The following is a 62,211-nucleotide window of genomic DNA, read 5'->3' on the forward strand; positions in this document are numbered from 1 at the left end:
ATGCCAGAAAAAAGCACATACAACAACCTATAACAACAATCAGAGGCAAGCCAATGGCAAAACTCAGTCAAGTCCAACAATGTGATTCTGCAATCTCAATTTCCAAAAGCCGTTAAAGGAAAAATGTCAATTACATGAACGCATGAGCATAGCACCTTTGCTTTGGAGTGATAGAGGAATGTCTGTGTGGATTTTGACCATTTCCTCTTCTAAAGCTCACCAATATATGAAGAACACTTAAAACTGAGCTTAGTTTTGAAATATTTACATGGTGGTCTTATCCATCATGACTCAATGACATCAGAATCAATACCCGCAACACAGTGATAAGATAAATCCGATTATTAAACACAGTTTAGTTTCTGAGTGGCCTGAGTAAAATAGCAAACAACAGAATTTAAACAAGACGTATGAATAAAAACATGCACAATTCTGTTTAAATATAAGACATACCACAGTAAAATTATTTAAAGGGATAATTCACCCAAAAATGAAAATTCTGCCATCATTTACTCACCCTCATGTTATCAAAATAAGATATTTTGAACAAATGTTTTCATCCATTTAATGAACGCCACTGGGGTCCAAAACAACATGATTGGACCCTATTGACTTTAATTGCATTGACAAAAAAAGTCTCAAAAATATCTCACAAAAGAAAGGAAGTCAAACAGGTTTGGACATGAGGGTGAGTAAATGATGACAGAATTTTCTTTTTTTGTGTGCAAACTGTGCCTTTAACATTTAGAAACTAGCAATAACATACAACGAAAATAAAAACGCAAGGAATTTGCAATGGCTCCTGAGTAGATGTCTTTAAGGGAGTTTTGCTCTTTGTAAAGGCTGCATTGGTTTCTCTAAATCCTGTAGAGAAATGAACAGCTTGAATCATGTTGAGCAGGTTGTGAGCATCTATGCCATCCACCCACTCACACTTTCACTCTCACTCTCTCACACACAAACACAGTTTCTGATCTGCTGCGTCCACTTGTGGGTGTATGGTGGAGCAGCTGAGAACTAAAAATAAAATGACTTAAAACGTTAACAGAACATTGATAAAAAATAGAAGTATTTGTTACATAAACAAAAGAGCAGATTGGCGCATTTTAAAAAGTTGCTTTGGACTGTCGACGCTTAAGTGGGCGGAGGTCCGTCGTAGCGGAGCATGATGTTGAAGGAGCGGGCGAAGTTGTTGGACAGTGAACAGCTGGTGCCCTCGTCCATCATGGGCAGCAGGAAGGCCAGCAGCAGAAGAGCCAACAGCAGGAGCTGGAGAGGAAGAGCCACGCGACACACGCGGTACAAGAATCCGAGACTGCTGTTCGTCTGCAAAACACACATCCACAGATGCCGTTACATGCTGAATGGCTATATCACAAAACCTAGTGAGTTTCTACAGGTGTGTTCAAATGACTACAGTGTCCAGCTGTTTATCACACAAGATTCACTGTAGTCACTGCTCAACTTTGCAGTAGCAAATCGCTAACTCTCATTGAAAATGAATGACAACACTGTCCGTGTGATTTACACACAAGGCAAAATCTTGACCTGTGACACATTTTTGTAAGTGACTGATTTCAAATGAGTGATTGATGAAAAGCTTAATTAACCGACATCAAAGAACATGTTGTTATTGAAACATTTTAAATCTCAGGGGGTAATATTATAGGACAAAAAGGGGTTCGCTGAAAAAAAAAAAAAAAGTTTGGGAATCACTGCTCTCATGAAAAATAAATGAGATACAAAAAATACATAACACAATTTTTTTTATGCAAGAAAAGTTTTCAGTTTTGAAAAAAAAAAAAAAACTTATACAAAACCTCCACCTTAACTGGTTGCAGTGAATTCTAGGATTGCATTATTTAAGAAAGATTTTTTAAATGTTACTTTAAAACTATGTATTTATTGCATTTTGGACATGCAAGGCCAATACCTATTTACTCGAAGGGAAAAACTGAAATTTCAAAACCTGAAGGCCGAACATTTAAATAACACGTATAACAAACCGGCAATAAAATCTGACATTAACTGTTCTATAAATGGTTGTTTCTTATCCTCAAATTGCATTAAACATTTTATATTTCTGTTTGGTCCAGCCAATGCAGATATGCTGTCCCAAGCGCACATCTCAGAACACTGGTATAAGTAGTCGTTGGTGCCTTATGATACCTAAAAATGCTGCCAAGGTAGGTAGGGTTACTCACAACTAGAGTTTATTACAGAAATGTGTACACAAGATGAGCTCAAATTCTGAGTGTAAAGATACTTCTATGAGTTTTAGAAGTTATTATAAATAGCCAGCTCATAAAAAAGTACCATTACTCTTATAAGCTATTGGACTTATACTTTTCTCCTGGTGGATGATGAAAGGGCAGAACAAATCCCTCATAAATCTCATATAATAAGTCGTCAGATTACAAAAAAGAAAACTCCTTGATAAAAAGATAGATCTTGGCTTGTGACTTGACATCTCTCATTCAATATACATCTGATTAAAACATCACAATGATTGAAGCTTTTTGCCTAGATGACTCACTGGGTGCCAAAAAAACTAATTCACACGGATAAATGTTTACCTGATAAAATGCACAGGGAAGTTTTTCAAGCTCCTGTGGAATTGTGGGAGTGAATATCCACCTACAGCAGCTCAACAACCGCCATCGCTCTGAGCGCCGGACTGTGAGATATCTGAACTTAATACGACCCTTTCTATTTAACGCCTCTGTAGCGAAGCTGAGGAACATGGGAACTTTTACTTTGTGTTTGAGAGAGAGTGCAGAAGTACGAGGAAGTGAGGAGGAGGAAATGTGGGAGGATGAAAAGCAGAAATCTCTTTCCACTCTTTCTCTTGTCAGCCTCTATTGAGGAAAATGTAATTACAGTGGAAGGTAATTACAGCAGTGCTCAGGCCTGGCGTAATGTCCTTACAGATACACATCATCCAATCATCATATCGTTCTGGCTTGATAATTATACAATAGGAAAATATACTTTATCACAACAAATAACTATATATTCTATGTGAGGAGCCTGTAATTAGTGGCAGAAAGATTACCTCACTGACAACTGAAGTGTCATCTTCAAAAGATGATTGTATTTGGTCAGTGACGGAGACAATCAGAGTGTGTATTTACCCTGCATGATAATGACAGCAGAAGGTGATGACGGTTTCCACGACAGAGTCAGACGCTGAGGTTCAGGTGAGCAACATTTGCTTGTGTGGTCTTATGATACATTAATGAGCAGCTTTAAACGCGTTTGCAATGGCAAAATACAGCCAAGAGAAAAATATGTTCTGGAATGGTTGGTTAAAAGTAGGAGACATGTAGCAGATGCTAAAAAATGCAATTACAGTAGGGGTGTGCACACACAACTACATGTTTGTACAATTAAATAGATGATTGGTTGCTTGAAAGATTAGTAAACTAATTGGACATAAAGAACTCATATTATATACATATAATACTGCTTAAAAAGGAATCTTAAAAGATGTGGTGATCAATATGCGTTGTAAAAAGCACTTTTATACCCATAGGTATAAAAGTGCTTTTTTTATATATGCATATTGCATATAAATAAAAAGCATATTGATATATATATATATATATATAAACAAATACAGTATATAATAAATATAAAGTTTAATCAATATAAATAAAATATAAATGTAATTTATAGAAAATATTTCAATAAAAATACATAAATCAATTAGCCAACTGACCACTGACTAAACCACATCACTCTAATAACACTCAGTAAATGATAATGAAGCATCCAGAAACAAACAAACAAAACCCTCCTAATTAATTGGCATTATGTTTGGATGCCCCATTTCATAACGATTCAAAAAAGTTTTTTTGTGTGTGTGCATATTTTGCAGAACTAGTTCAACCAAAGCATCTGTGAATAGCCTTGATAATTGGAAGGTAATGCTGCATGTGCAAAACAACATTTCTATCTCCATCCACTAATATCTGCTTATGTAAATAAAGCAGGCCTATCAGAGCAGCCTTTCATATGCAGTCAGCAGGGCACCTGCGTCTCTTCTCAAGAAGACATGACCGCTCATGAACAGATGGCCAGAGAGTGGGAAAAGAGGTGCTGAAAAAGGTGTGAACACGATAAATTTGAGAAATTACTCAGAAAGATTAACACACTCCCCAGAGAGATGGAGTAGAGCAACTGCCTTGATGTTTCTAAGCGGCCAACTGAGCCAAAAAATAGCATTTGTCTTTGGGGGCTAAGACAGTGCTTTGGTTCAGGCTTTCAAAATGCTATTCATGTTCCTCTATTTCAAAGACCTCCTACTAATCCAGCTGAACAGTGTCCCCCTTCACTTCAGAGTGCTTACAAACTTTTTAAGTCAACATGAAACGCCATTCACATCCCATTTTACTTCCGTAATGTGTATCATATTTCAGAGTGAAATGCTATATATATATATATATATATATATATATATATATATATATATATATATATATATATATATATATATATATATATATATATATATATAGTTGATTTGAACTGCTAAAAGAGCTGCAATATTTTTCTGTAAAAGCACTTCACTTTGCTGTGAAATGTGCTATAAAAATATATATATTTTGGCCATCAGAAATTGATTTGGTCATAAAATATGGGTGTTCCACACAAGAATGGAGCCAGATCTGAGTAAAAAAAACAATATCTAATAGCCTATGAGGCCAAGGTTTAATACAAAGTGCTAATAAAAATACCCTCCTCCAATATATTAAATTAAATCAATTTGCAGGTATAAATCACCTGACTCTGTAACACGGTGTTTGTACTGTAGAAACAAACTTCACCAGCCCCTGTTGTGTCAATAAATAAACACTGCACTCAATTCTGTTCTCACCCTTAAAAGGGAATACTCTCTTTTCAAAGAGTGTTCAAACAAACTTCAGAGATTTCTGAAACCCACTTCAAACACAAGCCCACTCACAGCATCAAGACCTATGTTTAATGAATCAAACCTACCTTTCCAGCTCGGACAAGCTCCTGTTCTTGTCCACTGACACCCTGAAACAAAGAGAAACATTTGCTTTATTTAGTTAGATCTGGCTACAAGCTGCTGCCCCCTACTGGTGGACACACGATACTACACCAACAACTTCATAGGTTAATGGAGAAATCATGTAGTAGATCAGTGGTTCTCAATCCTGGTCCTGGGGACCCACAGCTCTGCACAGTTTGTATATCTCCCTCATTTAACACACCTGATTCAGATCATCATCTCGTTAGGAAAGAGCTCTGAACTGAACTGGGTGTGTCAGATAAAGGAGACATATAAAATGTGCAGAGTTGTGGGTCCCCAGGACCAGGATTGAGAACCACTGTAGTAGATGATATATGACTCTTTCCTGATATTCATCATATAACAATTTTGTTCACAATTTTTCAAAATGATGGCTTTAGGTTAAAACATTTATTCACGGCACAAGCAAAAAATGTAATGAATGTAAAGAAAAAGAGCTAGACATAGGTTCTTGAGGAAAAATGTAATCAAATTCTATTTTGACAAATCAAATCTAATACAAAATATAGAAATGAATGTAATTTAATATAAAAGGAAAAATTTTTTTTCTTCACACCTTGTGTTTGAGCAGACCTCTGAGGTCACCAGCCTCTTGAAGTTTGGATTTGTATAACATCCAGCGATAGCGCAGCTCTTCTAGCTCTATGTCCACCTCCGCTGACTTACTCTGCTGACCAGACATCAGTTTCGTGAACTGACTCTGACCCCAGGCTACGCCGGCACGTAAACCCTGTACAGATATCAAGACAGAGTTACTAGTAGGGGTTTGTGTGTGTGTGGCTGTTAAAGATTTGTGCTCATAACTGGATCATCATCCAATTACTTCAAATCCAAAATTGACCCTTTGTTTCAACATTTTTTACCAACCAATTCAGCCTTAGCAAATTGCCATCTATAAATCAAACAAGTTATTTAAAAAAAAAATTTGATGTAAGTTCAGCAGTTTAAAGTTTGGGGTCAGTTAGTTTTTTTGTAAGTGTCTTACAGCGGCTTTTCTCTTACTGACACCAAAACATTTGAATGACAGTGTACATGGATATCCTGTGCATTTGTATGACATTTTACAGTAATATCTCAGTGAATTTTATGGAAATTATAAAAAAATACAGTAAAATATAATTACTAGGGCACTTAATCAAAATGAAACAAGTGAGAAGGAAAAGGTCCCCAGAGAACATGCAGTGTTTTTATGGGATGAATATAGTATCAAAATGATTAACACGTGCAAGCACACTTATCAATGAACTTGATACATGTTGCAGAAATGTTTTATCCATGCCTTTCAACTTGTGTGTGCAAAATTCAAAATTGAATGAATGTGTAGCAATTTGTACAAATAGACACATTTTTGTGAATACAAATGTTTTCCTATTTGCACATGCAACAAAGAAGATGTGCATGTGTGGATCAGGTGACACGCGTGCATTCATTGACGTCTTTTCTGAGTCGATCTCATTTGATTCATTTGGATTTTGAGACTTTCTTTTCGCTGTTTTTAAGCATTTCACAACCCACACACAAACAACTACAAATGAATAGGCCTGGTGTTAATTATTAATGTGTGCACAACTATCCATCTATTTGACAAATTAACAAGCGTGCACAACTACATTTAAACTAATAAAATACAACTTGTGTGTGCAAAATCCAAAATCACATTAATGTGTAGCATTTTGTACAAATAGAGACATAGTTGTTAATATAAAACCTTGATTATGTATCTTTTAAAGCTGATACAAATCTTTATTTGTATCATATTAAAATAATTGAAAACAATCTCAATGCGGCTTCTTCGCATAGCACAATCTACAAAAGATGTTTGATGTTATTTCATGGTATTATTCAACAGGAAGACCACCTATGACTTGCCGTTCAAGAGCTTTTCCAAATCTGAGCTGTGAAGCTGTGACTGAACAAAAAAAAGTAAATGTGGCACAGTGGCTGTCAGCTCAAATGTCATCAGATATGACAGCTTCCAGGTATTTGTGAAGTTTGAATTTTTCTAAGCCTAGGGTAACAACCGAGCACAAGCCTTTCAAAGCTTCACAGATCTGCAACTACATTCACACTGATGGAAACACACACTACACACCAGACTCTCACAAACGTGTAGCTTCACATATAGAAAATTATCCAGCATATTCTCTGTGACCAAAGTAAAATATCACACTGCGCTTTGTTGAATAAGAAATCAAAGCTATCAAAGATTGTTTTTTACTCGAACACTTTTTGATATTTTGGACTCTTCATGAAACTTTAATCAAAAACAGATAAAAAGAAAGCAAAAAAAATTAACAAACACCACCAACCTTGAGTGTATTCTGTCTTATCCTCAGTTCTTTAGCGCTCAGGGATATTTGGTTGTTCAGAATTCCTGTGAGTTTGTCATTTTCCTTGTGAAGCCACGCTTCAAACTCCCTCCTCTGGGCCTCCAGATCAGCATGACGCTGGGGCCCCGGAGAGCCCATCTACAGGAGAAATGGAAAGAGACATCCCTCTGTCCGTTTATTATTAAAGCCTAGGTATAGCATGCTTAATGGTGGCTTTAGGGCTGAGTCATCTAGCTAAAATATTATCATGATATATTCTTAGTTCTTTTGATGATATATCTCTTTTAATGCATTTGCTCTGAAATAATTAAAGGCTTTTCCTCCCTTCAAAGTAACATTTTGACCAAACAGCCACTGGTGCCAGGGTATGGCTCAAAATGTTTGATGAAGTAAATTACAGAAAAAAACTTTATTACCCCAATTGAAAATAATTAAGGCATGTTTTCCACATGTTACTATTTATTTTTTTTTTTTACTAAATTAACAGGAAGAAAAGACTGTATCGCTCAGAAGTTTGGAATCGGTCTGATTTTGTTCATGTATTTGAAAGAAGTCTCTTATGCTCACAAAAGCTGCATTTATTCAGTCAGAAATACAGTTAAAACATTACTATAGTGAAGTATTATTACAATTTAAGATGACTATTTCATTTTTTAATACTCTTTTAAATACTAATACTTAATTAAATCAACTTAATTAAATACTTTTTAAATACTAATTTTAAAAATGTTATTTACAGACCCCAGACATTTGAACAACAGTAGTGTATATGTACCAGTATAACGACGCATTAACAACATGCTTAAATAAAACAATACATGAAAAATGCATGAATCGACAATAAATAAAATTACTGCCATATTCACTATGTCATTTAATTATATCGCATGCAAAAATCGCTACAAATATATTGCACGTTTTTTATATAATGCCAGCCCTAATGGTGACAGTCAGAATGACAAGAATCATATTTGAATCATCCTAACCTGATCAGTTGAGCCATAAGCAGCACTGGTCATTTCAGGTGGGATCTGTGCATCATCAGAAAAGCCGTATTTGACTTGCATATCCAGGTCTTCAATCCCAGAACTTGCTATGTGTTCTTCAACCCATTCACCAGTCCGGCCACCGCTCCTAAGCAAGTCATCTCCGTAAGAGCCTTTTATCCATATCTGCTTCCTGTTCACAGTACGGTCACTTCCAGACATGACTGCATCCACCTCATCATCCATGGACTGGTCTTGGTAAGTCTTCTCTCTTCTCCAGACCTCTGAACGTCCAGGTCTTGTGATGCCCTCAGAGACCACAATTCGATTTTGATCCGGATTTGCTTCAATGTTCCTCTCCGGCTCTGGGTGATCTGTTGATTCTGGTCTGTGCAGGAATCTCTGATGCTGTTCCAGTCCTTTGTCACCTGTGGCAATTCCCACTTCAAAGTCTGAAGCTGTGCCCTGGTGATGCCCGCCAGCCCATCTGTCCAGCAGGAACTCAGTTTTCTGTGATAGGGAATCTTGGTCGCCTGTGGCAGCATGTCCATTTAGAAGCCTAACAAGTGACGGTTAAAGTAACAAATATGTTGTCAAAAATCCCCTTTTTAATTTAATTTTATATTCAGTAGTGATAAAGAGAAATATATTGGCCATGTTGGCAATTAATCAGCCAACATTTTTTAATTGGATAAGTATTTTAACAATGAAAAATTACACATATCGCCTTTAAAATAAATAGTTCAATAGGAAATGCTACATTCTAGATCTCCTGACTAGTAAACACAGAACGGATTCACATAGCAATCAACAATAATTGAGATTAACATGGGTAGGTGAACTGGTTGCAATTAAAACAGAATGTGAAATATGCCCTTTGGAATTCCTATTATGTTTTTAAACAGGTGTGACAAAATTGTATCACAATTATGCTTCTTGAGTCACAGTTTCTGTCCATTTAATACCATCAACACCCTGCAAGCATTCCTTCTCCTAACCTGTAAAGATTGAGACTAAGCGTGTGGAGGGACGTCCAGGACTCTCGAAGGCGTTTAAGGTCCTGAACGATGTGAACTTTGCCTTTCTCCGAGGTTTTGGCCAGCACGGTCTGACCCTGAGCCTCCGTCTGATGAAGCTGAAGTTCCTTCTCTGGAAACTCTCCGAGCGCCCTCTAGAGGACAACAACAGTGACACAAGATTGAGTCATGTGTGCACAAGCAAACATTCATGTGCTCATATCCTGCACATTGTGTGCTTTTGTGTCATGACTCAAGCGACTTGTAATAGTAATACATCAAGTATTTGAATCTTGTCAAATACATTTATGAATAGGTCAAATGCATTTATAGAAGTGTAGAATGTTATCTCTTACAAAACAATAGCATGATATATTCATGTTTTCTGCCAAAATACAGGTGCTGCAATATTTAACTGACATAAAGTAATAATGAAAATAGCTGACAACAAATGTTTAATTATTATTCAGCTTGGACTGTATTCTAATATTCAGGGATTACTTCAGATTACTAAACCAAATAAATCAACAGGTTAAACAATTATTCAAATAAAATACAACCATAATAGTAATACCATTATAGATTTAAATGGGATCCTTCAAGTATCATAAAAAGCTATCAGAAGCTTTGTCATGTTTATTTCATGTACTCTTCTTAATAAAAGCAACATTAACTGTAGTAACTAAGCCATAAGTGTATGGAGAGAGAATTGTGTCTTTTTTACATGCAAGAAAATAAATGATCTGAGAGAGAAAAAAAAGTTTGAGAGAAAAAGTTATTACACTGATAGCAAAAAAGCATTTTATGAGAAAAAAAAAATATTTGAGAGAAAAAGTTTTCATACCAATAGCAAAAAATAATAATATTTGAGACTAAAAAAAGTTTTGAAAGTATTTTCTCAGAACAAAAAAAATATAAATTTGAATTTTTTTTAATTATTTCTGAGAAAAAAAATCTCTCAAAATACTTTGAAAAAACCTCTCATATATATATTTTTTGCTATCAGTGTGAAAACATTTTCTTAAAAAAAAGGGTTTTTTCTCAAAACGCTTTTCTTTGCTCTGTCAGGATTCTGCTTTGACTGTGAGAATTGTGTCATGGGCGGGGCCACGTTCCTATTGGCCAGTCGGGTGAGCATCTTGTCTTGGGAGTCGAACTGAATCATTATACCATTGTTCGGTTCACCGGCATAGATGCCGCCTCTGCCTTAGTAGTTGAGCACGGACACTCCAATGTTTGGGTAAGATGATTCATGGTGATCTTAGATCACGGACGTATTGCCTGCGATAATTAATGCGATATTGCTCAGCTTGTCAGTGAACTACGACTCTGTGTTAATGCCGCTTCATCTGAAAGCAGGAGATGGCGATTTACTACTAATCAAGGAACCGGCTTTACTGACGAGATGCCCATAACAATGTCATCCGATATATCGCCCAGGCCCAGCCCTAGTTCATCATATACAACCTCCTGCACAGTTTTACTCGGACTCAGAATAAACTATTTTGTTTTAAGGTCAATATGATACATTTCCTGTTTGAACCTATAACTTAACTATAACCTAAAATGATTTTTATTCATGTGTTGTTTAGCATCTGTATCTCAGATGCTATTGAGCACTATTGTTGTGCCTGAACGGTTCATTGAACGATAGTTCATGAACTCGTTCATATTTTGGGTGAACGTGAACTGAAAGTAGCATACTGTATTACTGCCTGATGAACGTTATTGTAAGCTCGTTCATTCTGGTGTCTGTGAACGTCACGCTCTCTCAGTTTAACTTCGTTCAACAAAGTGCCAGATTTCTATAGAGCTTTCCAGGCGAAACCCCGGCATAACGGTCCTTGCTCGGTTCTGGGCGACGGGTTCCGCCAAGAGTGACTATGTGAGTCAGAGTGAGTGCAACGGATTGTGTGTGTGTGTGTGTGTGTGTGCGTGCGTGCGAGAGCAATTGTGTGTGTGCGAGTGAGCGATTGTGTGTGCGCGAGTGAGTGAGCGAGCTACAGTGTGTGTGTGTGTGTGTGTGTGTGTGTGTGTGTGTGCGCGCGCGCGCGCGATTGAGTGAGCGAGCGAGCACAGTAAGTGTCTGTGTGTATTTGAGTGAGTGCGTGTGTGTGCGTGAGACGGCTCGCGGTGACTGGTCGGAAAGCAACGTGTAGTCTGACATATTTCTTGTCCATCCACGACATGACAAGATTTTTAGGAGTCAAAATCGTGTAATCTGACACCGTGACTATCGTAACAGACACAAAATTCTTGTAATCTGAACCAGGCGTATGATCACCGTGAATCATCTTACCCAAACATTGGAGTGTCCGTGCTCAACTACTAAGGCAGAGGCGGCATCTATGCCGGTGAACCGAACAATGGTATAATGATTCAGTTCGACTCCCAAGACAAGACGATGCTCACCCGACTGGCCAATAGGAACGTGGCCCCGCCCATGACACAATTCTCACAGTCAAAGCAGAATCCTGACACGAGAGCAAGAAATTGCATCGAGAGCAAAGAAAAGCGTTTTGAGAAAACCCCCTTTTTTTTAAGAAAATGTTTTCACACTGATAGCAAAAAATATATATATGAGAGTTTTTTTCAAAGTATTTTGAGAGAGATTTTTTTTCTCAGAAATAATTAAAAAAAAATTCAAATTTATATTTTTTTTGTTCTGAGAAAATACTTTCTCTCAAAACTTTTTTTAGTCTCAAATATTATTATTTTTTGCTATTGGTATGAAAACTTTTTCTCTCAAATATTTTTTTTTTCTCTCATAAAATGCTTTTTTGCTATCAGTGTAATAACTTTTTCTCTCAAACTTTTTTTTCTCTCTCAGATCATTTATTTTCTTGCATGTAAAAAAGACACAATTCTCTCTCCATATAAGTGTAGCTCACAGGCGTACCTCAGCCTCATGCTGGCGGTTATCAATGCTCCATTCCCCATCTGATCCACGAAACGACTCCAGCTTCTGTCTCATGATCATCAACCACTTCTCCAAATTCAGAATGTTTTCATGTAAACTCTCATGTTCCACAATGTTCTCCTCACTTTCATTCACCTTCATCTGGAATGAACAACAACACTCATACATATAAATACATACATACATTGCATTATGAAGCTGAAACAGACTTGAGAAGGATTTTAGTGCAATAAACTCTGGTATCTGTTATAAAAAATAAAATAAAATAAAAATCTCTTCATGCCACAAGTGCGCATTAAAACTGAAGTAAGGAGGTTTGATCAAGGCCTTCATAGTCATCTTCTTCATCACCATCATGATCAACACACAGCAGGAGGTATGGAAACCGGGGTGTGATCTCAGCGGTTTCCACAGATCTTCAGGGTTAAATCAGAATCACTTGTGAAGTTGGGCATTTTTGAAGTGGTTAGTAAAAATATATGTATGTATCCTCCCCTCATTATTAAGAATTTCATATTTCTATCAATTAACGATGCAAAAAAACTTGAGGAATAAAAGGAATAGTTCACCAAAGAAGAAAATTAATTTACTCTATGAAAATCTTCCTTTTGCAACAGCTCTAAAATCTCATTTGAGCTTATGCGTATTCATAACTTCATAGCTAAATTTGCCACAGTTGCTGTAAAAGTCTTTCAACAGGTTTTGTTTTGTATTACGGATGTCTGGGGACATGATGTAACAAGAGAAATTGTGTTCATACAATTTCTGTACAGTTGCGAGTGCGATGTTGGAGTATGATAATATGATAAAATATGATATAATTTCAATAGACTGCAGTCTGAAAAGATCTATAGACATATTTTTTTAAATTCCACAAAAAATACATTGAATGCTGTTCTTTTGAAGTTTCTATTTACGAAAGACTCTTGAAAACATTTTTTTTATGGTTTTCACAAAAATATTAAGCATCCTTGAGCACCCAATCAGCATCATAAAAATTATTTCTGAAGGATCATGTGACACTGAAGACTGGAGTAATAATGCTGAAAATTCAGCTTTACATCACAGTAATAAGTGACATTTTAAAAGAATTCAAATAGAAAATACTCATTATTCATTGCAATAATATTTCACAATATCACAGTTTTTTATCACATAAATGCCACCTTAGTGAGCATAAGAGACTTATTTCAAAAGCATTTAAAAAATCCAGGAGTGTATCATTGGATTTATTTTGCTGGTTAATGTATTGGAGTTTGGAGCAATAGAAAGACAGAGACAGTCCGACTTAAAAAAAAAAATAAAAATCTCAACTTCATTTCCACTCTGCTTACAAATACTCCGCACAAAGCTAGCGTAGTGTATGGCTTCCGATAAATTGCAATATAGCATTTACTACTTTACTGTAGTCTGCTTTTGTTGTACAGAAAAGAGCAGCACAAACACTTCAAATGGTCTCATTTTGTGTTCCACGAAAAAAGAAAAAAAGAAATAAAAAAAAAACACAATATGGGGAGAAAATCAAAAAACCTCAAGCAGAACAGATCTTACCCGAACTGCCTTATAAAGCAATTTCCAGTCGCCATTCAGACGCTCAAACTTTGTTCTGTTAGCAGGGTTGGATGACACCAGCGTCTCCAGAGCTATGATATGGGCTTCACAATCTTCCAAGTCCTTTCTAATGACCTGCAGATAGATGCACACTCATTTTACATTCAGTCTGCCACTAGCGAGTCTTTCCCGCTCCCACCTGGACAAGCCACTCTGATCAACCAGCGCAAACACATTGATCTCAGCGTGACATAACTCCTAGCTCCTTAAATTATTCACATGACTCTTTTAGTGAGTGCCTGAAAGACGATCTAATCAAAAGTCACTGTACGTCTACAGCTTACCACATGCAGAGATTAAAACCAAAACAGCTGTTTAAAAAGAAATTCAAAAAGCAACATTTTTTGAAGACTGAAACAGCTACACGCTTGTGTTTTCTCTGCTGCTCACCCGGAGTTGATCGGCCTGGCTCTTCTTGGCTAGAATGTCAGGTTGAAGTCCATCCGTCTTGACAAACATTTCCTTTATGAAGGTCAGTTTTTTATGTATGGAGTCATAGGCATTGGAAAAGTCCTTCGTCTTTGATATCAAACCCTGAGGGCGCACATAGGATAACATAAATATTATATAATTTATATTCACACACACACACACACACACATATATATATATATATATATATATATATATATATATATATATATATATATATATATATATATATATATATATATATATATATATATATATATATATATATATATATATATATATATATATATAAATAAATAAATAATATTTTAATAAAAAAGTAAATAAAGAAAGTGATTTGGAATAATAATTGAATAAAATTATTTTCCATGGAATATTTGGAAATGTAAACTGATATTTGGTACTGACACACAGCAGCAAAAGATATTAATAACTGGCTTATAGCCTTTTTTTTGTTAGAATACTAATTTTGCACAGTACTGTATATATATATATATATATAGATATACATTAGACTTTTTTGTACTTTATCATTTTCCTCCATTATAATTAACATATTACACATATATATTTCTCTTTAAATGTTTTTTGCAGTTTTTTTTTTATCTTTTTAATTTTATCTGTTTGTATTCAATACCAAAATTGTTCATATTTGCTGTAGACATTGATAAAATACCAATAAAAATTTCTCTTCATTTAAAGGTAGATAACTCTATAAAAAAAATTTAAGAATATGTTGTTATTTTTACAACTTTATCTGCCTGCATACATTTATTCAAACAAACAAGGCTTCTAGTTTTTTTCAGCCAGATATGATAAGCTGTGACTTTGACCATATTTTCTGTTATGTAAGACTATGCATGTTATGGCTAATGGCGGGGGTCTGTACAGTCTGTATACAACAATAACATTTTGAGCTCTGGCTGTTGGTGTACCTGCAGGCGGTTCTTGCGCTGTTGGAGCTGGCTGTGGAGTAACTCTCTCTTCCTCATATCCCCGCTGAGCTCTTCCAACAGATCAACAGCTTTCTCTTGGCCAAAAACAGAGCTAAGCAGATCACTCTTCACCTGGAGCAAACTCAAGCGCTCCTGAAGCAGCACGCTGTTTTTAAGCAACTTCTACAAAGAACAAAACAAAAGAAGAAAGAGCACACTCAATAACTTCAAAGAGAACAAAGCATCAACACTGAATTAAGGTGCTGAGATGAAGGCAAAAATCACTTCAAATGCTTAAATACAATATGATCATATCCACAACAGATTGTAGCATAAACTGCATTTGTAACCTTTTTTTTTTCCTCAAAACAAAGTGTAAATCAGGTGCATTCAGAGTAAAAAATAAATAAAAAGGCTTATCTTCAATACAGCGCAAATCTCTGCATGAGGTGTTCAAGACTCAACAAAAACCCAATATAAGAGAGATTCAAACCACAGCATCACACAGTAATGTTATTTATAATGTTATTTTTTTTTTTTTTAATTTAGGTTTTGTCTAAATTGCAAGAATTATGTAAGATAACCCTAAAAACACCATTTAGAATGGCCTAAAATTATAAATAAATTAGAAAGCATTTTGCGCCATAAGCGATAATATCCGAGCAAGCGTGTTTATGAATTAATAGCAATCGAGTTACATAACAATATAGTTTCCAGCTATTATTGCAAATTAAAAAACATATTACATTTTTTGTTAAATATGTATTTAATTTTAATTAATTAATTAAATTTACATTTTTGGAAGGGGCCACACTAGAGTAAAAGTGTCTTTTTGTTGAGTCCTGGGGTTAATATTTGCTCTGAATGATTTGATTCACACAATTCTTTACTAAATGATGCAATGCATGATGCAACCTGAAAGTCAGGTCACAATTGAATTATTTTGGTAAGATTTTTAATTATTTCCAAAAACTGGAAACACTTTATTTTAAGGTGACATAGTTACATACTACTACATGTACTTACTCCAGTAATAACAGTAAATTATGCATAATTACAAGTAACTAACCCTAAACCAAACCCAAACTCTATAGTAAGTAGTTAATTAATATTACTCAGTACTTATTTGAATAAGTACAATGTAACTAAGTCAAAAAATTGCTTCAGACCTATCCTGTTCTGTTTGTGGTCAGAAGTCTCTTACACTCACCAATGCTGCACTTATTTGATCAAAATACAGTAAAAACAGCAATATTGTGAAATTATATGAATTTTTTCTATTTTAATATACTTTAAAATGCAAAGCTAAATTTTCAGCATCATTATTCCAGTTTTCAGTGTAACATGATCCTTCAGAAATCATTCTAATATGATGATTTGGTGCTCAAGCACACGTTTCTAATTATTATCAATGTTGAAACCATTGTGCTGCTTTATATTTTTGTGGAAACTGTTTTTTTTTTATGAATAGAACAGCATTTATTTGAACTAGAAATCTTTTATAACATTATAAATGTTTTACTGTGTTTTTTGATCAATTGAATACATCCTTGCTGAATAAAAGGATTCATGTCTCAAACAAAAAAAAATCTTATTGACCCCAAACATTTGAACAGTAGTGTATCTGGAGGGACACATTTCTAGACCACACGCTCACACACTTTTTCAAGAAAACTGTGGCTTTAAATAATTTACCTCTATATTCTGCACGAGCAGAGCGATATGGGAGAATTCCGTCACCTCGGCGGAAGCCTCCAGTACCTGAGAAACTATCTGACTCCACTGGCTGAAGCCATACAGAGGGTCCTGCAGTATCTGCCGGAGACTCGTCTCGCTTTCAGAGGACAGCCTGAAAGATCTGCCTTTCACACTGTCACAGGAAACACAAAACAACTCTACTGAGTAGTCCTTTACAGTATGAGCTTATAGGGCTTTCAACAGATGGCTGCCACAAAACAAATGCATAAATAAATGCAGTAAACCCTGTGTGTAATGCACTAATTGTTTGAAGTGCTTACATTAGCACTCTTTTATTGCTGGATACACATTGTTTACGGCTGACTAGACCTGTGTGAGTGACATCCCATTGACAGTAACACAATGGGAATGTGACGATCCTCCTGTTGTGTCTGCATGATGGAATGTTTACCAACGTCAGTCTTAATAGCTAATGATTAATAAAATATCCATCAAAGTATTTCTCCTAGCCTCATTCCTCCTTTGCCGGAGGCTCTTTGGGTGTGCGTGTGTGGTTGCTGCTCACCTCTGGTACTCTTTTACCACTGCTAGCACCTCATCAGACTGGTTTTTAGAATCTTGTGGGAATCGGAATAGCTCTTTCAACCGGGATTTTAGCTGTTCCACCCCGGGCTCCTCTGCGATGAGCTTGTTGCGCACCCTCTGAAATGTGTATGTAGAGAACTAATCAATAAAATTAGTACACACATCATGAGTTTGAAGGGAGCTCATTCAAGCAGGGCATTAATGCAGGATTTCTCCACATGGGGTCCAGGACAGCTTTCATTGATCTAAAAAAAAGGTTTTCATCCTTGTTGGTTTTTCCCCCACTGCTAACAGCAATCTTGGTCCAATTAATAACTTTTAATAACAAATGCCATTATAATCATCTACAATTGATTGGGTGTTTTCAGTAAAGGTTTAATTGTAATGCAAATGGCATATGGGTACTAATATTTATAGATCCTTATACGACCTTCTAGGGTCATAGGGCTGGAGCCTATCTCAGTTTCTTAGGCCAGAGGCAGGTGAAAGCACCCTGGAAAGATGGCCATTTATAATTTCAAATATGTCATGTAATAATGAAAAATATATATAAAACTTAATCTTAAACAGCAATATTATCTACAATACCTACATTATGCTGTTTTTATCACATATATTATGCCATGGCACAACTTCTGACACTGTTTTTGTTAAGTTTAAATCAGAAAATGTAATTAAATCATCTCAATGTCTAATAAGTCGAATTTAGATAGAAAAAAGGTGATTGTGCGTGGTAAAGCCCTATGCAGTAAGTGAATAAGACGCAAGATGTTTGCACTGAAATACTGAATACAAAGTGTCACAACATTTCACTCTTGTGTGTCCATCATTTAGGAGGTATGCCACACCACAGAGCTCTTGTAGAATTTGATTTACTACGGATCAAATTACTGTCACACCCTCAATAGGAATTTACCCAAGGCATTCCTAAATCACTGTAAGTGTCATGAGCTGTCACAAAAATATGTTGAGTCTCCATCTGTGTCCTACAAGAAGGCATTAAAAGTATTTGGGAGTGGTGAGTGAAATTAACAGAATGCTTACCGTGTGCGTCTTCCATTGAGCTACCAAGTGTTCCTCGGTCCTCTCTCCATCCCTGATCTCCAGCTCACTGCTGAGGTTCTGGACCAGGGATCTGATCTGCCCCAGGTCCGCCCACAGCTCCTTACAGCGGTTTGAATACTCGCTCTCAGAGTCCAGTGAGCTCTGGAGCTCTTCTTGATTCTCCACCAGCACTTGGCGTAACCTCTGCCAGGCCAGCCTTAACTCCTCCATCTCTTTTGTGATCTTTTCCGCACCTGCTGGAGACGTGTTGGCCTTCACCGCCTCAGACAACCTTTCAATGTGCTGGAGAGTGAGTTCTTCTTGGGCTATACTAGCATTCAGCTCCTGGGGGGAATAATGAATTCATTATGATTCATTGTACAAATTCTTCATAATATATTTGCAACAAGGCCTTCTTAACATGTAATAAGAAGTGGAATGTGATCAATAGCCAAAGATGACCATCTCGATGTGTACACTGAGCATTAATTCTGAAATATTACAGATAGAATATACAATGATTAACTCCATATATCATCATTGTTGTTATTGTTAAACAAAGCTACAACTAAATCTATTACATTAATAATAGAAATAAATAACTGAAATTAAGTTGACAAAATAAAAGAAAATTAGAAATGCTGCCTTGGCAACTAACCAAATTACTCAAACTAAAATAATTATATATAATAATATATAATAATACAAATAAATTAATAATAATTTACTAAAAACGTAAACTAAATTTAAAATGAAATCTGAAAATAAAGCTAATTCAAAATATTATTAAATACTACAATAAATAATATGAAAATAACACTGTATAATCTACAATTATATTAAATTATAAAAAATAATTAATATTAATAATTGTTACTTGTTCTATTATAACCACTATAAATACTATAGCTATTCTATTATAACTATTAATAACTATACTTAAAGTTACTATAATTATTATAATTTTTTTAATCATTGTATTTTTGCCCAACATTGACACCATCAATTACCACTGTTTACATCTCTGTCAAACTCTAACTGCCATCATATAAAAAATATGCAAAATGGCAGCAGCCTCAACAGTGAAAGTCAGGTCAAGTTTATTTGTATAGCAATTTTCAAAATACATATTGTTTCAAAGCAGCTTTACAGAAAATCACTCCTTAATCCCACAGGGAGCAAGCCAAACATGACTGTGGCAAAGAAAGAAGCCGCACAGCATTGTGGCAGTCAGGGAGATACCTTGACCCATTTGATTATACTTTTTTTTCTTTTGTTCTTCAATATTTCGAGATAGAATAAATAAATGAATGAATGTAATGATGAAGTATCTTCCTGTCAACAACAACAACAAAGTCATGGATCCATTTTGGCATGGTGAACGTTGCTATGGAAACAAAGAATAAGTCCAAGGATGTGAACAGCTCAGAAAGGAATTTCTGAGCCGTCAGCTCATAGTTTTATTAATTCTGTTGAGACCATTTATATTATAGGGGAGTATAATTTTCTATGGGTGTTTGGAAATAGCAGTACTTCCTCATTATTCCTTCAAGTTCCTCAACACAGAAATGGTGTTTATTCATTATTATGAATGTTTATTTGTTGCTTTTGCATCTATGGTTGCAATACATGTTTTACTTAATTAAGGTTCTGCATGTTTACATAGTACTAGATTTTACATAGTTTTAGACATAGTAATACGATTTTTCACATGCCCCCTTTAATACAGTAGCCCGAAATGAGAATGAGGACGCAAATTAGCAAGTACTCGGCTAAACTGGAATGACTTATCCACAGCTTGGCTTCCAAAGCAGGGATGATTTTCCCAGTTGATCATTCTGACCTCCCCTCCCCCAAATAAGTAGGTCAGTGTACCTGCAGGGCTTTCAGCCTATTCTGTGTCGTATCCTCCATGTCACTGAAACGGCTGACTTCTTCTGTTTTAGACATCAGCCAGGTTTGGAATTTATGAAAGCAATTTTGGTATTGCTGGTGCTCCTCTACTACTTTCTGTGCCAATGCCAACCTTTCCTGCAAATAAGTAATGCATTTCTATTAAAGGACAAAGTCATATCTTTGACACTACAGTATTATATTTTATAAACTCAATTAATTCGGCAGGTAACAGCAATAAATATGATTGATGCATTAAGTATATGGTTAAATTATAAACTATATTATAAATAAAAATACTATAAATTACACACTACCATTCACATTTTTTAACTAAATATAATACTTTTAATTTAGTAAGGATGCATTAAATTGTTCAAAAGTGACAGTAAAGATTTTTACATTGTTGCAAGGTTTCTATTTCAAATAAATGCTGTTCTTTTAACCCTCAAGCACTCTTCGATTTCTGGTTACAGCCTGTATGGTGCGGGTCAAATGGACCCTAATTGGATTCAGTATAATTCCCCAAAAATCTTGGTCTCGGTGAGCAAAAGAAACTTCTTTCAAAACCATTTAAAATATCTTACCGACCAAAAACTTACGTAGACCCCTAATAATACATTCTTTAATAATAACTAAGGAAGATCAAAACAAGTTACAACCAGTCAGTGACAGCAGTGAAGAACTGAAGAACAATATATCTTGAAACTAGAACTTTTGAATGACCTTCAAAAGTGGGTGTAAAAGAAATGGAAGATTATAAGGCTTTTGTTTTTAACTTATTTAACATGCTGAACAACCTTATGAAACATTAACAATATAATGCAGCTTCAAAGGTTTTCAAATTCTTCAAATGCATAATTTTATTGTAGAACAAATTGCACTCCATTAATTGCCTTAAAACATTCTGAAATGATTCAACACACATTTGTTCTGGTTGTCAGTGATAACTAAACCCTTGAATTTTAATTATTGACCTGAACAGATGAAGGTTTACCTGTGCTCGGTCTCGAATGTGGTTGTAGGCATCTTGAAGACCTTGTTGAGCCTGCTCATTTACACTGGGGTCCTCGGTCCGGTCGAACAGGGTTGCAGCCTCATCCAGGAGCCTCTCCAGAAACTGAGCCTGGGCTTGGATGTCACTGTGAAGGACCTGCAGATGATCCACCTGCCACAGCTTCTCTTGGAGACCCAGCTGCATCTCAAGCAGGGGCTCCAGAGCCCTGTGCATCTTCTCCAGCCAAATCCCAAACTCCTCATGGGCCTTTAGGTATTCACTCCAGTGCAGCCACACCCACTCGATACGACTATCAGAGGGGAACAAAAAATATAAAAGAAATAAATACTTATATATTCTATATTCTGATTGGTCACACCCACAGACATATATATAACATATACAGTATATAAATATAATAATATATACACACACATATATTATGTAAACAAAAACTTTTATGTTAGATGTGATTAATCACAATTAATTGATTTGTCAGCTCTAATATACAGTATATGTTACGACAGGATACGTTGCCCTTAAGGATAATGTTTTTTTTACATTTTTTATCCCTGGTCTTAAATTGCATGACAACTGAAAAAATAATTCTAATCGAAAATTGATGGAGCAAAATATTTTGTGCAAAACTGAATGGTAAAATACGTTCTGATTGAAAATCATGTAAACGTAAAAGTTTCTACATCTGAGGTAAAAGAACCAAAAAAGATCCACCAGAAATGGACAATTCCCCCAATGGCTGTAATAATATAGTGGCAAAAGTCATATTGCAAATGTCACCATATACAAATACTTTTTTAATAACCACCTTAATTTTCAGAATTGTGTCTGTAGTATATTTATACTGTAAATTATACTGTTCTAGTATAATTTGCTTCCAGTTATTTTTAGTTGTACAAAACAGCTCGTTCATTATACTGCTTGATACTGCAAATTGGTATTTCTTACCATATTATTTTAATTATTTTAAAGTAGTGTCCTTTATTATTATAAACACGCTGGTTTGTAGCAAAAACAGTTTTACAGTTTACTGTTATATTTTTCTCGTTATTTCCCTATAGCAGCTAATAAATCGAAAGTCTCGCACATTCACAGAAAACACCTTACTTCCGTGTTGAAAAATAAGGTGGATAGGAAGACACTTTTAAGTATCATTTAAGTACAAGTGAATATGACTGGTGACACATTGGTGATATGATTGGTCAACCTATGGACAACATCTGTACCTGTGACAGTGAATGATGTAGGTTAACGTCTCCTCCCAGAGCGCTTTCAGATCTTTGAGTTTCGAATAAGTCTGATTTTTCATTTCTTCATCTCCATTTCGAAGCAGAGCTTCAGAAGCCACAAGCGCCCTGTCCATCTTCACGTAGCCTTCAGGCTTTGAGCTTTGGATTTTCTTTACAACAAAGAAAAGTCATGCTTAATGGAACTTTTAAACAGATGAGATTATATACAATTTATCTCTGTGAAATAGAGCAGCACGATTCTGGATAAATTGACAACTATTATTTTGTTTAAAATAGAGATCATGATTCTCCCTCAATTCTAAATAAACAACAAAATAACATAGAGGTTCTGACAAAATGTTATTTGTTGTAATCTATTTAAAATATCTAAAATAATGTAAATTATTTATTTATATATGATATATGTTTTAATCGGTTTGATTGAATGATTCAATGACTCACTAATAAAAACTTTACTTGTTTCATTACTGGATGAATCAGTGTTTTTTAATGAATCTCTTTAATGAAAGATTCAATGACAAATACATTTCTTAACAGTCACTTGTCGCCACCTACTGGTGTAACAATGTAAATACATTCTTAATTTGAACCGTCACTCTATTTTGATCGCTACTGTAAGCTTTTATCCCAGTACTTCTGTAATGATTTTAATTATTGCAACACAGAAATATTGATACTGTGTGGTTGGAAAAAAGTATGTTTGTGAAGCGGTTTCATACCTATAGCCTACATGACAAATGCTCTCTCTGCGGCAGCGCCATGCAGATCTGAAAGTTCACTGTGATCGTACTTGTCAAAGATTTTAATAGACATAGCTGAATCATTGTCATTTAGGAATAAGATCGAGAGGGTGTTTGAATCGAGATCACAATCTTTTAAAGGCACACTATGCAAGATTTGTACATTAATATAACAGCTTCGAAGTCATTTCTATGGTAAACGAACTCATAGTAGGGCGAATCATCCCGATAGCAAAGCGGGGGGACGCCGCTGGCAAATCAGCAATGCAAGTTTGAGAGGTGGCACCCCGACAAATCTCGCGAGAATCACGACTTGCTTTACGGCACGACGTCACATACATCAACAACATATGAAGCAGCCTCTATGGAAGACACTAGCACGCATTACAGACGTGAATCATGGCATAGTCGACGAAGAAAACGAAGAAAGCGCGGTCGGAAGAGGCCGCGTGTGGATTTACGACAGTAACGTTAAATACAAGTACTCCACAGCGACTCTAGGGGTCACTGTTTGACAAAAACGGAAACTGCATAGTATGCCTTTAACGATTAGCCTAATCGTGCAGCTGTAATGTGAAATGATCACTAGGGCTGAACGATCAATTGCATTTGCGATAATATCGCGATATGATGAAATGCGATTTTTTAACCACAAACTGCGATTATAGCCTGGTCACGTGACACGCGAGAGTAAACCAGTCTGCACTGCAGATGAAGCATTAACTTGGCACGCGACGCATATAGACCTGGCTACAGGAAATAACAGGTTATGTTTAATTTATGTGATATTGTGTTATAGATTCTCTCCAACGATCCTGTATCGATTAAGATAATTTCAGATTTATGTCTGAGCTTAGTTTTAAACACAGATACGTGATGACGCGTGTGCTTTATAAACAACCGTATTCTGCTTGCTTCTAATTCCTCTGTCTCTCACACACACACACACACACACACACACACACACACACACACACACACACACACACACACACACACACACACACACACACACACACACACACACACACACACACACACACACACACACACACACACACACACACGACACCACTCGAACCTTACGAGAAATAATCTTTAATAAAGTTCGGAAAAGTTGAAGCGAATTACAAGGACATTAGCGTGCTTCATTGCACAAGATATGAGATACGCGCGGTCTGCGTGATGTTACTTTTGTAGTGCGCGGTCTCGCCCGCCGGTATTTTACTTACAAATGTTCTACAAAGGCATCATATGTCTTGGAATGCAGTTGACTTATATATTAAAAATTATGAATTAAAAAAAATTATGAATTAAAAAATATGACAATCACCGACAGAAGCTGCTTTCAATTACAAATACTCGCGCGCGCTTTGCGAAGAGCGTTTGAGCATGCGACTGTGAGCGACTCCGTCTACGTCAAATGTACTTGCATCTCAAAATGGTTTTATGACACGAAATTAATGTGACACAGTCAGTTATTAAACAGACAGGACAAACCACATCTTATAATTTCAAAAGAAATGAAAACATTCAGACAGCCTACTCTTAAATACTGAAAGCACTCTTTGTTTATTGCTTGTAATATTTTTTCCCCTCTTTGTTATTTGTTTTGAAGCTATATTTGTTCAAATTATTAACATGTAATTGTATCAATTTACTTTTTTAATGTGTAATTACTATTAGTAAGCCTACTTATAATTATGTAATTAAATATTTTAAGTTTCATTAATAAGATAAAAAAAATAATTGATCGGCTCATGAGGTGCCTAAAGATTCCCTTTCTATTTTACAATGATTTATTGCTTGTTTTTGTTGAATAATAGAAAAGACAAAGAGCTTAAAAAAAAAAAAATCGCATATTAAATCGCAATCGCATTAAAAAAAAAAAAAAAAAAAAAAATCGCAACTAGATTATTTTCCAAAATCGTCCAGCTCTAATGATCACAATAGCTTCTTTAGCAAACATGAGACACATTTGAGAAACTGAAATGGTTCTATTTGAGTTCTATTCCAAGCTCTAAATAGGTTAAAGGTCAAGGGAGGTCTCACCTCTGTCTCTCGGAGCCTGACCTCCAGCGCTGATCTGGGCCCTTGGGTGTTATCATTTTGTTTAAGCCTCTCCTGGACGGCCTGCATCCAGGACAGGGCTTCCTCCAAACATTCCTTGAACTCATGCTGCTCTTGCTGGGTCATTAGGTTAAGGCTGACCTAATGCAAAAACATAGGGGTCATATTATATATACATATGTCTTCACCCTTTAAAATGTCACTGGTAAATCCATGCCAAGTCATTGATTTGATTCCTAGAAAATATACTGAAAAACTGTATACTTAGACCAACTAAGTCACTTTGGATAAAACAAAGGATCTGTCAAATATATAAATATAAAATATTTACAGTTAAGGAATTTCTCTTAAAAAAAATCTAAAATTGTAACCATAATTTCTGCTAAAATGCATTGTAAATAACACTGCAATAAAACTGCCATCAAAAAATAAAATAAAGTAAGAGTAACGATTGTAGCAGGATCTTACACTGTTGGAAGGAGATCCCCTATAAATTTACAGAACAAACAAGCTGTAGTAATTATAGGAATTTGGCGGGTTTGCTTTGCTCACAAATGGTGATAGTTCATGAATCCCCCCTGGCAGCTGGTTTGTACCAAAAACCTTTTGGGTGCCATACAATATGTGTAATCACTTAACTTAACCCCTCCACCCAACAGCACAATGTTTCCGCCAAACCCTGTACATCAGCAATGCCGCATAACTTTTCTTAGGGGGCACAAAACACAGTTCCTTGTGGCTAACGCACATATTTTCTTTCAAAACAAGAGCAAAGCCAAATGTTTTCTTTTTTCTTCTTTACAGAGGGAGCCTTAAAAAGGATTACAAGCCACTTTCCTGTGTGAGTCATATCTCCCACAGCATTCCCTTCTCTGGCATTCCCATAACCCTTTTCATACGAAAATACACAAACAATCCAATCTGGAGCACACTGTAATCCCCTTGCTAGTGCCTTGGTTTTCAACCATTAGGTGTCTTGAAGGTTATGCAGTGGGAACGTGAACAAACATACACATACAAAATATCTATACATTTTGGGCATGTATAGAATATATATTTCTATACAGAATTTATTCTGAATAGGGGATCTCTAGGTTTGTAAAGTTTGTAAACTGCACTGAAATTATAGTCCAATGGCTCAATTATACTTGGCTCAAATTGCAGATTCATTGTAAGAAATAAATACCCCCTTTAATGAAACAATTTGTCCACTTTTAACATGATATAAACATAAACAGATAATCATGGCAAGTCACAACCAAAACAACCACACGCCCTCTTTTACACGACAATGCATTTGCATACATGATGGAGCAGTTGAAGGTCTATTCTCTGCCTGAGTCTGAATATAACATAAATTCAACCTTAAAGTCAGATACAATTCAGAGTAACAACAAAATATAGAGGATTACTGCCTTGACTGAACCATGCAGACACAGTTAAGTGCATTAAATCCCTCAGTGTCACACTTTTGAAGCTGTCAACTTTGTGTTTAGAAAGTAACACAGCACAGCAATGCAGCTATACTGAAATAACGGCGTATTCAGAGCTTAAACAATCGACAAAGTGGAAGTACTTACGGATATATGTGCATCTGATGCGAGTATTTATGATAAGAAATGACCTCAAGTTGTTCTTCGAGCTACAAAGTTACTGTGATCCGCCAGGAAGTCAATGCAGGCCTGTCAGTTGCTTGGGCTGGTCGAGGAGGAGATCGGGCAGGCAGAAGCAGCACATCCGCTGAGTAACCGATGAGTGCACGTCACTGCGCGCCGAAATTATTCAAAAAAGGAGCGGGCGTTAACATGGCGTTAACCTGATTTGATCTTAGATGGAATAAATATATGTAGCAAGAAATGTAATAATAAACATATTCGACAAATTCTTCAGAATAAAAAATATAATGTTGCTAAAGGCAAATTTTATTTATATTTATTTATAGAACTTATAGACTGGAAGGAAGCCTGCTGTTACCTCATAAGTAGCCTACTCCATTTCCAATAAGACTAAAGAAGTTCATTTTAAGATCTTACATAAAATATACCCGGTGAATGATACTGTGGCAAAATATATGGATGTTGAGACAGTTCTTGCTCATTTTGTGGGAATAAGGTTGAAACACTGATCCATTTATTTTTCCAGTGTGAATAAACTCAAAACTTATGGAATAGTTTATAAGCACCTTGATTCTTCCAAATCCTTTCAGTTAAAGGATATAATCTGGTACTATAAAGATAAAGCTAATACTTCAATACTGTAAATTTGTTTATTTTGTTTGGGAAAAAAAAAATTATTCACAAGCAAAAATTCTCCAAATCGCAGCCTACTTTTCCCCATTTCTTAATTGAAATTTAGGTTGGTTAAAAACAAGAAAAGTGACAGATTCTTGAAATATTATGTTGATTTTTTTGGTACCACTGATGAATAATGTTTCCTTTGTTTATGTTTATCATGTTATTTTATATATGTATTTATTTTTTATTTAATTTATTTTTTGTTGTATGAAACTTTACATATATTTGATATAATTTAATTCCTGTAGAAGTTCTACATGTTCTGTCCTTTATGTCTGCTTATTGTCAGATACATAATCAATTAAAAAAAAAAGAAAAAAAAAAGAAAAAAAGGAGCGGGCTTTACTGACCGTAACAGGACTGGCGAAAATAATACATAACATTTAAAAAAAAAAATTTGTTTGTATAATAAAATTCTAAATAATTTATAAAAAATAGATATAATAAAAATAAATGAACATCACTCACTAATTCTTCCATACTATGATGGATAGATGCACTTTTATGGACTTCAAAACAGAAACGGCCATTCATTGCCATTATAAAGCTTGGAAGAGCCAGGACATTTTAACATTTTAACTGTATTCGTCTGAAAGAGAAATGTCATATACACCTATGATGACTTGAGGGTGAGTAAATCATAGGCTGATTTTCATTTTTGGGTGAACTATCCCTTTAATCAGTTATTAAATAAATAAACAGTATTATTAAATTACGGTTGTTATTATGTAATTCGTTACTTCCCACCTCTGCTAATAATGAGTGAAATATTTATTATAGGCCTAAATATTACATATCTAGCATTACTTGCATATAGCATAAAGGATGGTTTCAAACTAATTTTCAACCCATCTATTAAATGATCACTATTAAAAAGAAAATGATCAATGAACCAAATTAAATGTTGTAGCTTTTTGTTTTAATGGACCCATTGAGGCAAATCTATAAATTCCACAGTTTATTCCCTCAAACGTGTTAGAAGTTTTTTTTTATGAATAAAATAAGGTTTTTGTATAATATTACTAGAAAAACACAGCTCTGCTTAAAATGACAAAAAAATAAAATAAACTATGAATCTCACCAGAGCCATTTGACATCACTGAACTCAAATAAAAAGGACATTCAGGATAAAGGCTGACTTTAATATCACATTTGTATATGCTTTCATAAACATCTCATGGTGTTGACAAAAAGCAGGGACTCAGCTGTGAAACCTTATTTAAAAAATAAATAAATTCTGCCTTCTGTCAGGACACAGTAGTGATTATTCTTTTATTGAGTTATCTTAGGACAGGTGATTTCAAGGGTACTGAGTGATAATGTAATGCAACATAACTAACAATAACCTTCACCTTTATACATTTTAAAAAATACAAAATACGTTTAGATCTATACATATGTATAATTTTACATTGCACCTTTTTTCTGGTCAACACATATTACATTCTTAACTTTTCAACGATTACAGAAACATCTTATGGAGTGGAACTGTCTTCATAGATTCAATTATTTGGTTATACCTTCAAATATAAATACAAACTTCAAGCACATATATGTAGTTCACAGCATTTTCATTTACAGCAACAGGTGTTTTGAAAAATTGGCATGTGATGCCTGTATGTGTACTAATGTGCACTAAAATTGTCCCACCAAAATTAACCATCACCTTCAGTGTTTAACGTTGCACATAAGGCAGTTTCAAGTTGTATTCAAGACCATTTCATCACAAACTAACCTTTAGCCTGCCCTTACTGCCCACTCAACTCTTGTAAGGTATCATGGCAAGTTCAGGTTGGAGTATAACTGATATAAAATATAAGTATAATAAATAAAACTAACATGCATACAGATGAACCACAGTAAAGACATACCGATTTATTTTGCATTAAAAAAAAAATATAATGGTATCAAATACACACACACACACACACACACACACACACACACACACACACACACACACACACACACACACACACACACACACACACACACACACACACACAAACCTCAAACTGAAAGGATTCTTTCTCGTTACTGGTAATTACTATATATTAACTTGAGTGATTTCTAGCATAAACAAACGGCCTTGCCTAAATGAAATAAAACTGGACATTGTGCAGATACGCAAATAAATAGACTAAAAGGTTTACTAAATAATTTTAAGTTAGTGTTAATTCATTACATTTTATTTATTAATCACTGCCACTTTAGATCGGAGCGGTTTAATTTGTTATTTGTTCTGTTCCTTTTGGTATTTTTTTTTTTTTTTTGTCTGATGACAAAATTTTAGTTGAGTTGTATCTTTATATTGTATTTGGTTTGTTTCATGTGGCCTTTTTGATTATTTTTGTAAAGCACCTTGAGCACTGTAAAAATCATGTATAAATCTTTGCTACATAAATAAATATATGAAGACTTCTGAAAGTGCCATCTAAAATTCTCTTCTAAAATTATCATTTTTATCAAGCTTGAATGTTTATGTTCAGTTATTTTACTTTAATGGCAATGAAAATTACCTATTAATTGTCATTAAAGTGAAATAACTGAACCTAAATATACGAGCTTGATAAAAACGCTCATTTTAAAAGAAAATTTCAGATTGCACTTAGAGGCTTTTGCATCTGAAGTCTATATATATAAACGTATTAAATTGCTCAAATTGCTCAAAACAGATGGTCATGTGATCTAAGCATGGCGGCTCCCATGAGGGTGCAACCCACCTTATGTAGAAAAAAAAAATACGGATTTTTCTATGCCAATGATATGACTGGATCTCTTGACTTTCCTTTCAACATATCTATTATTATTTTTTAGGTATAAAAAGTAAAAGTGGAAACAATTAATTAGTACACATTTAGCTAAGAGTAGCTAAAAAATACTTTCTTGCTCTGTCCATACCATAACATTAATAGACCAATGACGCAAACATGAAGAGAAAACACAAGCCCGTACAAAAGTCTGATAAATGTTTTACAGTTAATTTGTCATAAACCTGAAAAGGCCTATATGAAGCACTCAACCATATTTCTCTCTGCATTTCGCCAGTCTTTTTGCGTATGAAAGTGACAAAGGTAACAGCAGTTTGGTATCGCATGAGCCAATGTTTGATGTGCATCAAAAAGTCAGAAGGATGGTTGTGTAAACCTCCAAAAGTCTAAAAGAGTGTAAGATGGATGTAGCTGGAGAACGATCAGCAGTACACCGACCAGTAAATAAGGTTGAAAACTATATAGGCTCCTGGAAAGATCATGCGGGAGTACTTGTCAATGGCATGCGTGTTCTGCATAATGCGGAAGGCGCGGATGCCCTTTTTCTTAGTGGCGGTGGACTCGCTGCTCATTGACAGGTGAACCACCATATGTTCCTGTTTCTCCGGCACCAATTCTTCGTGAACCATGGGAGCTTCTGTGTAGCCAGCCAAGCTGTTGGCATCAGCCTCACTGTAGGTCCCATCCAACATCATGGTCCTGGTGTGGGACATACCGCAGGTGCATGGCAATGACTGGAACATGTTGAGTTGGGCACCCAGAGAGAACAGAAAACAAAGAGAGCGAAGAAGAGATCATTAACAAGGGCAAATTATCAGTTGCCATTAATAAATCAAGGCCACTCAAAAAATTGGCTACTATAAAGAAGGGCCTCTTAAAAAAATAGCCAATAGCCTTTTAACATAAGTCGTTAGTATACAGTATGCATACAGCTCACCACAGGCAATATTTCTGAATGCATAGAAATACCTTTAAAAAGTGCAGTATGAAATACAATATCCCACAATGCAATGCGATTGAGTTGACTTTCCATTCATGGATAAGTCGGAAGTAATATCCACACAATCTTTTGTGTTTTGATATTTGATTGGAATAGCAAGAGTTAAGATGATTATGTGCAAGATAGTTATGACAACAAAGTAGCGGATTACAGTTGGAAAATATTGCATAATTAAAACATAGTAGCCATTGTGTAGTAAGTAGTACGCTAGAGTTCAAATATCAATTCTAAAAAGGAGTTGTGGCTATGGAATAGACCTTATTTAGAGCAGCGCCGTGACAAGTATGAAAGCGAGGCTGTGAGGAATAGACTTAACATGTTTTCAATGACATCCGCTGTATAAAGCTTATTATCACTTATAATTTTCCACAGCTCATGTTGGTCTACTGAAATTTCTTGGAAATATATTTTTGCAGTGTTTCGTCAGCAGACCAACCCAAAAACACATTAAATACAACTTACTGAAATACAGCTTACTGTATGTCTTTCCCTTACAACCTCGCTTTCAGTCCCATTAAAAATCAAAGATGGCACTGCTGTGAATAAAGTCTATTGCATACTGCCATACATTTTTTTTGCACCCAAATTAGTGGCAGAGCAAAACAAGAGTATAAAAAGAGAATGCCGTGTTCTGTACTGTATCCCACAATGCATTGTTCTCGACTTTCATTTCCATTTTGATGAATGAACCTGTAATCATTTCAGCCGTGGTTTTTAACAGCTCTTAAAATCTTTCTAGACTCATTATTTGATTGTATTGCTAAAGGTGAAGACATTTTATAAACATACTTAAATAATCCAAATAGCCGAGATGATAAAGCTCCACGAACCAAATGAAATATGCAATATGATAAGGTCATGTGACAATAGTCTATTTTAAGGTGTATGTTAACAGATAGATTACACTCAAACCTAACAAACAAAGACTTAGAGCCAAAACACTCTACATATTTCATGTCATGGGTTCTTCAAAAAAAGAATGCATTAATAATTGAAAATAGATGTTCAGAAATTCCGATTTTTTACCTGCTCTTGAGCTGCTCGATTTCTGAGCTTCCGCTCTCTCCTCTCCTGGACCGTGGTCAGGTAGTTGACTGCCGCGTACTCCAAGACGGACAGGAACACAAACACAAAACTGACCCACAGGTAAATGTCCACAGCTTTGATGTACGAGACTCTGGGCATGGAGGCGTTCACCCCTGTGATGATGGTGGACATGGTGAGCACCGTGGTGATACCTGGATAAAATCACCACATCCTGTTAACACCTGCAGGTGCGTGACACGACATAGGGAGCAGCAGTGACGGCCGAGGCCAAAATGCTGATTTGTGATAATCTTACCTAATGAAACTCTGGCTGGAACAGCCCTGCGATCAATCCAGAACGACACCCAGGACAACATCACCATAAGCGTGGCAGGGAAATAAGTCTGCAGCAGGAAGAAGAAGATGTGGCGGCGAAGCGTAAAGTTTATGTACAGGCGGTTGTACCATCCTAAAGAGAGATAAAAATGCAGATGGATGATCGAGTCAAATATCAACCCAGAAACCCCAAAACATTTCAGCCACACTTAAAAACGAATTTCATTGGATTAAATAAAAAATAAATATTAAAACAAGTGACATTTACACTTCTGTTCAAAAGTTCCATGTTTTTGGAAGAAGTCTCTTAATGCCTGCTACAGACTGTGCGATTTCAGCAATCCTGTAAGATCATTACAAATCACACTGATCTAATAAACTTGGGTACGACATGAATATTGACTGTACGATGGTGACACCTATTGAATCGTAGGCTACGACGCAACTTAGTATAGAAGAATAAAACGTCATCAGCATGCGCTAGTGGTAAACAAATAGAGCAAGATTAATCGCACTTTGGCAATTGAGGTTTTTATGTGGGCTGAGAAAAAGAGGAGGAAGCAAAAGAGGAGAATATGGACGCGGTTATTGCTAGGGAAAAGAGGCCAACTTGGCATGACAGGTTTGAAAATGGAGCTTGAGGTAAGTAGTTTTAAGTTTTAACGCTGTCGCGTTAACAGGCCAAAATGAAGTTCGTTTGGGAAGTTCCAAAACAGCTTGCCAAAGCGAACTTTGCGGAAAAGTTTGCTCTGACTGGTAAACACCTTCGAACTAGCATTGTGGTAATAACATAACAGGTAGGTGTGCTCTGAGGCTCCCCCTTCTTTGACAGAACTTATCGGTTAATTTCCTTTGTTCAGTCCATCCAGAGCAGACGTCCATCACGAGTAAAACGCAAATACCCTGTAGAGCTGCTTTATAGTAGAAATTGAAGTTATAGTCCTAATTGAGACACTGACATTGTTTGGTCATGTTTAAAACTGTAAAGCTGTTTGCTTTGAAACAATCTATTGTATAAAGCGCTATAAAAACATGACTTTACTGGAGTGCAGAATTGGAAAGCTATAATCAGATGCTTTCTTAACTGCTGTTTTCTCACAGCTGTCATTTTTGTTGTGTTTATTTTGTTATTAAAAAATGAAAGCGTGCAACACATATTCATCTAAATGCCGCTCTAAGCAGTGTGGGTGGCGTTGGGATGTTCGCTAACAGTATATTGATGGCCACGTATTTCAAACAAAAAGGACTTCACCATGAGTATATTGGGGCCTTTATGCTCACCAAGGCAGCATTTATTTGATCAAAAATACAGTAAGAACAGTGCTGTGAAATACTATTACAATTTAAAATAACTTCTTTCTATTTTAATATATTTTAATATATCATTTAATCCTTTCTGAATTTTCAGCATCATTACTCCAGTCTTCAGTGTCAATGATCCTTCAGAAATAATTCTAATATGCTAATTCTAATTAAAATATATATATATATATATATTTTTTAAAAAGATTTTTTATGAATAGAAAGTTCAAAAGAACTGCATTCATTTGAGATAGAAATCTTTTCCAACATCATTAATGTCTTTAATGTCTCTATATTGTAAATAAGCTTTTGAACAGTAGTGTATTTTAAAGCAAGACAGTCCAAGCACACTTTTGTTTGTTAGGTTGTAAATGCTAAAAAAATAATTATACATTATACAGAATTAGGACACATTGTGGTTTTTGAACACAATCTGATGAACCAGTGGCACCAGTTGGTTAAATGTCACTGTAAACCCAGCACAGAGAGTCAAGATAGTTCGGAGGAATGCTCTGGCATAATTTGCTTGCAGATGCCACTTGCTTTGATATTTAATGTAATAACATTCCTACACTTTTAAGTGTGACTTAAGTGTCCAAATCCGTCTTGGGGCCACATTTATTTGAAATAAATCAACTTGACAAATAATCCCCAGATACCTGTGCTGCTGTAGAAAGCCAGCCGAGAGGTAGTGTGAAACTTCTGTATGAGGAACTGAGAGAGAGAGATTTTGTCATCTATACTCAAAGACTCATCTCCACTTTTCCAGTAAAGCATCAGATCCTCATCCGTGTAGGCGTCTAGAAAAAAAAAGGATCCAATTCAGGAAAAACTAACTTGGCAGAGTGGATTGAGCATGTGCCGCACTAAAAATAACACAAATTAGTGATTCACTCACAACTCTCCAACTCCAAAGTGCAGGTCTGTGTATCCAGCGGGAAACGGCTGAAGTCCATGTTGCAGGCTGCTGTAACTGTGACCCTGGGCATAAGAACCATGTATAACATGAATGAAAATACAGAAACACACCGTCTTAGATCTTTATATTTCATCATATTTCTCACAGACTTCAGTTTTCGAACCCAAAATCCATGGAATTTTCATTTGCAGTTACAAGGGAAGTGGAACCTGTATTGATAATTCACTCAAAAATGGAAAATTCAGTCATCATATCCTCACCCTCATGCCCAAACCTGTACAAGTATCTGACTATAACTACTATGTACTAAGATTTAAATTAATCATTTGATAGAATGCACTTATTGTGTTGATACATGTTTTTACATTGTACTTATATATTAAAAATACCTGTACATAATAACATTTAATTAATATCTGTAATTATATCCATAATTACACTGTTGACCCTACACCTATCCCTTAACCAACCATTAAACCTAACCATACCACCAAAACTGTCTCTAACCTTACCAGTATCTCACCTCAATAGAAGCAAAAGTGTTTTGCAATCCAACATGAATACAATAAGTCCACTGTAGTAAACATTTTTTCTGATGTAAGTACATAGTAATTGAAGACACCCAATATATAGTGTGACCTGACTTTCTTGCATTTGTGAAACGCAAAAGTTGTACAGCAGAATGTCTAAGCTGCTCTTTTCTATATGAGTGTAAAAGAATAGAGCTGTAAAACCGATTAATTGCGATTAATCGCATCTAACATAAAAGTTTGTTTATATAATATGTGTGTGTATATATATATATATATATATATATATATATATATATATATACTGTATATGTGTGTGTGTGTGCGTCTATGAGTGTGTGTGTAATATATACACACACTGAAAAAAATGATTAAATTTTAGTTCAACTTAATGCATTTGTTTAAATGTAGATAAAATCGATTGAATGCAACCACTTACGATCATTTTTTTTATTAATTTCAACGAATCATTTTTTTCAGTGCATAAACACATACACACACACACTCATATATACATACATATACACACAAACATATTATGTAAACAAATTTTTAAGTTAGATACGATTAATCGTTTTAATGCCCTATAAAAGACCATCTTGAACATTCTACTAAGACTCTTCTTTTGTGTTCCACAAAAAGAGAAATTCATGGGCTCTAGTAATAAAGCTTCTGCTAAGAATAAAAATGTAAATGTGATGTAAATGTGCTTAGTAATGCTAGTCAAGAACGGCATACTAGCGGCATTTACTGAACTGGCACTGAGGACATCTCATTTTTCTCTCAGTATTTCTCTCTGTTCTCTGTCAATCATTTGTCGGACAATGGAAATAATCTGGGCCAAGCCCATCAATAATGACACTTTCCCTGGAGCCAGAACAGTATCTGAAATTTGACTTTGAACTCAGCGCTAGACCTTGATTATAGCCTGCACGCAGGTAGCTTGGCCTAATTTTTAACTCGCAGCACAAAAGACACGGCAAAAACATCACAGGCCAGAAGCATCGTTCTAATTTTAACACTAAAGCAATATGCAAATGCTTAAGCCCAGTGAAAAAAATATTCGCTTTTTCTTACATTGTACAAAATAAACACGAATAATAAATATATATACGTACATTTACATAAATACATTTAAACTCTATACATATATACATAACTTACAAATAATTGGAATTATAATGGCACACTTAAAAGTCAGAAATGCTAGTGTTGATAATCTGCTTTTTTACCTCAGGCTGTAGAGAACGTGACCATCAGGGAACACTCTCAGCATGATATTTTCTGTGGTGGTGTCATGAATAAAAGATCGTTTAGAGTGGACGAAGAAGACATCAGGAACCCAGATCTTCTTCACCAAGCGGCCGTCGAAAGTCATGCTTTTATTTGTGGTGCTGGCGAAGGACAAGCGCTCATCCTTCCAGTAGTGTCTCAAGTATAATGTCATAGTAAAGTCCTACACAAACGGAGGAAAATAGATTGTGGGAGTTTTCACAATATTCAGTCAAAACTACAATCTTTACAGGAGGCTGTATCATCCTTGTTGTTTGAAGTTGTACTAAGGAGATACATTAACTTTTAAAAGTTTGGGGTTGGTATTTGTATTTTGACAAATGAATACATTTATTCAGGAAGGACATATTAAATTGATCAAAAGTGACATTTTCAATGTCACAAATAAATGCTGTTACTTTCTATTCATCAAAGAATTGTGAAAGAAAAATACAAAAGAATTGTTTCCTAAGCAGTATATCAGAATGATTTCTGAAGGATCATGAGACTGAAGATTGGAGTAGCCTAATGATGCTGAAAATTAATTTTTTTACCGTACTTCTGTTTTTACTGTATTTTTGATCAAATGCTTGTCTTGATGAGCATAAGAGACTTTTTTTCAAAAATATTTTTGAAAATCTTACCAACCTTAAACTTTTCAATGGTGGTATTTGGATTAATCTCATGAAAACCTCTCACATTTGACACACAAATAATAAGACAAAAATAAGATATTATATTTTGTGTTATTATAATAAAGCCTTTTTATAGTATCATTAAGATTTTTTCAAATTGGGACATTATCTCCCTCAAAAATCTTACTTCAAAAATCTAATTCTCACAGTGATGTGAAAAATATATGATTTTCAAAAGATGAAAAAAAAAAAAAAAAAAAAAGGATCGTTTGTAATTTCACAACCATTTTGACTTTCTTTTTACCTTGGAACACAAAATGAGACATTTGGAGACTGTGTATGTCTCAAGAATGTGGACTAGAGCTTCAAAAGGTACACAGAAGTACCATAAAAGTGGTTCATATAACCTGTGCGCAATAGTCCAAGTCTTCAAAATCTTATGGCTTCTGAAGATTGAAGAGCATAGCGCATTATATGAATCACTTTTATGGTACTTCGGTGTCTTTTTGAAGCTTGAAAGCTCCATTCCTTGTAATTGCAATCAAAAGAGTGACCACATTCTTCAGAAATTCTCCTTTTGAGATTTAAGGAACAATGAAAGTCATTTGTGTTTGCAACAACACGAGGAGTAAATGCTGACATAAAATACCATTGTTTTTCTGCATTATATTAATTAGAATGGGATTGTATTTGCATTAAAACAATGAGAATTGAAAGAAGGGGATGTGATTAATTGTCAAAAAACTAAAGTCACAATGCTAAAAACCTTAATGTACCATTAAGTACAGTTGGCTTCATTTTCTAAGCAACATGTACTGTAGTTTCTAATTTCTACCTTTTGATTTTGGGGTGAAATATGATCTGGACATGCTCTTGAAGTTTATGTGAGATTCAATTATTTTCTTGATAAATAATGACAATGTACACATTGCAAAGTTTTGGGAGCAACAAACGACAACTGTACTTCACTAGAGCAAGTACATGGTCAATTGTACATACAGTAAACACTCCTAACAAGTCTCTCTTTGTCGTTTAACTACGTACCTCTTGATCTTCCACATGGCGGCTACGTCTCTTTAAATCGCTCAAGCAGATCATCCCTTCTCTATTCTATCTTTTGATTACATAACCATAAACACTTGGAGCGGCCAGTAATTATATATGGTCAATAAAAGCACCACAAAGTTTCTTTGTTACATCACACAAAGGCTTCTGCCAAGAGGGAAATCCAAAACATGAGAACGGAATGACAGAATGGGTGTCATATTCTTTTATAACAGAAGTAAAAAGAAGATTCATGATCAAAGTTTCTGCCATCAGAGATGCAGAAGCTCTTTTTTAGAAATACCCTTGTGGGACACAGTAACTGCAAAACAGCCATGTAATAAATGAGCAAAAGGCAAGAGAATAAAGAAATTGAGGGTGAATCTTACAAAACCTGTCGAGAACATTTCATAAGACTCTTACCTTTTAAAATTTAGCATAAAGGCAATTTTGCATATACTTTTTCAAGAAAATTTTGAAAAAACTTTCTAAAATAAAGAAAATATGATTATATACTATTTAATTGTAAGATAATTATAAATCATGGTAATGATGACTTTTTTATTTTATATATTAGAGATGCACCGATTGAAATTTTTTTGACAGTTGATTGCATAATTTGACCATTGATGCGCAGTAAGCCACTCATTTTGGTATTTGCGACTTACAAGTTGCTTGAGACTGAAAAGCGCGCTCCACTTTTGTAGTTCAGTGGTGCGCATACTGGGTGTGAGCAAGAAACCTGCGGGAATTTATTTATTTATTTAAAATTATGCGCAATACAAGTACCATTTAACCAGAGTAAATGAGACGATTGAGTGAAAGGAGGCGTGTGTGTGTAACTTCGCCGTCGGAGAGAAGAGAGCAAAAAACACAGTTGACGTTATTGCCTGTGCCGCTAGAAACAAAACGGACTGGCTCGGGATCGGAAAGACGTGAGACTGACCGTCCGGTCATCGGTCCAGGCTGAGCATGTGGAAAATTGTCTGATTCCGTTCCCTGGCCGCTTGATCAGTGCATCTCTATTTTATATATATATTTAGTTTGGAAACATTACTATTTTTAATGTTTTTGAAAGAAGTTCCTTTTGCTCATCAAGCCTGCATTTATTTGATCAAAAATACAGAAAAAATGTAACATTGTGATATATTATTACAATTTAAAATAATTGGTTTTCAATTTATTATTCTTTAAATTATCATTTATTTCTGTGATGCAAAGCTGAATTTTCAGGATCATTACTCCAGTCTATCACATGATCCTTTAGAAATCATTCTAATATGATGATTCATTATCAAAGTTGGAAACAGTTCTGCTGCTTAATATTTTTTCATAACCTGTGATACTTTTTTAGGATACTTTGATGAAATAAATCAATACTTTTATTCAGCAAGGATGTGTTAAATTGATAAAAAGTGATAGTAAAGAAGATTTATATTGTTAAAAAATATTTTTTTTTATTTTGAATAAATGCAGTTCTTTTTAACCTTTTATTCATCAAATATATTAGGCAGCAGAACTGTTTCCAACACTCATAATAAATCAGAATATTAGAATGATTTCTAAAGGATCATGTGATAGACTGGATGTGACATGTGACACTGAAGACTGGAGTAATGATGCTGAAAATTCAGCTTTGCATCACAGAAATAAATGATAATTTAAAATATAATAAATTGAAAACCAATTATTTTAAATTGTAATAATATATCAATATATATGTATATAATATAAAAAAAAAAATTCTGTATTTTTGATCAAATAAATGCAGGCTTGATGAGCAGAAGAAACTTCTTTCAAAAACATTAAAAATAGTAATGTTTCCAAACTTTTGACCTGTACTGTATATATATATATATATATATAATATTTTTTTTAGTAATTAAATCTAAGCAAAAAAACATCTAGGTTACATATGTAACCTCTTTTGCTGAAGGAGACGTTCAGGCAATCAGATGCAAGGTAACGAGGTGCAGCATCTCGTTCCTCTCCTCAGAGATGTTCCCTTTCGAGTGGAACTTTTTTATTTGTGATATGGAGATGACGCTATGGGGAACCAATACGCACCCCGCCAGGCTGAGGGGATGCCTGCCTTACTAGGCAGTGGATATGCAAACCATAGTGGGCATAAAATAGATTGACTCTGCAGATCACCTAGCTGGAGTCAAAGCATGTCAACCCACAGGGTGCAAATTGCTTATGGGAGCCACTCACTAAGCTCAATTTCAGGGCAGGCAAATAAACCTAAAAGGCCCCAAGAGTAGCTTATCAAAGGGAGTAAATCAACTAGGGTCTTCCATGTACGACTACCTCCAAGGGTGAGAATAATGTTTTAGCTCAAAATACCCAACAGATAATTTTTTACAGCATGTTTAAATTGTATTTTTTTGGGGCTCAGAAAAATGCGCTGTTTTAGTGTGTGCCCTTTAAATGCAAATTAACTGCTGCTGCTGGCACAGGGGGCGGAGCCTCACGAGCTCGCGCTTCAGTCAGGACAATCTCATCTGATAATATCAGAACAGAAACTCTCAGTTGCGGTGTTCATTTCGACTCGGAGTCGGACAATAATGCCCACAGAGCCGGAGAATATATGCTGTATGGACATAGAACAGGTATAGTTTAGTTTAATTATGGTTATAACTTATTTGTCATCTGCTTTTATCCACTAATACAAGCCTGCTGTAGCAAAACCCATCCGAATGATGACCAAAATATACTGACGAGTTCAGTAAAGTTTATTGTACATCACACAAAAGATGAGCGTTAGTTTTACTCCAGACAATCTCTGTAAGAGCTGAATAAACATAGTATAAGAAGTGCGCATTAAAGCCTTATCCATAAACTCTCTCTCTCTCTCTCCCTTTCATTATCAACAACATACACAGCGAAGTACACAAAACACTCGTTACAACTAACAGTAAACAAATATATACACATCTTTTCAGTGGGTGCTAAATAAACTGGTAAACCTTATATCCGTAAAATGACTGAAGAGCTGTCATAAAGAGCGCGCTCGCACTTTCATTTCTTCCGTGTCCAGTCACGTTAGGCCTGTCGCTCCGGAGACTGTAAGCTTGAGCACAAACAGTTGTACTGATCCATCCTTGAGTAACAACGGGAGTAAATGAAGACTGCTATGTTCATTCTTACATCCATCAACAACACACTTCAATCGCTTAGGAGACATTCTTGTCTACAGCTGCTCAAGCGTCGAACAATGGCGGACTCTGTGTCCAGCTCTCTCAGGGCGGGTCTAGGCTCAAACTGAAGTGTCACTCAACAGTCGTGGGAGGGGCCTGCTCAATTCTACGTCACATTGAGCCGAATCTGAGAACAGCTCATTCTGAGACAGTGCTTATGATTTATTGAGATTGTAAAAAAAAACACTGGGTGGATTTTTATCATTCTAGGGTGGTTTTGCTCTCACACTGCCAACACACATTTATGTTCAAACACCATGTAAAAGTGAATTTTGCATAATAGGTGCCCTTTAAGCTCTGCTAAAGACAGCGTGCAACCCTGTTTGAGCAAAGAACCTCTCCAGGAACCACTAGGAAACTTTGTTAGACTGCCTCTACTTGTCAGGTTTTCCCATCATGGACCAACTAGAGACTCTGCACGATACCAAGCCATAGGGGAGCAAAAGTTCCTACTTCAAGACCCAACCGTAGTTGGGGAGGGAATATATACGAAATTGAGACATTTTGTAAATATTTATCACAATCCCGTCCATCATGCTCTACCCTAAGGTTATCTTGAGGGCAGCTCAAGAAAGGGAGCATGGCTTAAGTGCTCAAACCCTTAGTAATTAGTCCTTCAGACTATTCACTACTGATGCCTCTCCAAAGGAAAGCCTAATCCTTACTCCTATTCAGGGAAGGAGGGAAAATGAAAGCAAGGCATAATGCAGTGTGCCCAGTACTTCAATTTACCCAAACTTAAGCCCTACTTAAAGACCCCAATGTAACTGGAGGAGAGGAGCTTATCCCCTGCCTTGAGTAAGAACACATACACAGACAGCAAGGAGCCAAAAACCCACAGTAATTGGCCCTTGAGGTAAACGAAGCAGAGGAAGAACTGTAAGTACCCATCGTAATTTTGTCCACCTTGCTCTACACTAACTTGAGCAGATTTCCTAAAAGGGAGCAATCAAAATGCTAACTGACTTCGTAACTTCAGCATCACAGGCTACAACCTTCAGTGTCGCCAGTCATCCACTTCTCACGCATTCTGAATAGTGGTTGTACCTCGGTAGATCAGCTAAAGAGTGAAGGGGTTGCATCTTAAAAAAAGTTAAGCAAGAGGGGTTTTATTTCCCTCACATGGCTTACACCAGTGGGTGCATTCAGCTCCCTTGAATGCCAAATGCACTTGCTCTCCATTGGCAAGGCGGGAACCTTCCAAGAGGATGCAGCACCAAGGGAAAGATAGCTCACAAGCAACTCATCAATCGGGGCATACTCTCATATTGATGCTCACACAGTCCCTCCAATAATTCCCTACATGGTAGTAGCTGCATAAAGATTCTCCATAATCTTGACCCCTCAATGTGGTGATCTTGGAGAAATATAAGGCTCACAGAAGGGGCAGCAGAGCGGCTTCCTGAATCAACATGAGATCAATGGTGTTTAATAAATCTCCAATCAGATCAGAAGATTTTGCTCTCTTTTAAGAGCAAGCTTCCAAATTCACCAAATGGGATTAAGAGGAATGGATCTATCAGAAGCCTTGATTTCTTCTCCCCAAGCTCCGCCTACAATCCTAATGATCGCTCTTCCACCTCGGCAGCCATGATACCCGAACCGCGAGGTGCAGATGCTCAACTCTCATCTCTCAAGAGTGAGTTAAACATGGTTTGCCACAGTGAATTGCAACGTTGCATTACAGAGCATTACGGTGAATGGATTCAGCTCCCTCGAGAGCACGCACTATGTACAAAAGCTGGAATCTCATCACTATAAGAAAATCGGGCGAGAACAGAGCTTCTACTGCAAATGCATAGCTATGAGTGCATCCAACTCCTTAAAGAGCTAATCACGCTCTGTGCAAACGCTAGATTCTATCCCTCGAGAGAGAATAGAGCAGGAATAAAAGCTCTTATCACGAATGCATCACAATGAGTGCATTCAACTCCCTCAAAAGCTGAAAGCGCTCCGTGCAAACGGTAGATTCTATCCCTCGAAAGAGAATCGAGCAAAACAAAAGCTCTTACCGCGAATGCATCACAATGAGTGCATCCAGCTCCCACCCACAGATTCTGGTCTTACATGTGCATACAAACAAACAGCTCCTGAAGACAAAAAAGTTGATGATGGATCTCACAGGTGCCCTTTATACTCAAGGGTGCTCTGCTCATGACGTCACAGACTGTCGTCAGACAATATATTGGCGTGTTTGGTACACGTGCTCAGACACCGTGAGGGTGTTCCCCATAGCGTCAACTCCATGACGTAGTGTCACAGTTCCACTTTGAAAGGGAACTCAAAAGACGTCTGGACATATGTCAATAATTTTATGAGAAAATGTGCTTGTGCTTAAGTGTAATAAAAATAATGACAGGCTTATTAAAACAGGCTTATTTTTTCATGCAAATAATTATTTCTTGTTTTGTTAAATTAAAATGTAATTGTTTCATTTGTTGTTTAACACGCCTAATGTGTGTTCATATATTCTAGAATTTAGAGTCAAAGAGTTGAGGATGTCACATAAAACAGCACATTACCTACCATGTCTACTTCTGAGATACTGTCCAAGCTTTCCACTTGTACATCAACTCCCACTGGAATAGCAGGACCTAAAAAAAAAAAAATAATAATAATTATACAACATACCGGTATACAACTCTCTGTTTGTCAATTCATTTACACCAGTTTGTCCATCCCACTGCTTTATGACCTCTTTTGCATATGCCATGCATTAATTTTTCACAATACTCATTGTTTACTGGAGTCTGACAGTTTCATTTCAGTTGCAATTAGCGGGGTGTTCGCAAAGACTTATGTGAGCATCATTAAATGTGTCCTCACAGCCAGATCTGAATCTGTTTGCTTTCCACCAGATCTGTTCACAAAAGGCTTAGCAGCTGCTTTGACATCTGACGGATTGTAAGGAACGCTAGTCCTAAAGGACAGGCCTTCAACCAGAACTGTAGCTTTCATATCCTACACGGAGCTGCACTTGTAAGGTCTTTTGTAGCAAACATAAACCCTTGCTCTTTCCCAGGATTAGTATAATAGGGCTATCTGTCACTCAGAAGGTAAGACATTTAGGTAAATGGGCAGGAGGGTACATATGGACGGGGATGATGCACAAATGTCAGACAGATTCGAAACGAGATTTCCAGTGTGTTTCACTCCTAGTCGTAGTAATCCGACGAGATTACTGGAGATGGTAAATGGTGGATTAAACTTGGATGCTTAAAATGATACTGACACTGACTGAAACTTGCCATTATGTGTCACTTAATGTGTCGCTCAAAAAAAAAAATCTTTATGAAATGCACAAGCATTGCTTAATATGCTGTAGAAAATGCATTTGAGCCCTGTAGATAAGTAATGGCCAACTGTGGAGATGACTTTTACAAATTTTCTTATGTAATCCAGATCCTCATGAGTAAACTATTGCCAAGCAATACCCACTGGACTCCATCCTGTCAATTTCCCTGTCATGTACCATCAAGGCTTTTCATTTCACACAAATAAGCCTAAATAAGGACACAGCTCCTAGGTAAAATCGATTTGTCCAAACTAATCAATACCCTGCTGTCAGTTTGAGTCTGAAACCATTAGAATGACCTTGAGTGTCCCATTTCTCAGTTATAGTTACCACTTGGAGGTGGTTATTTGTGCTTGTTCCATGAAAAACAAATGCAAATAACATTATATAAACTAGATTTTAATAAAAGGTTGGTTCATCCAAAAAAAAAAAAACAACCCTGTTATTTTTTACACTCTCATGTTTTTCAAAACCCATGTGCCTTTCTCTCGTCCTCTTAAAATTCATAAATATATCTCATTTTGTGTTCCACAGAAGAAAGAAAGTCACACTGATTTGGAGCGACACAATTTTAATTAAAAAGATAGTTCATAAAAAAAAAGTTAACAATAATAATATTTTTTTGTCCTTGTTTACACACTCTTATGTTGTTCCAAAGACAAATTCATTTCTATTCTCTTAAAAGTACTACAAATATCTCTTTTTGTTCCACAGAAGAAAGAGAGGCACACGTATTTGGAGCAACATAATAATTACAACAAAAATGTTAATTAAAGGGATACTTCATCCAAAAAAACTATTTTTTTGTAACTGTTTACACACTCTTGTCTTCTTGAAACCCATTTGAAATATATCTCGTTTTGTGTTCCACAGAGGAGAGAAAGTCACACTGATTTGGAGCGACATGATTTCAACAAAATGTTCATTAAGGGATAGTTCATCAAAAACAAACAACAACAACCTCAATTTTTTTTATTATTATATACATGTTGTTCCAAACCCATATGATTTTTATCCTCTTAAAATGTTTGTGTTCCACAGAAGAAATCGTCAAACAGAGTTGAAAGGACATAATGATTATGACCTACTCCTTTACAAAATTGATGAAATCACCCCGTCTCGAGTTGATTTTAATAATAGTGCTTTTCTTTCAAAGTTCCCGAGGCCACGCCGCTGAGCTGGTGATCGCTGGTTGATGTTTGGCGAGTGGGCGGTCTTTAAACCAGCTGTCTGCGTGGCAGGACAGGCTGGGATTGTTGCATGTGCTAATCCATGGGGATTGGTCCGGTCAGTACAAACCGCAGCCAGATTAATCTCGTCTCTAGCACCAGAGCGCCTCAGTCCATAGCAGATCGAGCGATCCTCCAGATGGACGAACCCATCAGCGAGGATCGCTTATGTCTTTAACGGGCGAATAAAAAAAATAAAAAAAGTGAGAAGAGAGAGAGGGGCAACAAAATGTAATGTGATTACAATTGCCCACAGTTTTGCATGCAGCTTGTAAGACTGACTGATCCTTTTGCCGAATGTTAGAGTCCAGCCAATTTTGGCAGCACGAATAACATGAGAAACGCTGCTGGCTTCAAGACGTGGCATCCTGGCATGGAGAGGTTACTTGATATCTTTTGATCTTTCATTTTGGTTCGTATCTGATTTTCGGATGCTGCTGGCCCAGCAGGCCAGAATATTAGTATTGAAAGCAGCATTGCACATATGCAAATCTACAAACAGAAGTAAACAGGGATGCATGTCATCATACGACATGAGACAAATCCTTAAAATGTGTAATCCTTCACATTAAGAAACACATACTGCCCTATAATGACCCATAAACACAGTGAGTGCTATATGTTTTTTGTGTACATCAAGAGATACTCCCCTTGTGGAGGATTAGGCATAAGCTTTATGCACCATCAGTTAGCCGTCTCTGGATTTAAACTAGACTGCAGTCATGCATTAGCAATTCTCTTTTGCTTCTGAAGTAAATCTCATTTATGCAGTATACACGGCACATTATCCCAGCGCTACCTTTGACTAATCATTGCTTAGGTAGAATACTGCAATTTGACGGTGAAAAGCATGCTAAAAAGCATTGTTTAATATTTTTCCTGGTTCAAAAGTGCATGATGATTAAAACAAATACTGAATATTGACAGAGCTGTGAAAAGAAATGGTTCAACAAATCCATGCAAACACTTTTTGATCCAGCAAGATAATTTTGAGCAACATCTAAATGCAAAAATAACCCCTTGTTCTGAACCAACCTGTTTATTTAGTAACTTGGCCTTTTCTAACCACTTAAGTATCTTCTTTCTAATTATTTTGGTTTTAGTGCTGTCTAATGCATTTAGTATAGGCATTTTTCGCAAATCCAGTCAAATGGAGCCCGCTTTGAACATCCTTCACAACAAATTATTCCTTATTTCCTTCCAATCATGGGGAAAAAAAATGTGCCACCCCAGTGTTTTCAGTGGCATTTTTTGCCTCGGTCTTCGGCTTTTCATGGGTGACTTTTAGCTCCTTGTTGAAGGACGCTTTTGACACTATCCTTTCACATATTTGGCATTTGCTAAAAAATATTAATCACCTTGAACTAAACCAAAAACAGACAAAAATCTAATTTTATAAAAGTCTTTTGTCTTTAAGCTCATTGCAAATTTATTTTGAAATAAATATACTTTAAAAATGAATAATGAAATAAAATCTGTTCAGTGCTTTAAAAAAAAGCTTCCTTTTTTGGACTATTTAGTGTAGTGTTTTGTAATGCGATTACAATCTTCCACAGTTTTGCATGCAAACGTTCCTCCCCCATGGGTGAAAATGTATAATACTATGAATCGATGACAGTTGTGAACTCATTACATCATGTTTTATACTAGAAGCAAGATTTTCACCGTCAACCAGATGCAACAATGCATCACTGACAGAGATGACAGATCTGTGTATGCGTCTGAGGGGGTGAATATGTTTGGGCTATTTTCATTCCCTTTGCTGTGACCCCCTGCTGAACAAAGAGCAATTCCCAAACGTACGCCGAGTCTGAGCATCCAAATGAGTGACTTTTTAGAATGCTCTATTCATAGGAGGAACAGCATCAAACACTGGAGTGTTTCTTTTTCTTTGCCCTATATAGGAACACATCATTAAAAAAAGAACAGGGGGGACTGTATGGACTGGCAGGAGAACTTTCATTAGTCCTTAGCCTTTACTGCTCAAACTTTTAAGTGTCGTACAAAGAGAAGTCTTGAGCTCCCCCTTATATCATCCTTTAATACCATTCTAACCGTGGTAAACTAGAGGAGTCAGCATTAAAGGAATAGATCATACAAAAATGAAAATTCTGCCATGAATTTTCTCGCCCTCCTGTCATTCAAAACCCCTATGCTGTTATTTTTGTCCATGGATCACAAAAGGGGAATTTCTTTCATCTTTACACCATTTTAGTGACAAAATTAATAGTGGCCATGACTGTCAAAACGAAAATAACTCACCAAAAATAAAAACCATAAAACTCTTTTGAAGCCATATGAAGTAATTATTCCCTTATAATCTTACATAAAATGGAAGGTTTGTTTGCACACACACTCACACAAACAATGGCGTTTTGCTTACCATGACGATGACATGCCATTTTTGAATCCGGATGTGTTTATATCATATGCCTAGAGATAATATAAACTTGATATACAAGTAACATGGACTACTTTCATAATACCTTTATGGTGCTTTTCATCCTTTTCAGAGTTTGAAAGTCTTGTTGTTACTATGATTATCACTGAAAATCCCTGAAAATGACAGTATATGGGTAATGAGACAAAATGGGAGTGAATAAATAATGAAAGTTTTGGGTAAACTATTAATATTTAAAAACCTCATCTTCCCAGAGGATCAATTTGCACACACATCCAGCTGTTTTTATGTGATCTGATTGATTGTTAACGCTCCAGTGACAATCTCATTAAAACTCTGAAAAAACCTTGAGGAATGTGTATAAGCTCCATATACACATTGGAAAAAGTTTGAGTTTAATAAGGTATTGCTTTGTAAAGCAAAAAAAAAAAAAACTTTGGAAAACTTTAACACCCATAATGCAAAGGCCATGTTACCGACCAAGACCACTCCCACCAGTCTGTTATGGATACGCTTGACCAGAGTCAACTACCACCTTGCATTAGTAGGAAATACTACTAAGCAAACTTTCAGTCATAATGGTGTCGACTTGTATAGTTCCCGAGTGCAAGAATTCAAAAAGCAAATGTTTAGCGGGAGCGAGTTACTTTCGGTTGCCAATGAAAGATCCAAAGAATGCAAAGAATCAAAATATGGAGAGAATGCTGTGAAGGGAAATCTGAAAATCCTCCGTTTTTGTAGTTAGCATTTCATGACTTGGTTTTTAGGCCAAACGAAAGGGAAAAACTGAAAGAAATTGCCGTTCTGTCAGTTCTAGCAAAACGCTGTTGCGTACAGGTACGAAAGCTGTTGCCATACTGTTACATTTTTACCATAATGCTGTTTAAAGTAGACAATATATGATACAATTTTCAGTGATAAACCTACCCTTAAAAAAACTGTTCTGTTAATAACCCTCTGTTGATCCGACTGTTTTTGGGCGGGGTACAAGAATGAGGAAGTATAATCTGAAGACCGCCGGATGACGTGAAACGCTGACAAATGAACCTGAATTTCTCGGCCCAGGTAATACAACTAAATATTGTTCATGACATTGTAGCAAAGAAAAAAACAGGTTGAAAATTGGCAAAGTTAGGCTTTAACATGAAATAATATAACGGACCAATTATATTATCACCGTAGCAAATATTTACCTGAACATTTTGAATGAATTAAGCATGAAGCATTTAGTTCTTCCCCTCTTGCTTTAATGACGAGCAACACTCAAGCTGCATGAACTCCACAAGTTTGTGTAAAACCTGATGTTGATCATGTTCTCCAGAATGGTTCGAGATGATCCAAAGAGCATCTTTTGGTTCAATGGAAGCAAAAACATTTGACTGTCTGTACAAAGAGTCACATGATCAATGACACAAATGTACTTATTGATTATAGTAACCTAGAAATAATGCAGAATCCATTTCTTCAAAATGTTAATATCAAATAATAATAAAAAAAATTGGTTACACTTTATTTTAAGGTGTCATTGTAACAGTGTAATTCTATATTTAAGTACTGAGTAATATTAAGCAACTACATGTACTTACTATAGGGTTAGGGTAGGATTAGGTTTTGAATGAGGGTTAGTTGCATGTAATTATGCATAATTTACTGTTGTTACTATGGTAACATATATAACAAGGACACTATAAAATAAAGTGTTACCAAAAATTCCAATACTCAAAACCATATGCACTCCAGTTAAACTGAAATCACAGTCTTTCTACAGCAGGGCTTGATGGGAAAGTTGTTTACCCCCCTAGAGGGAGCCAATGTAGATTTTATGCCTGTTGGTCAAATATCTGACTTGAATGTTCTCCAATCGTGCATAGTAAATATGTGCCATCTGTACATAAGATTAAAACAATGCAACTAAAAATATTTGAGTGGCTTTTAGGCAAACAATTGAGCATGGAATTTATAATAACACTTTACCACGACTTTCTTAGTCTCATGCTCCAAGTACAGTTGTCTTATTTTTGACTAATCTTCAGTTATTTTTGACTAATCTTCATCCTCATGGAGGATGTTGACACTAAACCGTAAACACTTACGAATACTGTATATGTCTTTGAAGATTTGTTTTTAAAATAGACTCCTAATGGAAGTTGTGGCATTTAAATTAAGGGAATTCAGTTCACATTTGCAACACAGGAGAATGATGAACTAACCTGCAAATGCGGGCCTCATGGTGAAGTCATGATCGTCCACTTTCAACAACTGCTCTGTTTTCAGTCGCCGTGATTTTGTCACATCTGGCGGCTTCTTTGCCAGGGAGCTGCGGGTTTCAGAGTCACACAAACACTCAGATGAGCCTCTTATATCATGGATTTGGACAATTTGCACTATTATTATGTGGAAATGAGCAGAGGTTACATGAAAAATACAGCCTGAACCCTCAAAGTCAATGACATTTACATAATTTCTGAAAATGCAGCCGCAAAATTGTAATGACGGATTAAGATCATGCACTACGCTTGTATCAACAAACTGTTAACGCAGTGGCCAACTTGCTGCTGCAGCCGGATCTTTTTCAAATTACAGGAGATCTTATCGAAAGATGCTCAGAAACTCTGGATTTCATGAGCTGTGCCTTGAGTCAAGCAATGAGCATAATTAAATCTTTATGTAGCGACATAATAATCACTGACAGTGACTCAAAAGAATCCAGTGAGTAGTAAACTGCCTCATTCCCCACATCGACTTGCCATTTGTAATTTATTTCCTGTTGAGAATATGAGACAGAAGGCAGCTTGCCATGACTGGCACCATGTCTGCAGCGATACAGCTGGATTTACTCATGCAAATTTGAAGGCTTTTGCACTCTAAAAACATGTTAATTCTGAAGATTGCTTGTTTGTTTTAATTTCATAGACCCATGAGGCTGTACCCATGTCAGCTTGTCAGGACAGCTTTGTGCCAACGTACTGTCCTCGGCAGATGGGCCAAACGTGCATGTGACACGTGGCTGTTTGTCTGAGTAAGAAGCACCAGTCCGAGCACACCATTGATACGTGTTGCGGTTCAGTGCCGGCATCATCTGTCTGGGTCATGTTAATTACACCCCGGCCCCTGGCCTCATTTATGGCACCCTGCTGTCATATAGAAATCAGGCTAATAAAGGTGATGGAAAAATGATTCTGCAAAAGACATAAATGGATGAGGTCACACCATCACCTCAGTTCTTATGTGCAACATTGTCATCTCTGATAACATAAATCAGAAACATTATCATCAAATGCTTGTAATTAGTGATGAAGTGATAAATATCTGACATATGATATTTGACTATTTGGAGAGTACCAGCAGCATCAGCCGATAACTGTGCCCACTCGGTCGATTAACACAAGTGTTTTTCTTTAGAAATAAGTTGCAAAGTCTGACACTTTCAATGAATTTTGAACGTTTCAAATACATTAAATAAGTTTTCATTTAACCTAAAATGCATAATATTCATATATTCATCAAAAAGCAAACCTAAACAACTTGTTTGGTTAACAAAAAATAATTTTAATTATAATTTAGATTGTGTGACTTAATTCTTAATTGAGGCATTCCTGGATTTTCAGATGAAAAGGTCACTGACAAGTATAGTAAAAATGTACACCCATACACAAGCATTTTGGGGTTCGTTTATATAATTTTGTATATCCCAATTAAATTGTATATCATTGGCCAACTAAAATCCTGAAGCTGAATTACTACCTTAAATAAGTAAAAAATCTTAGAATGCAGTAATACGTTTTCTTCCACTTTAAATGCTTATGAAGCTTAAATCAATAGAAATAGATGTTTTGTGTAGCCTGCTTGTTGACATATTCATTAATCATCTTCAATGTGATTATTGCTACATGCATCATCATCATCAGCATCTCCACCACTACCACAACAATCATCAGCATGAGCATCAGCAACTTTTTCATCATGAACAGTGAGCCCAGCAACGTGTAGGCTAGTCCACATCATCATCAGCACGAGATGTCAATCCAAGTTTAGCCGTCAAATGTTGAATTTCCACTTACGTCCCATGCTTCTGAGTGTCCACAGCTCCCGTCCACCTCCTCTCTCTCGTTGCGTGTTTATTCCGGCACTCCCCAAACGAGCCCAGGAAGAGCGCTAAAACCAGGAACTGTCTCAGATAAGGCATTATGCAGAAAACTAGGTGAAAAATCTACAGGTGTGTCCTGAACTCCAGCTTAATCCATGAATCCATGAAGGCAGCATCTTTCCGTTCTCAGCGCAGAAATCGCTGGAGCTCGCATCTCTTGCATGCGCGATGTGAGAATGGTTTAAATATCAGCGCGACGCGACGCATCCTGCAGCTCCGCGCGGCGTCTCTGCTGACTGTCATTGGTTATCAGCCGCACAGCTGCTTTGACCACATGGCATCAGCGGTGGGCAGATACGCGCGCGCTTCCCACAGTTGCCTGTAGCAGGGTTGGAGGAAAAGACGGATTAAACAGACACATTTGACCAGAAAAAGCTTTGCATGGGAGACTATGCAAGCTTTCAAATCTAAAACACGGGTGAAATGGATCCACTAAATGCCAAAACACCCCGTGTAAAGTTTTTGACGCAATTCCACATGATTCTCTCTGGCTCGTGGGATCAATGCATTGCAGTTCTTGAATTATTATAAGTTTGATTCACTTTTACGATTCCATGGCGAATTGAATTCTGTTTAAAAGACTGTGTAGGCTATTACATAATTTAGCTACTATCTTTAGCTAGCTGCTATATTTTAGATGTCCATCTTACACTGTAAAACAATCAACTAGAATTCAACCGAACCGCCGAACTGAAAAAAAAAAACGTTTTTAAGTTTTTGCTGCTTTGTTGTAACGCGACTTTCGCCAAATTAAGCATCTCACTAATGACGTTAATTTTTAAAGCCCAATTTATTTCTGTGTACAATCAAATCTGTGGTTAGACTATACACAAATCGCATGCAGTTTTGAAGCTGTTTGTTTGAGGGAAAAAGAAAAAGAAAAAACCCCGGCCTAAATTGATATATAAGATTCCCGGAGGTAATTGTAGCCCAGCCCTTATTTAGCAAATTGCTAGTAATTTGCATAAAAATGTATCAAGTAATGTTATCTACAGACCTTATTTTACAAATCCAAAAACACCATTCTAAAAATAACAATCCCAAGGGAATCCATGGCTTGAAAATCCATGGTCTGTTCTGGATTTTAGGCCTATACAAACATAACAGCTCTACTGGGTTGAAATTATTGTGCCAAGTTAAATGGATGGAAACAAAATGATGAAAAGCATGCAGTGCATATTTCCAGTGAAAATCTACTGATGTGTTCAGTTTCTTTGTTTCAACTGCTTAAAGATGTCTTTTTAATTTCATAAAGATTAGGCTTTAACCATACGAATTGTACTTCTTCTTACAATGATCATAATGAACTATTTATTTAGTGATATAATAAACTCTGATAGAAGAAACCCAGAGATTGAAAAAGAATAAAAAATACTTCATGTTAGGCATTAACTAACAATATGCGCTACATTTGTTATAGGCCTATTCATCTTTAAAAAAAGTAATGCACCTCTTGATGGAATTAACATCACAAAATGTATTTCCATCAAGAGGTGCATACATTTTTTGTCAGGATCGTGTATTGACACTGCAAGTGTCAAGCTCTCTATAAAGTCTACTCCAGAACATAGGACTTTCAATGAAGTTAAGGTCTGGACTCAGAGGTGCCGATTCTCCCTCCCAACCATTCTTTCCCAGTTTGAGCCTGATGAATCTTGACATTGTCATCCTGGAATATGGTCATGCTGTGTCTTTCCTGCATGCTTGTTTAAGAAATGAAAAGCTACACAATCCACCAATTAGGGTTAGAAGAACTGTTGCCAAACATATAACATGCCAAAAACATAGGCCAATAATCACTGCAATAATGATCCAATCATAAGCTCTTTAAATCCAAACAGCAACTTTTTTTTGGCCGGGCAGTGTCATTTTCCCATCATTTTTTCCATCACCACATCCCCTTAAGGGGCTCCGTAAAATTAACATCAACTAAAATCCTTTAAAAGCATTTTTCATTGTTAATTTTCATGTAAACTAAGTTAAAGTTACAATGAAATCAATATGGACAATTCTTCTTTTTTAGTATTTATTATCAGTGATTTATCTATAATACAGTATGCATTTTTCAATGCATGTACCCTCATAAACTTTAATCAAAAAAGTGTCCCCTCTCTCTTGTTACTGGAGTGAGGGCGGGACAATCTGTCACTCACATGAGATCACAGCAATAGCAAACCACAACCAATCCAACAATCCAATCAATTCCCGATTAACAAAATCAAGTCTTGCCCTATTTCCAAGTCCTGCATTTTTCCTTGTTGTTTCATGCATGCCGACTTTAACAAACGGAACCTTATCGTAACGTGTTACCCAAATATCTGATTTCATTAAAAGGAAATGTCTTTGAAACATAGCTCAAGTAAAACATTTGACAAAAAGTTCAAATTTTTTTTTTAAAACCCCTCACTGTAAAACCCAACAAGTTAACTCAACTCAAACCGATTGAGGAAACTGATTGCGGCAAACCATTTAAGTTTAAAAATAAATACATATGAGTATTGTGAACTTATATATATTGAGTCATCAAGTTGAGTTGAGTCATCAAGTTAACTCAACTCAAGTATATGAGTTGAGTTAACTTGTTGGGTTCCTGTGAGGAAAACTGATGTCATAAGTTTCCAAAAAATGACCGACACCAATTGCTTTCAAAGTCATTGCAAAAAGTAAAGTTATTTCTGAGAAAAAGGCTATTTTGTTATCTAATGCAATTTAATTTTTTTTTCAATCTCATGAAGATTTCACAAGAAGATTGGTGTGGGGGGAGGAGATCTCCATCCAGGGGCTTGCCTGAAGGTCTGCCTTTCTGCCACTGTCACAGCAGCAGATGGTTAGGCTCTTTTTTTCATGCATTTGTCCTCCCACTCACTCAGCTCTGGCTCTACTGCCACTGAAACTCAGCTTATCTGGGATTTCACAGCAATTCAGCGCTACCACGCCCCAGCTCCGTATCCACTTGATGCCTGCCACTGAGCTGGAGGATCGCCAGTGTGTCACTAAAGGATCCGTTACGTAAAACTTTGTCAGGCCTCTCATATTAAAGGGATAAATCTGTCCCCTGCACAGTGAGGGCTTTTGTGTTGCAGTGTTTGCAAATCAAAATGGAGAAATTCAATTGGAAATATAAACAAAGCCATCCTTGGACCTTTTCTGAAAAGACGTGGCTGATGGCATGTAGGAGGCTTTACAAACGCGCCATGTCAGACTCATGATATCCAGCCCTAACTGTGTCCAAATGAGCGCTGCCACATTGGCTCCGTGCTAAAAGCCAAATGAGAAAGATTGTCAATCTGAGCGACTCTGATTGGAGGTTACCGCTCACGCAGACAGGCGACTTCTTTTGAAGTGCGGAGCAAAGCACTGTAGGGCCTCTTTTGCGTTAAATTTGCTCATCTCCTCCCTATGATGGGTGCTGGAATCATTCTCGCAGTTCACACTGCTGGGAACCTCAAATTGTGGACTAATGTTGCATGCATTGCTCTTACAAATTTAGATAATAAAGGGAGAGTGACAACCACGTCGTGTCTTTTTCCACTGTATTTGTTAAGCACTGATCTAATGATTGTTTGGCGAACCGCAAGACTCGAGCCAACAAACTCATGATGAGATATACATTTCACTGGAGCTTCTGTATGATGAAAGAATTACACAAAACGTATGTGCAGTAATGAAATACACACTGTTAATCTTTAAATCAGAACATAGAGATTATGTACAGTGACGCGTTGTCCCGCTTATTAAATTGCTTCTTACTAAATAAATTACATTAAAAATTGATTTAAGTTGGAATTATTTTATTATGAGAGAAAGAATACCATAAGGTGCCAAGAGATAAGAAACTATGTAGATAATATAGTTGCCTGGGTCAATTATGTAAAAGTTTGAAAAATCTAAATCATGTTACTTATTGTACTTATTGAGTTGAAATGGTTTTGTGAAAAAATGACTATAAGGTGATGAGAGATATAACTACACACTGTAAAAAAAATTGTGAGTTCATTGAAATTAAAAATTTGAGTTCATGCAATGAATGAGATTGGTTTAATCAACAGAAACTCAAAATATTATGTTATCTGAACCACATTATCTGAGTTGATTTGACAAAAGAAAAAAAAAGTTGTGATAAATCATGAAAATAATGTTGTACAGTGCAGTATAGCTAGAAAGTCAGTTGCTTTGGATAAGTAAATTATGCAAAAATATTCGCCAGGACTTGCCAATCAAAATTAAGTATTCTAGGGAGCAGTGTAAATTGTTGTAATATTCATTTTGCTATGATTTCTCTCATAACATAAAAGGTCCCAGCCTCAAAGATTATTTTAATTACCAATCAGATATTGAAGCGATAATAGATGTTAAATATGTGGGAAATGATTGCAAGCTCAGCATAATCCAACAAAGAAGAAAGATAAACCAGTGGTTATATAACTGTTAATGAATACTATGGGTTAATTATTTATTCATGAGCAGTTCCAACTCAAGTATAGCAAACAGACGGTTTAAAAAAGCCCATGCAGAGAATTTTAGAGATTCTATATTTATTATGATTAAATTCACATGAGTGTAATGTAATTTTTTTTTTTTTACAGTGCATAGTGTATTCAAACATTTTTGGAGTTTGAAATACCCAGTATTACTAAAAATGTATTAGGGCCATAGTTGAAAAAAAAACTTTTTGTATGCTGACCCCGTTTTATTTCCCTGAGAACCTTTTATGTTCAAAGTTTTTTTATGTGAGTTTTTGACAGACACCATAATTAAAGCCTTTGTAAAATTAATAGTTTTGATGAAAAAATATGTGGCATAAGTGACGTCAATGCAGTGTCTCTCTGTACATTCAGAAATAAAACAAGAGAAACTTGCGCAATGTTTCATCTTTCAGCTTTATGAATGATCTTCAGTATGGCCTTAGAAATCTGTTTCCAAGGTGATAAACATAAAAAAAAATGTGTTCAGTACTGAAGGTTACATTTATAAGCAGATTTTTTTATATGGATGTGCAGTTTGTAACAATTAACTGAAGAAAAGCTCACATGTGCTCTTGTTTTTTGTCACATGTATGATTACTGATCTGACATTTAATCTAAACTCGAGAAACATGTGACATGCTGCATAACTGCAAACAACAAAAACTAAAACATCTGTTGTCGTTAACCTTTAACCTAAAGGCGTAAAACATGTAATCTCTGTCAACACAAAAGAAAATAAGGACTGTTGTTACCATTGCCAAAACAAGGGCACATATAAAAATGTAATTGAAAAGTTTTAAAATCATTGAACTCTTTTTTTCAGCACAACCTTCATTTCCCTTTTGCGTGGTTGCAAACAAATTGTGGCATATGAAATTTGAAAATGGGTCACTCAAAAAAAAAAAAAAAAAAAAAAAAAGATTAAATAGTTAAATTGTTAATTTATCATTAAATTGAATGTTTGCCTCAGTTCCAGATAAATTGAAATGGTTCTTAGATTTGCTGGATGCTGAGAGTCTAAATTATAAGTTATCTTCAATGAGGCACTTCTGAATTGTTAATAATAATATTCGGGCTGCATATTCATGTATCAGCGGGAGGTAAATTCACAAGTCAGATCTGCTGTTTTTCCTCCAACTTTTTCATTCCGTCGGGGAAATGGCGAGGTCAAAGAAACGCAGGCTGGATGCTGGGCTGTCCTCACTCGTCACAGAATCTGGGGCTGTTGATCAGGGCCAATAGTTATGCAACAACAAAGATTACTTTTAAGAGAGTTTAAAACTGAAGAGAGTTCCTCTGGACTTCAAATCATCTCTTGAGCCATATACTCCCTCACTGACTTTCATTTGAAATCAGAAATTGAAATCAATTCGAACATCTAGTTACAAGGTTTTTAGAAAACCTTTTCTATCTATCTATCTATCTATCTATCTATCTATCTATCTATCTATCTATCTATCTATCTATCTATCTATCTATCTATCTATCTATCTATCTATCTATCTATCTATCTATCTATCTATCTATCTATCTGTCTATCTGTCTATCTGTCTATCTGTCTATCTATCTATCTATCTATCTATCTGTCTATCTGTCTGTCTGTCTGTCTATCTGTCTATCTATCTATCAAAGATGTCAATTTTCCTAGACCAGACATCACTTCCTAGGCCACTACTCTATATATTGAGTTACATATACTGACAGTAAAAGCATTAGTTAGTGTACATTCAAAGACTAGGAATGTCATTAAACTTTTATTAATATTTCTCCAATCCGTATGTTTTAACGCCTTCTTAATGTTCATTATCAAAGCATAAGGCCTACAAATGATTTTCTTTTAAAAAGTCAATGCGCTTCAATATACATTGAAAATCCATCAGCAGTGTTTGTGTACTTGGAAGAACGGCAGCGGAAGTATCTGGATAACTTGACATGTGTCTGACGTGTACTTCATGTCTGACAGCACGAGTTACATGAAGACTGCTCTCTTTTCACCCAATCAATGAAGACCTTGTATAGAGCCCATTAAGCCTTTTCTTAATGTGGAGCGACAGCTTAAGTCTCGAAGCAATCTAATCCTCTATGACAGCTTCTGATTGGTACGTTCACTATAGTCGCTGTGCTGACTAGTTGTGACTGACAATAACCACTATGGCTGATAGATTTAAAAAAACACTTGGTTTGACAGCAACGCTATTTAAAATGCTGCGAGGAAAGAGTCTTTCCTAGATTCGAATATGTTCACACTAGGAGACTTTCAACTTTCACTTTAACCTCACTTGTGTGCCTTAACAATACACAAGCTCAAGGGGAAAAGCCCTCAGTCACAGATGCGTCCTTGCTCTAGCCGAGTAAATAGCGTTTGGCCTGCTGATAGAGATTATAATACCAAACATGAAATTGTCTTACATAACACATTGTAGTTTCACTACAGATGATTTAGTGTCCATCCAGAGTGGAGCAGCTCTTGCGTAAGCGGCTCTGAACTCATGAGATTTACCCATCAGCCCTCATTGCTGAAGCAAAGGTATCCCCTGGGATTAGCACTGGCGCTCTAACCCGCAGCGAGACACTTCCACTGCGTAGGCATTAAAACCCTGACAACACACACCAACCTCTGAAATCAGTTACATGATATTAGCGTCTGGGCGGAGGCGGGACCATGTACTTCCTGTGACGCCAAAGAAGTTAATTGTTCCTTGCGAGCAAGAGCTAAGAGTGGATGGCCTGGAAAGTGGAAAGTGTTTGAGAGAGAAGATACAACGCTTCTTGCATTTGTCAGAATAAGAACATTTTAGCAACAATATATTTTCAAATATGTTGGATACTTGGAAGTGAAATAAAAATGATTTCACCATAGTTGTGAGTGACAAAGTAAGATACTTTTTTTTTTAAAGCACTTTCATTTTGTAAACAAAATAAATAAATATTCTGCAAATTTTACACTTTTTTTCACTTTAAATGTAGACATTCTGCCAACTGTATATGCCAGTGGTTCTCAACCTTTTTGACGGAAAGGTCCCCCCATTGTGCGACAATTTTCGAAGGCCCGTCCATAAAAGGTAAGTGTCACATGTATGATCTGTTTTGCTTGATTCCTTGTCCCTGTTTTGCTTTGACCTAGTTTTCTTCGTTATCAGTTTTCCTGTCACTTGTTTGTTACTATGGTTACTGATTAGTCCTCACCTATTCATTGTTCTGTTGATTACCATCCCTGTCTATTTAAGCCTTTAGTTTCTAAGGTTCACTCAGTCCTTTGTCTTGAGCTGATGTTAATATGATAAGCAAGTGTGTTGCTCTGTTCATCAAAACGCCATTTGCTTTCATTTCCTCAAGTCTTTTTGATTATATACACAGCAAGTGTGACAGTAAGATATTTTATGTAGTATTTCGGTTTTATTTATGACAAAGCTGCTTGTTTTTAATCTTTTTTTATAAACATAAACTGGGAAACAAATATAGCTGCAAGCAGCAATTACCGGGGCCAAGCACAAAGAACAGGGTAAGTCATGCCAACATGGCTGAGAGTGTCAGACCAACTGCAACAACGAGCAATTAAAAACATTAAGATGATTTTAGGTAAAATAGATGTAAAATCTTACATACAGTCACTAGTAGTATGATTTAATGGTTTATCGATGTTGACCAATAGTTGGCGCTAATACAAAATTCATGTGGTGTGGTCAGAGTAAAGTGACAGCGACACAAAGTTTGGTGTCAATATGTCAAAGCATCACAGAGCCTCAGTCATTTTGGCATTAACCCATCAATTTTGTAAATGCGGTATACGAAAACAGTTTAATCTATCGACATGAAATCCATAACTTTTTGAAAGCATGGTCTATAGATGAAACAATTCGATTTTGGTGAAAATCCGAACAGCGGTCTTAAAGGAGTTAGAAAAAGTAGGTTTTTAAAGAAAATCAAAATGGCAGACAGGAAGTTCTGCTGATTTTGGCAAATTTGGTATGTTCTCGGCATGACCCAAATAATCTATTAAGACCAGTTTCATGACAAATTAGCATTTTTGGAAGCTTTATTATAAATTTTGACCACAAGGTGGTGCTGCTCTGAAATGTTTTGAGTACTGTCAGTGCATGGTGGTGAAGACACATTCATAGTTTCGTAACGATGCGCCAATGTTTTCGTAAAATAAAGCAATTTTACTACAAAATTCAAAATGGCCGATATGGGAAAATTGACGTGAAAATAAACATGAGTGCTGCTTTGGACAGTTGGTGGTGCTAGAGGGAGAGTTAGAGACTCCAAATTTGCTATGGTGGCAGTTCAGACTGTCCTCTATGAATGTGCCAAATTTCATAACTTGCCTGCAAGCAGTTCTATGGGCTGCCATAAACTCAAGAGCGGAAGAAGAAATGGAAGAATAATAATAAGAACGGCAAACGGATACAATAGGTGCCTACGCACATTCGGTACTTGGCCCCTAATAATTACTAAAAGGGGGAAAAATATCTATTTATCTATTTTTTATAAATATTAATACATATTTAATAATATATTTTTCTATATAAATTTTTTTAATTATAACATTACTATTAAAGTCGACATGAAACAGAAGTTGCGATAGTCTTTTCTTCTCTATTGTGACGTATGTCAGAGTGAAACGGCTTCTCGAACAAGAAAAAAAATGTAGGGCGGTTGATTGGTTCCTTGTAGTTTGCTATTGCAGTGATCTCATGTGAGTGACAGGTTGTCCCGCCCTTGTGCCGAAAAACACATCATCAGAGAAGAGAAGTTGC

General features: G+C 36.1%; 2 protein-coding genes across 2 annotated transcripts; both read right to left on the minus strand.

Moving 5' to 3' along the window:
- Positions 1 to 708: 708 nt before the first annotated feature.
- syne3 (spectrin repeat containing, nuclear envelope family member 3) lies at positions 709 to 27,300 on the minus strand. The gene is made up of 18 exons (XM_081347112.1): positions 27,165 to 27,300; positions 25,567 to 25,725; positions 22,751 to 22,923; positions 21,507 to 21,816; positions 20,492 to 20,647; positions 18,617 to 18,961; positions 17,553 to 17,689; positions 16,985 to 17,159; positions 15,290 to 15,472; positions 14,313 to 14,456; positions 13,863 to 13,997; positions 12,291 to 12,452; positions 9,374 to 9,546; positions 8,376 to 8,934; positions 7,369 to 7,527; positions 5,616 to 5,789; positions 5,002 to 5,043; positions 709 to 1,326 (listed from the first exon to the last, which is right to left on the minus strand). The coding sequence occupies exons 2-18, from the start codon at positions 25,708 to 25,710 to the stop codon at positions 1,135 to 1,137; spliced, it is 3,363 nt and encodes a 1,120-aa protein (XP_081203238.1). The 5' UTR covers positions 25,711 to 25,725; positions 27,165 to 27,300; the 3' UTR covers positions 709 to 1,134.
- Positions 27,301 to 29,137: 1,837 nt separating this feature from the next.
- Positions 29,138 to 53,229, minus strand: gabrr2a (gamma-aminobutyric acid type A receptor subunit rho2a). The gene is made up of 9 exons (XM_081347136.1): positions 52,900 to 53,229; positions 51,049 to 51,155; positions 44,440 to 44,507; positions 36,995 to 37,218; positions 35,212 to 35,294; positions 34,973 to 35,113; positions 32,992 to 33,144; positions 32,676 to 32,887; positions 29,138 to 31,383 (listed from the first exon to the last, which is right to left on the minus strand). Exons 1-9 carry the CDS (start codon positions 53,022 to 53,024, stop codon positions 31,072 to 31,074), a joined length of 1,425 nt encoding a protein of 474 aa, XP_081203262.1. The 5' UTR covers positions 53,025 to 53,229; the 3' UTR covers positions 29,138 to 31,071.
- Positions 53,230 to 62,211: the final 8,982 nt, after the last annotated feature.

The sequence above is a fragment of the Scardinius erythrophthalmus genome (assembly GCF_964197995.2).
Source record: "Scardinius erythrophthalmus genome assembly, chromosome: 19".
Lineage (NCBI taxonomy): Eukaryota > Metazoa > Chordata > Actinopteri > Cypriniformes > Leuciscidae > Scardinius > Scardinius erythrophthalmus.

Bases quoted from the DNA above. Each gene is read 5' to 3' on its own strand.
- syne3 (XM_081347112.1), bottom strand. From the start codon at position 25,710: ATGACCCAGCAAGAGCAGCATGAGTTCAAGGAATGTTTGGAGGAAGCC. The intron at 22,924-25,566 runs GTGAGACCTCCC...TTTGTTGTAAAG, and splicing joins TCAGGCTCCGAGAGACAGAG to AAAATCCAAAGCTCAAAGCC. The intron at 7,528-8,375 runs GTTAGGATGATT...TTTCTCCTGTAG, and splicing joins CTTATGGCTCAACTGATCAG to ATGGGCTCTCCGGGGCCCCA.
- gabrr2a (XM_081347136.1), bottom strand. From the start codon at position 53,024: ATGCCTTATCTGAGACAGTTCCTGGTTTTAGCGCTCTTCCTGGGCTCG. The intron at 44,508-51,048 runs GTTAGTTCATCA...TTTTTTTTTTAG, and splicing joins CATGAGGCCCGCATTTGCAG to GTCCTGCTATTCCAGTGGGA. The intron at 35,295-36,994 runs GTAAAAAAGCAG...TCTTATGCCCAG, and splicing joins CACGTTCTCTACAGCCTGAG to GGTCACAGTTACAGCAGCCT.